General features: G+C 37.2%; 3 protein-coding genes and 1 long non-coding RNA gene across 4 annotated transcripts; 2 read left to right on the top strand and 2 right to left on the bottom strand.

Moving 5' to 3' along the window:
* Positions 1 to 20,099: 20,099 nt before the first annotated feature.
* Positions 20,100 to 25,620, bottom strand: LOC121764283. The gene is made up of 6 exons (XM_042160327.1): positions 25,105 to 25,620; positions 24,871 to 25,038; positions 24,533 to 24,702; positions 23,754 to 24,316; positions 21,790 to 22,130; positions 20,100 to 20,120 (listed from the first exon to the last, which is right to left on the bottom strand). Exons 1-6 carry the CDS (start codon positions 25,618 to 25,620, stop codon positions 20,100 to 20,102), a joined length of 1,779 nt encoding a protein of 592 aa, XP_042016261.1.
* Positions 25,621 to 30,983: 5,363 nt separating this feature from the next.
* On the top strand, positions 30,984 to 31,581 carry LOC121765038. Its single transcript, XR_006042708.1, has 2 exons — positions 30,984 to 31,149; positions 31,270 to 31,581. It is a non-coding gene; the product is annotated as an uncharacterized LOC121765038 (long non-coding RNA).
* A 9,624-nt stretch (positions 31,582 to 41,205) lies between these two features.
* LOC121764282 lies at positions 41,206 to 43,187 on the bottom strand. Its single transcript, XM_042160326.1, has 5 exons — positions 43,161 to 43,187; positions 42,087 to 42,617; positions 41,988 to 41,997; positions 41,772 to 41,849; positions 41,206 to 41,669 (listed from the first exon to the last, which is right to left on the bottom strand). The coding sequence occupies exons 1-5, from the start codon at positions 43,185 to 43,187 to the stop codon at positions 41,206 to 41,208; spliced, it is 1,110 nt and encodes a 369-aa protein (XP_042016260.1).
* A 2,732-nt stretch (positions 43,188 to 45,919) lies between these two features.
* On the top strand, positions 45,920 to 47,983 carry LOC121763478 (cytochrome P450 71AU50-like). The gene is made up of 3 exons (XM_042159500.1): positions 45,920 to 46,249; positions 46,394 to 46,943; positions 47,267 to 47,983. Exons 1-3 carry the CDS (start codon positions 45,942 to 45,944, stop codon positions 47,879 to 47,881), a joined length of 1,473 nt encoding a protein of 490 aa, XP_042015434.1. The 5' UTR covers positions 45,920 to 45,941; the 3' UTR covers positions 47,882 to 47,983.
* The last annotated feature ends 24,106 nt before the right edge of the window (positions 47,984 to 72,089 follow it).

Raw genomic sequence — 72,089 nt, 5'->3', positions numbered from 1 at the left:
CTTACATTTTGTTATTCTGATGCTTTATATGATAAATGTGCAAAATAAACTCTATAAAGGGCAGAAAAAGATCGAAAATGAAGACTGAAGGAAACGGAAAAAGTCAGTAGTCTGCTGAGTCACGGTCAGCGGCCGCTAAGCAGACCAACGGTCCGTTTCGAAATTCGATTCTGCACTGATGACCATCGAAATGGAGTCAGCGGTCTGCTCGGGAAGAGTTCCGAGAGTCCAGAAGCATCTCAATGACCCGCTGAGATGAAGTCAACGACCCGCTGAGTTTGAGCATCGGGTGCATTTCCTATTCCTCCCCAAGTTTTACTTTTCCGAGATAAAATTGTTACCTTATGAAGAAAAAATGCTCACGAGTCTCAAAATACTCATCTTCCTTCATCATTCAAGATGATTGATTCACCTGAGACTTCCCCTCCAAAAGATTCATCATTCCTTTTTACCAAACGTTGAAACTTTATCCCACACTTGGATATTGGAGCAAGAGAATTAAGAGAAGGTTGGAGACAGTAAGATTCTACCTTTGGGTTTTGTCATAGATTGTTTTTATGTTTTTTTACTTTATTATAGATTTTGTTACCTCGTCTATGGGTAACTAATTTGTTGAATTAAAGGGATTTGAAAGTAACTCTTCATGTTTATTTAATTCCAAATATTTATATGCAATACTTTGATTTATTTGGTTCAGCCTTGTTCGACAATGCTTTAAGTTGAGTGACACATCTTGTTGATTTATTGACATGTTGGGAAATCGAGATAGGATCCATATGTTAGATTATTATTGATAACACTATAGTTAATATCCCCAATAGAGTAAAACTAAGAGTAAAGACTTTTAAAGGGTCTAATTAATCTTTAAGTAGTTATTAGCTAAGATTGCTAACCTTAATGCTAGTAATCAACGATGTTCGATCAACGGCAGTAATTAGGTGACTTGACCTAGTAACCATGAGTCGTTGTTTGGATATCATAGTTGTGTTTTGAATAAACTAAAGTAGTGAAATCTTATCTCTGGAATTCTCTTGTGTCATCTATTTTTCTCAATCAAATCAATCACTAATTTTGTTTACGTGTTCTATTTAAACGTTTTATTTCTTGTTTATTTATTTTAGTAGAATGTACACCCAAAACCCTGTTTGTCCAAATAGTATATGAAGTTAAGTATCAGTTTGTGAATCTATTCCCTGTGTTTAGACTAATAAGCTAAGTTTTATGCATCAGTTCCTGGCCAGTTTACCATGCTTAAATAGATAATATACTCAAATTAGTTGCTAAATGATGCACTATTTTTTAGCACTACAACTACTTGCAAGTATACAAGACAGAAATAGTATAGCTAAAGGTCAGTATCAGGATATCGAATTCAGGGAATAGAATTGCAACTGACTATCATGTAATGAGCGTCATACACTATTTACAGACACAAAGTTTGAGTTTTGAAACATGAAACTAAACAAAAATAAATAAAGTAAAAGAAACAAAACATAAAAATAAATAAGATAGCATCAGACAAATTGAGGAAATTCAAGGATAATGATTTCACTAACTCTTTAGTTATTCTAATTAGTTCTATGTTCATACGACTCAAGTTTTACCACGATCTCTTTCTATCATGCATCAATATTCATGTCACAATTTTTGTATGAACACATAAGATAAACCAATCAAAGCTATCACTGATCAAAGATTGACAATAATCAAAGTAACGGCCAATTAGTCGAACAAAAGCTCAGGAATAATCAAGTGCAACGAGTTATGAACATTAAACATAAAATGAACTACATAAAAGTCAATTACTATCAATCCTCAAAATTCGATTATTTAGCAATCCATGGACAGATGAACTAAAACAATAATTAAAGGACAAGACATGAAATAAACAAACAAATCCAAGGTTGAATCTTGAAGTCTTCATGCACCTCTTGCCTTGCTCTCCAAGAATGGCGGAAGAGTTAAAATGCAGAGTAGAGGAAGGAGCCTTGGAGGCTCCCCAAAGGGGGCTATGAATTGTGTCCAAAACACATCAAAATACCAAAATGGATAAAATATGCAAATAATAGACATGTAATGCAACTTTGACACTCAAAACGGACCAAATAATGGTCTTAAAATAGTGTAAAATCCGAGCGTATCACTAAATGTGCAAAAAATAGTTATTTTTTCATGCAAGGGGTACTGAAGGAAAAAAAAGAGTAAAAAGGAGCTAAAATTGTACAAACTAGTCAAGAGACCACATCTTAGAGTCAGAACATGGGAAAATGATGCCTTGGAAGTTCCTAAGTGCAGAATATTCAAGTTAAAGAAGGAGTAATCCTAGGAATTTAGGTCACACCGCCCTATAAATAAAGGCATTAACTGAAGAAAAAAGTCCTTCTTCCAGCTCTCAATTCCATCTATTGTCCTCCACCTCCCTCAAAGTTACTCACCATGCCTTAAGCTTATTCACCAGTCGAAGGAGACGTCCGCCATGTAGTGTCATTGAAGCCGACGTAGCGAGTCCAACAGCAGTTTCACCGTTAAGGAGCAAAAACTTTCCGCTTTACCGCTTACATTTCCATTTCAGTTTTAGTTTTTGTCATCGTTTAGTTTTCCATATTTATGTAGTTAAGACTTGTAGTCGATCTTGTTTTGTTCATTGAATCGTGTTTTGATCTCGTTTTTAGATTTCCGAAGTGAATTAATTATTGTAAAAAAAGGAAACGTCTCACTTATGTTAGGACATACCTAAAAGGAACAAGTCTCACGTCTGCCATGACGGAGGGAGTATACTAGAAGGTCTTAGGCATGAATTGGTATAATAGGTTGAAGCAATTTTGAATCAAGTTTAGAAGTAGCTCTATGTAATATGTTTGTCATGTGTTTTTATTGTGTTTTATTTCATGTCCTCAACTTATCTCAGGTTTATTGCTTTTTAGTCTTTTTTTTATGTGTTTTCCATCCAAACTATCTTTGTGTAGCTTTCAACTCCTAACTACTATCCCCTCTGTCCCTGAAAGTTATAAATATTTGGTGTGACATGAATTTTAATGTATAATTGATAAAGTAAGAGAGAGATAAATGGTTGTGTAATTAATGTTAGTAGATAGTAGGCTCCACATCATTAGTAGTGTAGTGTAATGGTTTAAATTGTACGCTCTCTGTCCCAAGTTAATTGGGGCATTTCTTTTGTGCACGGAATTTAAAAAATTGATGTGTTAAAGTTAAAGTGGAGAGAGTAAAGTAGAGAGAGAATAAAGTAAGAGAGAGTATAGTATAAAAGAGGATTAAGTTTTCGCTAAAAAAAGAAAATGACTCAGCTAACTTAGGACAACTCGAAAAGGAATACGACTCAACTACCTTTGGATAAATGGAGTAAATAAATTGATGTGTAGGGGTAATGTGTTTTTTAACTATTCCATAATTAGAAAGTTCATACTTTTCAGAGACGGGCTAATACGGAAAGAGTTCATACTTTTCACGGATGAGTGAAGTATTTTTTATGTTGTTCTCTTACAGTTTAGAAGTATTTTTAGGATACTTATTCCACCCTCCGTCTGTGATGAAGAGTCTTATTTTCCATTTTGGTTTGTGTGCCAATAAGAGTTTCAATTTATTTTTATTGTAAATGATGAGTATGTTTCGCATTCCATTAACTTATTATACTCACATTTTATAAAGTACTATATAAAGCTGGACTCACATTTTACTATCGTTTTTTTATCATTTTCCTTTATATTTTATAAAACCATGCCTAACACAATTGAGACTTCTAATTATAGACTAAAAAAACTTATTTGTAGCAAGCGGTTGTTTGTAGCAATTTGAGCTGCATAAGTGTCACTATTTTCTCTATCCCATAATAAGAGTCACATTTTTATTATTTTGGCTCATCTCATAACAAGAGTCACATTTCACTTTTACCATTAATGATTAGTAGGTCTCACATTCCACTAACTCACTTCACTCACATTTAATTATAAAATTAATATAAAAAAAGTGGACTTCATATGCCATTAACTTTTTCAACTCTCTATTATTTATATTTCTTAAAATTCGTATTCATGCCAAATATGATAGAGGGTGTACTATCCCTCACAAAACTTACTTCATTCGAATAACAAAATTTCTTTTATTTTTATAGACCATAAAAGTGAGTGTATACAACATACATGTGTGTGCATCTAACTAAATATATTGAATATAAAGATATCATTTTTTTTTACACATTGTCGTCAAAACTCAAAATCATGATCACTAGCGAAACATTTCCATATATGCTTTAGGAAAAATGACTGTGGTAATAAAAGATTAATCAGAAGACAATTCACTGTCTTTTTCTTTTTTTTTCAACCAAAATAACTTATTATTAAAATACAAGTACATTTATCTATTTTATCTTCTCTTATTTTACTCTCTCTTTTTAATAATCCCTATGTCCACAAAAAATAAAACCAATTTTACCACTTTGGGCCGTCCACCAAAATTAGACTAACTAAAAATGGAAAGTTTTAAACTAATAATGACCATACACATCATTCTAAATATGGACCACAATCTAGTAACATTATTTCTATCATATTTTCCCTCCCTCTTTATTATTTATATTAATTATGCATTAAAATCCGTGTCATTTATAATTTTATCAATTTTTTATAAATAGAGAAAGTATATAAAATAAAATTACATAAAATCTTTTGCGATCTAAAAAAAGGTCATCTACCAAAATATGGTGGGAATAGTTAATATGGAAGGGGGGAGTTGGGCTGGCTCATTTATGAATATATTGTGAGCCTAGTATCTTGTTTGAGAAATTTCCGTCAACGGTCATAAGATGTGGGCTACAGCAAATTCACCTTAGTGATTAATGATTAGAGTCTCGAATATACACTGTGATTCATTCTCTTGTTTCAGAAATTCTCGTCAACGGTCAAAAGTTGTGGACTACAAGAAATTCTAATTAGTGTGATTCATTCTAGTACCTTGTTTCAGAAATTCTCGTCAACGGTCATAAGTTGTGGACTACAAGAAATTCTAATAGTTCTAACCGATTAATATTACTCTATCTGTTAGAGCATCCACAATAATAAGGATTTCCCCACAGACTAACACTAAAACTTCCCACAAACACCATCTGGCATGTCATAAGGACTTACCATCCCACTGTCACATCACTAGGACTTCCCACTGCACAATAGTGGACTAGCACTAGGACATCCCAACAACACAATTTCACATTTTATATACAAAAATTAAATACATGTATTTATAAAATAAAAAAATATACATAATTAAAAAAATACATAGTTCAAAGAGAAAATAAAAAAAAACATCCCCAAGCTTTGACACACGCGGCCCCCTCTCACTCCTCGTCGTCCCCTAGGCCACTCGCGGCGGCGTCGGAGTCCCCAGATGGGTGGGAGCCCAGCATCATGTCTCATCAAGTCGATGAGCCCCTGCAGCATCTCCTGTGTATGGGGTCATTGGTCGCTCTCCACTCCTTGATGGTTTCTATCATGTTCGTATGATGTTGGTATTAGGGTTTGTATACTAGAAATCACCTTTCGAGTGATTGAATACTGTAAAACTCTAATAATTATTTTTCAATGAATGCAATAGATTATTTTTATCGTAATATTGTTATGTTTTACATTTAATGGATGTTTAATGCATATTTAAATGTATAAGTCAACATAACAAAGTCTAAGTCTTTGTTTTAGTAGACCGGTTATGGGTTGCGCTCAATTTAAGGTACGCGATCAGTTCTGAACAAAGAAAAATAAGAATTTCACAACCTAGATAGGCCTAGATTACCTATTGTGAAAGGTTGCAATGTCAGTCCGATTATTTCTAAGCCTTATTGAAATATTTTGATATTGGTGTGGTATAGCACTGAATGAATCTAACAGCAAGATGAGTCTTTATGCTATCTATTGAAAGACGAGGTCTTGATAATTAATTTCTTAATCAATGTACGTTAGCATTGAGCATACAATATTGAGTATCTACTACTTAGACTTACCAAAGGTGCGGGTTTTTCGTCTCCCAACGATCCAGGTATATTGGGTAGTGGTGATCATTATCTGTCGGTGCTAGGATTGCTATTATATTGAATCGTGCGCGAGGAGAGTCTCGTTTGATAACATCCACAAGAGGAGCTCGAAACAAGGTTTTATTATTCGGAACCTAGCTAGTTGGAGTTTGATTACTCTATGAATAATAAATAAGAGTTTCTTGCTAAGTCCACTCTTGGAGATTAAAATATGTTAATTACTTAAGTCCGTAGCAGACATTAATTAATTAATGGATGTTTCTATCTTAAGCGCAGGAAATGAATTAAACAAATTAAAGAAAACCTGGAACACGTGTAATTTCGGATTTGGAAAGGCAGTGCAATATTACTTCTGTAGTGGCTGCTTGTAATATTCCAATATAAGCTTGTATTAAATTGTGGGTTCAATTTAATTAGTAAAAAGCTAATTGAGTGAGGCCATGTCCAAATTCTTCCTTAGATCCCTGAATGGGCCCAATATGTGACTTAATATAAATAGGAGAATAAAGGAGACATAAAACACACTTATTCTCATTAAAATTTTCGTCCCCTCCCTTTTGAGAGAGAGAGTTCGAAAATTGCTTCTGTGAGTAGAGTTCTATCTTCGTTATTCGAGTCCTAGTATTCTGGTGAGATTTGCCTACACAAATATCAGTATACAGTCCGGGACACCAGACAGAAGATCCGAGGTTGAGTTCTGAAGATCTTCACGTGGAGAAGACGCAAGCCATCTTCGATTCTTTGGAGAATCAACAAGGTAAATTAGTTGACTCCGTAGTATACATGTTTTAGGATTTATTTGTTCTAAAGCACGATTTAAATTCAAGTTACGAGCATGATACATGTGATAATTGCGCGAATAGAATTTGTCTAAATAATCTGCTAAATAGATCAAATTCATGTGATCGGATTTTATGCACGCTTCCGCTTCCAACCCCTTCAATTGGCATCAGAGCCAATCTTTGGCTCTGATTATTTGGATTTAAATTTTGCGAAATTCATGTATGCATGTATTATTTGATTGCGAAGCATGTTCTTGGTGTTTTGTTTAATTTATTATGCATGGTGAACTCAAGAACTATCGAATCAAAGAACTTGAATTACTCGATCGTACGAGAAGTGGGATCCGTCGGCGCTCGCACCGAGACGGATTACACCACGCACGATCGTGAAATAGGGTTGTCGATTGAGTGGGAGCCGAGGGATCACGATCATGGGGCGACGCGCAGTCCAGCGTGGGCTCGAACGCGACGCCGGCCGAGACCGCAACCCCGAGGCGGCCCCCTCACCAAGGCCGACGTGAAGGCTGGCACGGAGTGGTGGTTCGTCCGAGAACCACCGAGACAACAGGCGTCGAGAGCTGGAACCCTAGGCGGAATGAAGGGTGGTCGGAGCTGGCCGAGAGCAGGCGCGCCGCCGTGCGCGCCGCTGGCCGACAGCTTGCCCCACCCCGACGGCTCGGATGGCCGAGACGGGCGTCGAGACACTGGCCGAGAGGCGCGCGCAGAGACGTGCGCGCCTGGCCAAGAAGCGTCGACACCCGACGGATCAACGCGCCTAGACGGGCGGGGCGCACCTGGCCGAGAGGATGCGACACCCGACGAGCCAGACGGCCGAGACACAGGCGCGCAACCTGCGTGCCACGGCAGAGAAGCTTCATGCGTCGAGATCCGACGACGAATTCGTCGGATTTTCATCGTTCATCGTTCGTGCGAACCTCGTGCGATGAGATAACGATGAAGGATTATTTTAATGATTATTTAATAATTTTATTAAAGGATATTATTAAAATATTATTATTTAATGGAAATAAAATATTTTTGGAAGATTTACCTAGATTTTTGGAATATATTTATTATTATCTATATATATGGAAATAAATAATATTATTTTATTCCTAGATGATATTGATGATGATAATTTAATAGTTTCCTAATATTAATCTAGATTTTAGGAATATTTTTATTATTTTCTATATCTATGGAAATAAATAATATTATTTTGATTCCTAGATGATATGGATGAGAATAATTTAATAGTTTCCTAATATTTATATATCTAAGATCCTAATAAGGATAGATATGTATGAATACATTAAATAATAAATCTTCTCTTCCTAATCAATGAACATGGAAATAATTTGAATTTAATATTTCATGTCTTATTAATAATTAAATAATTTAATTATTTTAGATATATCTTATAGTAGACATGAATAAGAATTAAATACTAAAACATTATTTTCTTAATGGAAGACGCCAACTATGTATAAAAGATTTAATTATCCAGCATATTAAATACCAACAGAATTTAATTAAGCCTTAATCTGCCTCAAGGCTAAGGATAATTGAATAAAAACCATAACCCAAAATATCTAAGCTGTAATTACGAACTCAACGTTTGTATATGGTCTCAATATTATCGCCACCTGCACTGTTGGGACAATAATCCTAAGAAATAGCGAGTTCATAAGGCGGACTTCTCAAATATAAATAATATGAACTAGAATGTGGTTTCCAATATTATCGCCACCTGCACTGTGGGGACAATAATCCTAGGAAACTACGAGATTCAGAAGTTCACACAGAATTTATGGGATAGCTTGATCTTGTTAGCAGCACATGAGCATTGTTATGGGAGTGTGTTGTAGCAATGAGATTCTGTAATGCTAAATTCGGTGGTCTTGCTTAGGCAACATTAGGCGGTCATGCCACACTTGTGGTCTCTGGACTATTCGTCGATGATTGGGACCAGTAAAATTGTAAGATTTTAATGTGTATTGACCTCCTCTGGAGGATACAAAATTTTAATTTTACTGTTGTAAGATTTTGAAAAGTTTTATGGTTAATCTAATCAAACTTCTTACATAAGTTTATGACAAATGGTAAATATTCTGTTTTGCAGTGCAAATCAAATCGTCAATATGTCGTTCAATCCTCTTTCTGCAATACTTAAAGAAAACAAACTCGATGGCCAAAATTACATAGAATGGAAGTAAAATTTGGACATCGTTCTTACAGCAGAAGAGTACAACTTTGTGGTCACAACCCCGCGACCTCCAGTGCCACCAGCCAACGCAGCGGCAGGAGTCAGCGATGCACACAGACGGTGGCATAAGGGGAATGAGATGACTAAGTGCTATATGTTGGTATCTATGTCATCAGTACTCAAGCATCAGCATTCATCCATGGAAACTGCCGCTGAGATCATGCAGAATCTCAAGAATCTTTTTGGTACTCAGAATCGAACGACTAAGTCTCAAGCCTTTCGGAGTATCATGTCGAAGACTATGAAGGAAAGCTCGTCTGTGAGGAACCATGTCCTCGAGATGATGGGCCACCTCAACCAGATTGAGGTCTTGGGAGGGACGATCGATCCCGAGTCCCAAGTGACCATTATCCTTCAGAGTCTTCCCCCTAGCTTCCAGCAGTTCAAACTCAACTTCGAGATGAACAAAAGGAACTACACCTGGGCGGAGCTGTTGACTGAACTTCAGTCGGCAGAGGATCTTATGATTCAGGCTAAGGCAGCCATGATGACTTTGGCGCCTCGTTCCTCTGGCTCCAAGCCTAGCGCAGGAAAAAGGCAAGCACCGAACTCAGGACCGACCAAGATAGCTAAGGGAAAGAAAAAGAAGAGGGCAAACAAGAAGCCCACGGGGAAGTGTTTCAAGTGTGGAGAAAAGGGGCATCGGAAGCCAGACTGTCTTAAAAAGGGCAAGGCTATAGGTATGCACCAAGCTTTAGTAGTCGAGTCATGTTTGGCCTCGAAGTCTACTTGCACTTGGGTTATTGACACAGGAGCTACTGATCATATTTCTTTTGATCCTGACTTAATGCAGGTGACAAGACGGCTACGTGATCGTGAGATCGAAGTCCAGCTGGGCGACGCTACAAAAGTGGCGGCCGTTGCAGTGGGAGACGTTTATTTGCATTTTAGTAGTGATAGATTTTTGATTTTGAAGAATTTTTTGATGATACCTTCTTTTAGAAGAAATTTAATTTCAATTTCTAAATTAGTTTTTGATGGATATTCGATTTCTTTTAATGACAACTGCGTTATTAAGAAAGATGACTCTTATATCTGTCATGGTATCATGGAAAACAATCTGTACACAATCACATCTACACAGTTTAATAATCGCAAATCAGAACTCAATACAACATCGGAAATTTCAAAGAAACGAAAAGAACTTCAAGTTCAATGAACGAAACGTACTTATGGCACCTTAGACTTGGTCATGCCAATGAAAGGAGGATCCATTCTCTTGTTCAACTAGATCTTATTAAAGGTCTATAGGAGGAACCTTTTCATAAGTATGAGTCATGATTAGAATGCAAGATGATCAAAAGGCCTTTTCAGGCTAAGGCCAATAGGGCCAAGGAAGTACTTGAGCTCGTTCATTCCGATGTGTGTGGACCAATGTCTATTGAAGCAAGAGGTGGTTTTCGATACTTCATCACATTCATTGACGATTTCTTGAAAATTGGATACGTCTATTTGATGACCCACAAGTCAGAGACCTATAGCAAATTTAAAGAATTTAAGGCTCAAGTGGAAATGAATCATGGTAAGAGTTTCAAATGCCCGCGATCTGATCGTGGAGGCGAATACCTCAGTGCCGAATTTTTGGACTACTTATCGGAGTCGGGAATCCAATCCCAATTGACTGCACCGGGCACGCTCCAGCAGAACGGCGTAGCTGAAAGAAGGAACAGGACCTTGTTAAACATGGTCCGATCGGTGATGAGTTATGCACGGCTACCTATTTCGTTTTGGGGATATGCCTTGCTTTCTGCAAGCCATATATTAGACAATTTACCATCAAAATCCGTACCTACTACTCCTTTTGAGTTGTGGACTGGGCGCAAGCCCAATCTAGCACATCTCAAGATTTGGGGTTGCCCGGCTCATGTATTAGAAAAGGATCCAACTAAGCTACGATCTAGGACGGAAGTATGTATGTTTATAGGATACCCCAAAGGGACGAAAGGTTATGAATTCTTTAGTCTCAGAGATAAGAAAGTTATTGTGAGCACTCACGCCACGTTCTTAGAGGAAGATTATGTAATGAATCATAAACCCAGCAGTGAAGTGGCTCTTGAAGAGCTAACTTCTGTCACAAGTTCCGTTAAACAAGAACAAGTACCAAGTGTACAAATAATTCTCGAAACTTCAACTTCTACACCAAGAATTGTAGAGCCACGCCGCAGTGGGAGGGTCTCGCATGAGCCCGACAGATACATTGGTTTGGGGGAATCCATGGATCACTCCTCGGACAGCAATGTATTAGATCCCTGGAACTTTGCGGAGGCGTTGGCAGATGTCGATCATTGCGATTGGGTGAAAGCAATGGATTCAGAACTACAATCTATGATAGACAAAGACGTCTACGATTTGTCCGTCCTACCCGAAGGCTGTACTGCCATTGGGAGCAAGTGGATATATAAACGTAAACGTGGACCCGATGGACGAGTTAAAGTCTTCAAGGCAAGACTAGTGGCTAAGGGGTATACCCAAAAGAAAGGTGTCGATTACGACGAGACTTTCTCCCTAGTGGCCATGCTCAAATCGATCCAGATATTGTTGTCTATAGCAGCTTACATGGATTGGGATGTATGGCAGATGGACGTTAAGACTGCGTTTCTAAATGGCAGTCTTGAGGAGACCATCTACATGGAACAACCCGAAGGATATGCCATAGAGGGAAAAGAACACATGGTTTGGAAGCTTAAGAAGGCCATTTATGGCCTTAATCAAGCATCTAGATCGTGGAACCAGTGTTTCGATCAAACTGTTCGCACGTTTGGATTCAAAAAGTGCCCAAATGAAAGCTGCGTGTATAAGAAGGTTGAAAAGGGGAATGTAGTGTTCTTAGTATTGTAAGTAGATGACATTCTTCTAATTGGAAACAATAAAAAGATGTTGTCATCAGTCTGAACATGGTTATGAAACCAGTTCGAGATGAAGGATATGGGAGACACGGGACACATCCTTGGGATCAAGGTTCTTCGGAATCGAGAAAAGAATATGTTGTGCTTATCTCAAGAATCTTACATCGACACAGTACTTAGTCGTTTTAGTATGCAGGACGCCAAGAAAGGTTTCTTACCTTTTAGACATGGCATCCATCTATCTCAAGAGATGTGCCCTAAAACGTCGTCTGAGATACAAGCAATGAGAAGGATTCCATATGCTTCGTCAGTTAGAAGTCTCATGTATGCTATGCTTTGTACAAGGCCTGATATTTACTTTGCTATTGGCATGGTGGCAAGATATCAGTCGAATCCGGGCCAAGGACATTGGACTGCCGTAAAGAACATACTGAAGTACCTTAAACGGACTAAGGACTATGCTCTAGTTTACAATACAGTCGAGCTCTGTCCTTTGGGATATACTGATTCAGACTTTCAAGCTGATCAGGACTCGAGAAAATCTACTTCAGGATATGTGTTCACCTTAGGAGGTGGAGCCGTAATTTGGAAGAGTGTGAAGCAGAAATGCATCGCGGACTTGACCATGGAAGCCGAGTATGTGGCCGCTTCGGAGGCTGCAAAAGAGGCAGTATGGTTCAAGAACTTCCTTATGGATTTAGGTGTGGTTACGAATCTGCCCAAGAGCATCACGGTTTATTGTGACAATTCTGGTGCTGTGGCAAATTCGAAGGAACCGAGAGCTCACAAAGCGAGCAAACACATAGAGCGGAAGTATCATATCATAAGAGATATAGTGCAGAGAGGAGACATACAAGTGGTTAAGATTGCGTCAGAGAACAACCTGGCAGATCCTTTTACAAAGGCATTGGCGGTAAAACCGTTCGAGAGCCACGTTGAAGGGATGTGAGTTCGACTCATTCAAGACCTCAACTCGCTTTCAGTATAAGTGGGAGAAATTTGACGTGTGCACTACTGTTTTGTATACTCGAAAGCTGTTTTGAGTATAAGTAGGAGATTGTTAGGGTTTGTATACTAGAAATCACCTTTCGAGTGATTGAATACTGTAAAACTCTAATAATTATTTTCCAATGAATGCAACAGATTATTTTTGTGGTAATGTTGTTATGTTTTACATTTAATGGATGTTTAATGTATATTTAAATGTATAAGTCAACATAACAAAGTCTAAGTCTTTGTTTTAGTAGACCGGTTGTGGGCTGCGCTCAATTTAAGGTACACGATCAGTTCTGAACAAAGAAAAATAAGAATTTCACAACCTAGATAGGCCTAGACTACCTATTGTGAAAGGATGCAATGTCAGTCCGATTATTTCTAAGCCTTATTGAAATATGATGACATTGGTGTGGTATAGCATTGAATGGATCTAACAGCAAGATGAGTCTTTATGCAATCAACTGAAAGACGAGGTCTTGATAATTAATTTCTTAATCAATGTACGTTAGCATTGAGCATACGATATTGAGTATCTACTACTTTGACTTACCAAAGGTGCGGGTTTTTCATCACCCAACGATCCAGGTATATTGGGTAGTGGTGATCATTATCTGGCGGTGCTAGGATTGCTATTATATTGAATCGCGTGCGAGGAGAGTCTCGTTTGATAACATCCACAAGAGGAGCTCGAAACAAGGTTTTATTATTCGGCACCTAGCTAGTTGGAGTTTGATTACTCTATGAATAATAAATAAGAGTTTTTTGCTAAGTCCACTCTTGGAGATTAAAATATGTTAATTAATTAAGTCCGTAGCAGACATTAATTAATTAATGGATGTTTCTATCTTAAGCGCGGGAAATGAATTAAACAAATTAAAGGAAACCCGGAACACTTGTAATTTCGGATTTGGAAAGGCAGTGCAATATTACTTCTGTAGTGGCTGCTTGTAATATTCCAATATAAGCTTGTATGAAATTGTGGGTTCAATTTAATTAGTAAAAAGCTAATTGGGTGAGGCCATGTCCAAATTCTTCCTTAGATCCCTGACTGGGCCCAATATGTGACTTAATATAAATAGGAGAATAAAGGAGACAGAAAACACACTTATTCTCATTAAAATTTTTGTCCCCTCCCTTTTGAGAGAGAGATTTCGAAAATTACTTCTTCCGTGAGTAGAGTCATGTCTTCGTTATTCGAGTCCTAGTATTCTGGTGAAATTTGCCCACATAAATATCAGTATACAGTCTGGGACACCAGACAGAAGATCCGAGGTTGAGTTCTGAAGATCTTCACGTGGAGAAGACGCAAGCCATCTTCGAGTCTTTGGAGAATCAACAAGGTAAATTGGCTTACTCCGTAGTATGCATGTTTTAAGATTTATTTGTACTAATGCATGATTTAAATTCAAGTTATGAGCATGATACATGTGATAATTGCACGAATAGAATTTGTCTAAATAATCTGCTAAATAAATCAAATTCATGTGATCGGATTTTATGCACGGTTCTGCTGCCAACCCCTTCAGTTGGATATATGCAATACGAGAGAACTCGGGGGTCGGCTGGAATGCTGCAGGGGCTTCCGATTAAACCTCCTGGGACCCGCTACTGGCGCCTCCCCTAGACGCCCGCATCGCCGTCTTTTGCCCAATCGGGCGGCGGCGGCTGTGGTTAAACGAGGGAGGACTCGGGATATCTTCGGCATCGTCGAGGAGGTCGGTAGAGCCAGCGCTGTTGCTGTAGTCGCCGCTGGAGTTGATCTTCTGCCACTTCGGCCAGCCAGCGGCGACACCCGCCCGAAACTTTGCCGACTCCATCAGCACCACATAGGAGTCCAACTGGTTAAACGTGTCGTGCTTGCCGCGCTCGGGGAACTCCACCATCGCCATCCGCTTCGCATCCTCCAATGTCCGGCTGCTGGTAAGCATGCGGCCGTTGTTCTCGTATAGGCCGGCAAATATGGAGACATCGGTCTTCAGTCGGTCCCATTTCTTCCGGCACTCTTCAGTTGTGTGATACCTTCCATCCGCCGGTTTAAACGAACAGTAGGCTTGAGAGATGCGTTTCCACATGTTGTCTATCCTCTGGTTGCTCGAGCGAATGGGATCATCGCAGACATTGATCCAGGCTTTTGATAAAGCCACACACTCCTCCTCACCCCACACGGTCTGCCGTGTCTCATCATAGTCGTCATCCGCCTCGGCCCCCGCCTCCTCCGCCTCAGCCCTCGACTGCGAGGACTCACCCGCCACCCCCTTACCCTTGTCGCGGCCACTGCCTCTACCCTCGCCTTTCTTCGAACTACCCTGACGGCCTGCAGCCGGTGGACTCTCAGTAGGAGGCACCCTAACCGGAGATAGATGCAACTCCTCCAGTGAGAAAGTCTCAGCGGAAGTGTACTGAGACTCTAGTGGAGTACAGGTCTGGGATGCCCCTGTAAAGAAATCAATAGTGGGGCGATAGACATTGTCCCCAAGCGACCCAGCAGTGGCCGACTGCCCCTGCATCATCCCGCTCATCTGGGTCATCATCTGGGGCATCATCCCGCTCATCTGGGCCGTGCCGGCACTCATGCCCGCCATTTGGGGCATCGTCCCTGCCATCTGGGGCCAAGCGTACATGTTATAGTACTGTGGCGACATCACCCCCGACAACTGGGGCGTCATCCCCGGCATCTGGACGCCCGTTCCACTTCCAACCGGGAACGAGGGTGTTTGTGTTTCCCTAGTGGCTGGGGAGTCGCTGTCGTGGTGTTCCATTTATCTTGAATAGAAATGAGAGTAGAGAGATCGAAACTCGTTAATACAAGTGGTGCAAATGAAAATGAACCGAAACGAGCCGTATATATAGAGTTTTTTTTAATCAAAAATTGCTCTCGTCCGTGCGGTCGTCCGTCGGGCGCCCACCATAGTGGAAGAGACGACGGACACCGTTACGGACGAGCGCAAAAACCGACGGACGAAGGGTCGTCTGTCTGGCTCCTCCGTGAGCGGGACGCCGGTGTCAATAGTGGACGAGGGCGACGGACGAGCGGCTCGCCGGTCGCTCGTCCGCCGACTCGTCCACTATTGTGGATGATCTTAAAGATGATGTATGAATTAAATATTTGAAATTAATTTTATACATTACATTGTAAATTATGAGTATGAATTATTGGAAAAGAGCGACTTTCGGCTGTCAAATACGAACAGAAAAACTGAAAAACCGTCCAATGCCGATCAGCTTATTTTTATATTTTAATGAGAAAAAACTATAAATACTATCGTAAATGATACATATGAATAAGAATAGAAAAACTCCCCAACGAATATCAGGATCATTTTCTTATTTTAAATAGAGAAAACTACAAGTTTAGTATTCATACTTTTCTATTTGCATATTTATGGTTTTCATACTTCAATTTTTTTTTATCATGAATATGACTTTTGCTCTATTTTGTGATTTTTGACTTTTTATTAAAATGTGGTCAAATGATAATTTTACGATTTTGATCCACAACATTATATTTTAAATTATTACATCTTGGACAAATGAAAACGGTCCGGATTAAGTCCATGTTTTAAATTACCGGTGCGGGTGTCTCCCTCCTGTTTTAAATAAAAACGTTGAGCGTTTATTTTTTACTGTTTCGTCCGAAATGGACTAAATCCAAATCGTTTTCATTTGTTTAGGATGAAATAATTCAAAAGAAAATAATCTGGACCAAAATCATAAAATCTTCATATGTTTCGGACCACATTTGGCCATGACTCTAATTTAAAACATAAAATGACCATATTTCGCAAAGTAAATTACACAGAATTAATAAAATGAATGTGTTACCTCTTGTATGAACTAAAATAATCTAAAAAAATGGCATCCACGTTTTCAAATTTTGAAAGTTCTAAAACAAATCTGATCCATCAATTTTTTAATTTAATGATTGAGATTTGATCTCTTGTTATGCTTTATGATTTCGTGAGTGTCACCATATTTAGAGTGACAACATACCACTAATCCTAACTCTTAGATCTATAAAATTGACGCCTGGGATTGAATTGATGAAATATAGTCTGGATTGCAGTATTATGTGTTGGATATTGCAGGCGTGGGTATTTTAGTCAATTCCCAAAAATTTAAATTAGAAACGGATTTGGTAATATGTAAATTGCAAATACTACTGGGTAATACTGCAATATTCCTAAAGTAGCACAAAAATCTGGTAAGGTAAAAAGCTATTACGAATTATGCAGGCGTGTAACACTGCAATATTCATAGAGTAGCACTGCAATATGGTTATAGACTGAAAATAGAGAATACTGATTTTACCCTTCAGCGTTTTTATATATTTCAATTTAATTAAAATAGGCTATCAGCTTGAGAATCACACGATCTTCAGATCTAACGACCTAAAATAGTGGTATAGTGTTAAAATAAAGAGGGTTGTCATATTAATACATCCCCTACCCTATATATATGATAGTGACAAAAAAATGCTATCCCCATTCCGAGAATATATCACCAGTCCTTTCATACCAAAGTGGAACTATGAGTTGGTGCGTCCAACTAATAATTCTTTGAAAAATGGAAATATCCTAATCCAATTAGCAACCACTATTTATGTAAAATTGCTTAATGGTAGAAATTACCATATGTTTTTTACCTCCCATGGTACATAATATAACAATATTATTTTTATGTGTCTTCTCTTGGCGTCAACAAAAAATTAGTTATACAATAATATTTTGTTATAATTATTTGAAATTTATGAGTATAATTTTTTCTTATTTATTTATGTATATAAATATATATTAAAGTTAAAAATATACACAAATAAAATGAAAAAAATGAGACTCCTATTGGCGGACGGAGTGAGTATTTATTAGCATATTAATTAATTTATCTTTCTTGATAGTATGTCAAAAATTAAAATAAGAAAATTAATTACAAATGTAATTCATTTTATATTCTATTAAACGAGACATTTAGAATATTAGTCGAATTTAAATTTAATGAAAAATTATAAACTTATTAATCCATACATTAAATTGACATTTGTAGTTCGTTGATAATTAACATTCACGTACAATAATATTAATATATGCTATACACACGCTTTTAATAATCTAATTTTATTGTACATGGATTATTAATATTAAGATAATTACCATACTGAGAATCCTAGGTAACTTTTCCATACATAAATACCTATTAAATAATTTACTGTAAATAGTAGTGGTCTAATTGGGTATGTATTTTTCCTTTCGTCAAAGAATTATAAGTTGGATATACCAATTCATAGTGCCATTTTGTATGGAAGGGCTAGTGAATATTTTATCTCACGTTCCGTCATAAGCGAGACACTTATTTTTGCCACAAGATTTAATAAATTAATATTTAAAGAGTTAAGTGGAAATAGAGTAAAATATGAAAGAGAAAAAAAGTAAATGGATGAAGAGAAAAAGGTGTGTATTATTTTTTGTTAAAAAAGGAAATGACTCACTTATAATGGGACGTAGAAGTAATAACTAAATTCTAATGCATAACAAGAGATCAGTCTCAACCATTATTAGATCAAAAAATTGAAGGATGAGATTAAACATACAAAGGTCATTTTTAGATACCAATTACGTCATTTTAAGATCGTTTAGTTCATACGAAGGGTATGCCATCATATAAACTAAAACAATCTAAAAATGATTTATGTATTACTAACTAAATCAATCTAAAATTGACCTAATTAGTGTCTAAAATGACCTCCGTGTTTGGTTATTTGGTTACGCATTAGTATTTGGTCATTTTCTAAAATTACCCTATATATATATGTATACACATATAGGACTAGGGGTGCGTTAGGGTGACACCACTCTTAAAAATGACACCGTGACAACAACTTAGCATACAATCTGCGATATATAGGTGATGTGTATCAAATTGTAGTCCTTTATTGCATCTTAACACACTTTTTAAGGTGGAAAATAGACTCATTTTGATATATTGTAGGACAAAAGACCAAGCTATAAGAGAGAGCGGAGAAAGGAAAAATGGTCTGAATCTGAACAGTAATCAGCCCTTCAAGATCAATTTCAAATGCTTCTAAAAGACCATCATTGCATGCATCTTCGAAAGAACTTCGCGTGGATACCTTGCACGCCTCAAGCGGAATCCGGTAGAAGAAGATATAGCTATTTTACGAAGACTACGCAATGTAGTGAAAAACGCGCGACCGAACGTATAAACGCCCGACCTGTGTTGAGAGTCAGAGAAAGGCCCGACAGTGCATGTTTTCGAGCCCTAACTATTTAAATAGCTAGGTCACGAATTCCAAAGGATCTTGGGCGGCTGGAGGAGATTTTTGGAGAAAGAAAAAGGCTTGGAATCCATTTTTGGGAGAAAGAAGAAGAGGCCTCAGGCTAATCCTTCCCTAATCTTGCCCATATGGTAGCATTTACTTGTTTTCTAGTATTGTTGCCCACTATGAGTGGCTAGATTTTAGGTATTACTCCTAGTTAGTGAGGGAAGCTTTAAATATGAATCTACAATTGTGTTTTGATAGATTTCCATATTTTGGTTCTTATCTATGTCTTTATTACAATCCGTGTTGAGTTTTTCTAGCAAACTTAATCCGGTAAAGGTCTTAACTTCAATGTCTCTTTAACTTGGAGTAGGGAGCTAACATAGATAAGAAACCCTGGCTAAAACTGATCAGGGGATGGTCTGAGGTGGATCTTGTGTGTTGAAAGTTTTTAGAAGCTAATCCCGAGGTTACTATGCGACTGTGGGAGTGAGGGGTTGTTCAGTAGAGCCTAGGAGACCTGATCAACTTATCCTAGGTGTAAAATTCCACGATCAGTGATCAGCTGTGTGAGAGCGTAAAATCAACACTATCCTGATAAATATTGGAAAGTAAATAGACTTTAGGATTCATGTGAACAAGCAACCTAAGAGTAGTCTTCCCTCTTTATCGTGATTCCCTTGCATTTTTCCTTCTCATTTCGGCCTTCACTCACCCCTTGATCAAAAACCCAAAATTAAACTATTTTAACACATTTTAGTTAGATTTACTAGTTTTAGCAATTAATCTCCTCTTTGTGAGTTCGACACCTTTTATACTGCATTGCACATCTATATACTTGCAAAAGTAGTATTTTTAGGAATTATTACTTTTTTTGTGTACTTAAATTGCCTAAAAATCACAACAATAGATAAGCAATCTGCGATACATAAGCAAGCAACTAAGCATAATGTTTCAAGCAACAACGATATGAAATCAAAGCACTATGGTGACACCATAGTTAAAATGACAACCTAAGCAAGCACTATGGTGACCCCATAGTTAAAATGACAGCCTAAGCAAGCAATCTGTGATACATAGACAAACAACTCGTCATATGGTTACAAGCAATCTGCGATACATAGGCAATCAAACTTACTACGTGACAGACTACGGTTGAATCTGCTCATAAATCTAAGGGTCCTCATTGGTGGTAGGTTATAATTTCCTAAAAATACTACTTCTGCAAGTATACAGACGTGCAATGCAATATAAAAGGTGTCGAGCCCACAGGGAGGAGATTAATTGCTAAAACTAGTAAACCTAACTAAAATGCAGTAAAATAGTTTAATTTTAAACTATACTACTTATCTTATTTTTTTAACTATACTACTTTAGTAAATCTAACTATAATCAAAATTAAACTATTATATTTTTTATAGTTAAATGAATATAAAATTAAATAATATGGAAGTCATTTTTGGTCTGTTTTTAGTTCAGTTGAAAAATACAGATTTAAAAAAATAAGAAGATTATTTTTAAATCATTTTAAAAAATAATGTATGAAGTATTGTAAAAAGAATTGACTCGACAGTCAAATAAGAATTGAAAAACTGGCCCAATGGATATTCGACAGTTTTCATGGTATATTGCTTTTCAAGGGATTTATGATTAGAAAAATATGAAAATATTGAAGAGTACGTTAATAGCCGAAATAAATTTAATAGTAATAAATTAGTCTAGTCTGTCGTTCTTTGACTTATTTCAGTATGTGAGTTTATGATATTTGGTTTTTATATTAGTATCCGACTCAGTTATTATATCAAATGTCCCAGTTATTGAAACTTTTAAGACCAAAATTTATAAGATAATCAAACCTTTAGACTTGTATAACGTTTACACGTTTCATAAGAAACCTAAGAGCATCCGTAGCGGCGTCTTCCTCCGGGCTCGGTCTCGTCCTTTTAAGACCAAAATTTATAAGATAATCAAACCTTTAGACTTGTATAACGTTTAAACGTTTCATAAGAAACCTAAGAGCATCCGCAACGGCGTCTCACTGCGGGTTCGGTCTCGTCCCGGCGAGATGAGCCTGCAGCGAGACGCCGCTATGGAAGCTCTGTCTCGTCGCTTAGTGATACGAGACATTAATGCCATAATCTTCCATATCTTTTATTTAGTTATCTTTTGATTCATAGTATCTTTTCATATATTGTTTTCTTGTTCCATAAGCTAGTATTCTAGTATTATAAATAGGGATAGGTTGTTATCATTTTATTCATTCAACCAATTAATGAAATCAATATTTCGCCCAACTTGGCTTGAATCACAAAACTCTAATTCTCTACCTTTCTTCCGACTTTTAATTAACTAAGAAAATAAAACTAACATACTAAAGACTATTTACACTAACTACTAAGGACTTGACCGGGTTACCTTAGGATGTCACTTGATCAGTTTAATAGATTAAGACTTTGTCGCTTGATTAAGCAGACTACCCATGAGTACCCGATCATCCCTTTTACCCGATTACTGGAGAGAGAGTTAGGCATGAGTAGTGGAATGTCGTCCACCATAAATGCCTCCATTCCTTCTCTGTATGGCTTTACCCTATGACCATTCACCATGAAGGAAGGAGAATCTGGATTGCTTCCTTGGAGTCCGATTGCTCCATTCTTTCGGAGGGCGATAATGGTATAAGGACATATCCACCTTGATCTGAGCTTTCCTGACATCAATTTTAGTTTGGATTGGAACAGCAGTCCCCTCTGGCCCACCTTGAGTTCCTTCTTGTGAAGGTTTTTATCGTGCCACATTTTAATCTTTTCCTTGTACCACATGGCAGAGTCATAGGCATCCAGACGGAGCTCTTCAAGCTCCTGTAGCTGCATTCTTCTCTCTGCAGCTCCAGCCTCGGTGTTCATATTCATTTCTTTGACTGCCCAGTAGGCTTGATGTTCCACCCACACAGGTAAATGGCACATTTGTTAGGATTTTGTATACTAGAAATCACCTTTCGAGTGATTGGATACTGTAAAACTCTACTTGTTATTTTCCAATGGATAAAACATACTCCCTCTGTCCCATTAGAAATGAAACGTTTTCCTTTTTGGTCTGTCCCATTAAAAATGAAACGTTTCTAAAAATGGAAATAATACTCTCTCTACTTTTTCTTCTCTCTTACTTTACTCTCTCTTCATTAACTCACAAAACAACACTACATAAAATCATGTGCCGAAAAGTAAATGTTGCATATTTAATGGGACGGAGGGAGTATTATTTTTGTCATAATGTTGTTATGTTTTACATTTAATGGTTGTCTATTGCATATTAAAATGTATAAGAATGTAACAAAGTCTAAGTCTTTGTTCTAGTAGACCGGTTGTGGGCGTCGTCCACTTTAAGGTAACACGGTCAGTTCTGAACAAAGAAAAAGAAGAATTTCACAACCCAGATAGGCCTAGACTACCTATCGTGAAAGGTTGCAATGTTAGTCTGATTATTTCTAACAGCACTGGATGGATCTAACAGCAAGACGAGTCTTTATGCTATCTACCGAAAGACGAGGTCTTGATAATAATTTCTTAATCAATGTACGTTAGCATTGAGCATACGATATTGAGTACCAAAGGTGCGGGTTTTTCGTAACCCAACGATCCAGGTATATTGGGTAGTGGTGATCATTATCTAGCGGTGCTAGGATTGCTATTACGTTGAATCGTGCGCGAGAAGAGTCTCGTTTGATAACATCCACAAGAGGAGCTCGAAACAAGGTTTTATTATTCGGAACCTAGCTAGTTGGAGTTTGATTACTCTATGAATAATAAATAAGAGTTTCTTGCTAAGTCCACTCTCGGAGATTAAATATGTTGATTAATTAAGTCCATAGCAGACATTAATTAATTAATGGATGTTTCTATCTTAAGCGCGGGAAATGAATTGAACACAAATAAAGGAAACCCGAAGTACTTGTAATTTCGAATTTGGAAAGGCACTGCAATATTACTTCTGTAGTGGCTGCTTGTAATATTCCAATATAAGTTTATATTAAATTGTGGGTTTAATTTAATTAGTAAAAAGCTAATTGGGTGAGGCCTGATCCAATTCTTCCTTAGATCCTTGACTGGACCCATTTTGTGACTTAATATAAATAGGAGAATAAAGGAGACAGAAAACACTTTTTCTACATAAAAATTTCGTCCCCCTCTAGAGAGAGAGAGTTCGAAATTTGTGCCTCTTCCGTGAGCAGTTTCTGTCTTCTATTATTCGAGTCCTAGTACGTTGGTGAGATTTGCCCACACAAATATCAGCGTATAGTCCGGGACACCAGTCAGAAGATCCGAGGTCTTGTATTGAAGATCTTCACGTGGAGACGGAGCAAGCCATCATCGATTCTTGATTGAATCAACGAGGTAAATTGGCTAATTCCATAGTAAGCATGTTTTACGGATTTTATATGCTAAAGCATGTTTTAATTCAAGTTATGAGCATGATACGTGTGATAATTGCGCGAACAGAATTTGTCTGAATAATCTGCTAAATAGATCAAATTCATGTGATCGGAGATTTATACACGCTTCCGCTGCCAACCCCTTCAACATTTTCCCAAATACCAATCGGTATGGGGACATTCCGATAGGCGTTTTGAAAGCTGTCCTGTAGGCCCAGAGTGCGTCCTCCAGTCGGCGGGTCCAGTCTTTCCTGATGGGATTGACTGTCTTTTCTAGAATTGCCTTGATTTCTCTATTAGAAACTTCACCCTGTCTATAAGACTGCGGGTGATAAGGTGTGGATAGGCGGTGGTGGACTACATAATTTCGCATCAAGGCTTCGATAGTTCTGTTGACAAAATGAGTTCCTTGGTCAGAGATAATGGCCCGTGGCACCCCGTATCGGGTAAATATGTTTGATTTCAAGAACTTCGCCAATTCTCTGGACTCACACGTCCTAGTTGCCTTCGCCTCGATCCATTTAGACACATAGTCCACTGCCAGTATGTAGAGATTGTCTTCAGACGCGGGAAAGGGTCCCATGAAGTCCATTCCCCATACATCAAATATTTCACAGACAATAATGGGAATCTGAGGCATCTCATCTCTTGTAGATATCCCTCCAGTAAGCTGGCATCGAGGGCACCTTTTGCAGAATTCGTAAGCATCTTTATGGATGGAAGGCTAGTATAACCCACTATCAAGTATTTTCCTTGCTGTCTTCTTTGGTCCAAAGTGGCCACCGCAAGCTAGTTCGTGGCAGTGGATCATCACATCTTCCTGCTCCCATTCGGGTATACAACGTCGGATTACTTGATCTGCCCCTATTTTCCATAGGTAGGGATCGTCCCATTAGAAGTACCGGGAATCGCTCTTAAGCTTCAACTTTTGTGCCCTTGTAATCTCATCACCCCCGGGCAGCTCTCCTGTTACCAAGTAGTTGGCCATGTCAGCTAACCATGGCTCTTTCCGCGTGTGTTGTTCCTTACTTCCTTGCTCAGCTTGATCAACCTCTTCCACTTGGTTGACCCACTGACATTCAGACGTTGTCTTGACCAGATATAGGTGTTCCTCAGGGAAGGCGTCTGAAATGGCTTCACCGTTATCGTCTTGCAAAATTCGACTTAGGTGATCAGCCACTTTGTTCTCGCATCCCCTTTTATCCACTGCTTCTCAATCAAACTCCTGTAAGAGGAGTACCCATCTGATCAACCGTGGCTTCGATTCTTTCTTCGTCAAGAGGTATTTGATGGCCGCATGGTCCGTATACACTATCACTTTAGACCCTAGCAGGTAAGGTCTGAAGTTCTCGAATGCGAAGACCACCGATAGCATCTCCTTCACGGTCACGTCATAGCTCCTTTGTGCCTGATTCAGAGTTTTGGAAGCGTAGAAAATGACGTAACTCTTTCCTTCGATCTTCTGACCTTATACTGCCCCCACAGCATAGTCACTAGCATCGCACATCACCTCAAATGGGTGATTCCAGTCGGGGGCACGTATTATTAGGGAGCTTATCAATCTATCCTTCAGAAATTGGAATGCGGCTTTGCAGACATCTGAGAATTCAAACTCCATATTGTTCTGGAGAAGTCTCGTCAGAGGCCGGGCTATCTTCGCGAAATCTTTGATGAATCTTCTATAGAACCCAGCATGCCCCAAAAAGGCTCTGATCTCCTTCTGGTTGGTGGGGTATGGAAGTTTTGCAATGACCACTACTTTTGCTGGGTCGACCTCGATTCCCCTGCTTGACACTATATGTCCCAAGACTATCCCTTCAGTAACCATAAAATGGCATTTCTCGAAATTCAGAACCAAGTCCTTCTGGCCGCATCTTTCTAATACCCTATTTAGGTTATGCAACCCTTGATCGAAATCGTCTCCATAGACAGTAAAGTCGTCCATGAAGATCTCAATGCAGTCTTCCAACATGTCCGAGAAAATGCTCATCGTGCATCTCTAGAAGGTGCCCCGGGAATTACAGAGGCCAAAGAGCATCCTCCTGTAAGCGTAAGTGCCAAAGGGGCAGGTGAACGTCGTCTTCTCTTGGTCATCTGGATTTACAGCGATCTAGAAATAACCACTAAAACCATCCAGGAAGCTGAAGTACTGCTTCCCTGCCGATTTCTCCAACATTTGATCAATGAACGGCAGAGGAAAGTGATCCTTCTTCGTAGCTTGATTCAGCTTCCTATAATCTATGCACATTCTCCACCCAGTAACTGGCCTTGTCGGGATTAATTCATTTTTTTCATTTTTTACCACCTGAATCCCTCCTTTCTTAGGCACCATGTGTACTGGGCTGACACAGTTACTGTCGGGAATGGAATAGATAATCCTGATCGAAACCAACTTGACAATTTCCTTCAGCACCTCTTCCCTCATGTTGGGGTTGAGTTTCCGTTGTTGGTCGCGGTGTGGCTTGGATCCTTCTTCCAGTCGTATGTGATGCATGCATAAGTCTGGGCTGATGCCCACCAAATCTGTCAGCTTCCAGCCAATAGCCTTTTGATTTCTTATTAATACTTCCAACAATCTGTCTTCCTGCCATTGGGTCAAATGGCTGTTGATGATAACGGGCATTGTTTCACCCTTACCTAGGTAGGCGTACTTTAGATGTGCTGGAAGAGGTTTCAATTCCTTTGCGAGCTTTGGCTCTTCATCGGACAGAGGGTTCTCTGCTGCTTCTTGTTCCAGTGGCTTGCCTTGATCAAGTCGTTTCGCTAAGCTAGACACTTGAGCTTTCCCACTTGACCCAGCTAGCCTCGGGCGCTTGCTAAATTCCGATATCACCTTTACGACGGCTTGGTTGTTCATCTCTCCGACTTTCATGGTATCGTACCACTCTTCTACAATTTCGACCTCCTTATCTGCAGCGGAGTCAGTGAAATGTCTCTTTAGGAATTCTTCCTCCAAATACTCCTGTACCAAGGGCTCAGTCACATCTATGGAGTATACGTTTTCGCCGTCAGCTGGCTTCTTCATGGCTTCATCAATATTGAACATATACTGCTCTCCTTTGAAATCCGGGCTTATCATCCCATTTCGGACGTCTATAATAGTGCTGGCTGTTGACAGGAACGGTCGTCCTAGTAGGACTCCACTCGACTCCTTTGCTGCGGGTTCCGTCATCTTGATCACAAAAAAATCAGCTGGGTATAGAAAGTTATTCACCTTAACAATCACATCTTCAAGAATTCCCTCGGGGTGAATACACGATCTGTCGGCCAATTGTATCATTATGTCAGTGTCGACGAGCTTGGTCGCTCCTAACTTCCGATAGATGGAGTATGGCAGAACGTTGATTGATGCCCCTAACTCGCACATAGCGTGCTCCACCTGGATGTCTCCGATAGAAATATGGATTGTGAACATTCCAAGATCAGTTTTCTTGGAGGGGAAGTCGCTTCTCTGGATTACGACAGAGACGTTCTCATCTGTAATTAGTCTCCCTTCCTCATTGACCTTCCCTGCCAGGTAGTCTTTAATGAACTTGTTGATTGGGGGCATTTTTAACGCCGTCAAGAGCGGTACCTTCATATCCACGTCCTTGAACATACTTGCCACATCGATTGTGGCATCCCTTTTCCTTGTCATCATTCCACGGTATGGATAAGGCTTAACCCTTTCAGTTTCCTCCTTCTGAATTTCTTTCGAGGCTTCACCTCCCACCTTTTCCTTGCCATTTTCTTTCACTTGATCCACTCTACTGGATTCTCCCCCTTCTTCACGGCTTGGTCTAGAACCAGTTGCTGGAGATATCGCAGGATGGCTGGGGCCTTGGTAGACTTTCCCCGACCTCAGGGATACTTCACTAATATTCTCACAACCAGGTGGTTGCGTAGTGGCTTCATATCCCTTCAACTCGCCCAGCGACACTGCAACTTGAGAGAGTTGTTTCGTCAGCATCTCCAACGCCGCCCGCTGCTCTTTCTGAGCCTCCTGGATTTCCCGCATCACATCATTTGGATGGTGCGGTACCAACATATCTCCGTGGCATTCGTTGGGGTGTCGGTTGTATCTTTGATTCGGCGGTCCCCCACTATAGTTGGGTTACGGGTAGTCAGATTGCCCGTAGTGTTCTTGCTGATATCGCGGCTGATTGTTGCTGATTTTCCCGTAGGTGTGGTGGGATGTAGCTGACCATCTGGTTGTTCGGCTACCTTCCCTGGTTGCTAAACTGAGGGCCTTGCTGTCTGTACCCCCAGTTTCCCTCCAGTTGTCTGCTTGACCAGTTGGGCTGTCCTCCACTGGACCAGTTTCCTTGAGGTACGTTCTGTATTCTGTTCCCTCCAGTGTTTGGTCTATCCTGGATCCGTGTAGGCCAGTTGAGTTGCCCTTCAGAGGGTTGTACTTGCTGGATTGATAACTAGAGCGGTTGGTTCAAATTTTGATCAGTCCATCAAAAATTGGGGTGGTCCCTCCATGGGGCATCTTTCTGTTTTCCCTGGATTCAGTTGCCATTTGTGTTCCAGTGGCCAACGGCATTTACTTGGGCATGCGGCTCCACCTCAGGGAGAAACTCGCAGTAGTAGTAGTGATGCTCTTCTGGTGGGGACGGTTGCGGCACATACTGCGTTTCCTTTGGTGTAGGTGGTGGAGATGGTCTGGCTTTCTCTACTGCCTCTAGGAATTTCTTTTCCATCTGCTCAAATCGAGCCTCCAACTTTTCATCATTGCACGCCTCTGCTACGTGCACTGCCCCTCTCCTATATTTCCTTTGGGATGTCTCATACGACCGCTTGGCCTCAATAAGCCTCTCCAGGATATTTTCGGCTTGGTTAAATGCGGTTTTCGAGAAGTCCCCTTGAGCTGCGAGGTTGAGGTCATTCTTGCTATCCACAGTGAGTCCACTGTAGAAAACAGAGTAGATTTCCTTCTCCTCCATCTTGTGGTTGGGGCATGCTTGAAGCAAACCTTGGAATCTGCCCTAGTACTGGCTAAGGGGTTCATCGTACTCCTACCTATCCTCTGTAATCTCCCTTTTCAGAGCAATAGTCTTCGATGTTGGGAAAAAGCGATCTAGGAATTTCATGCGGAATTCAGCCCATGTTCTGATGGATCCTTCCGGCAGCCTTGACAGCCAGACACCCGCATCGCCCTTCAAAACGAAGGGAATAGCTTTTAGCCTGTAATCTTCGGATGTGGATCCAGCCGGCACGGGCTGAATATCACAGTACCGGCAGAACTCCTCTAGGAAGGCGTACGGACACTCCTTCGAAAGACCGTAGAAGTGGGATAAAACGGTCAGTACTCCCGATTTGTCGCGGTGGTCCGCATCCCAGGAGTAGCGGCAATGGCATGTGTGGGCTCCTTCTCATCATGAGCGTGCAGAAAGCCAATCCCGGAGTCGTCAGCTACAAGGGCCATCTCTCCTTCTGTTCGTTCTGGTGGTGGTTGTGTGCTCTGTTCAGCGGCTGCTGCGGCTTCTAATGCTGCTCTGTAATGAGTGGTGACAACGCCGGCTTCATGGACTCTCCAATGAGCATTAGTCTCTCGGTATAGAAAGGGATGATTCCAGTGTCCACCGCGTTGGTACCTTCTCATCAACAGTGAAAAACAAAATGAGAAAACAAGGAAATAAGACTATATACACGTACGCACTACGCACAAACATAAAGTAACACCATGCTTCTCCGGCAACGGCGCCATTTTGGAAGGCCTCGAGAGGGGCGTGAATTCGGACCAAGTTATATTGAAAATAACTGAACCGATTGGATCAGTTAGCAAATTTCATTACCACTTGATCGATTCAAACTCGCTCTCGCTCGTTTCCTACCTATGTAATCTGTAAACTCCCAATTTTGCAATACTTTAACAGTAAAGCGGCGTAACAGTAATGCGGCAAGTTCAGGGAAGTTGGTGTGTCGAGAGTGGGTGTAGTGAACAGGGGGTTGGCTGCTGCCACGCTTTAACTTAGGAGTTTTTAACTACTGTTTTACTCTAGGCAGAATTAAACTTGCTAACTTGATCAAGGTAAATTTAAGTACTGGGTCAAGTGAATTGCAGGTGAAAACGTAACAGTAAATGCGAGGATGAAACGTAATAACTTTGATTAAATTAAACTGAGAGCAGTACAGCGTGAAATTGAAACTAAGCTAATACTTCGGAAAATAAGAAAGCAAGTAAAACCGAGAAAAATCTCGGCGGGTAATTTAGGAATACGCCGACAGATAACAAGTATTCTGCAGAGCTTCTTTAATTCCCCTTTCTAACTACGCATTACTTTATCTAAGCTAAGCTATTCTAGAGAACTAAACTAAGCTAAACTAGACGGAAAGTAAAAGATCGGATTCTTTCTTGTGATGGCACACCCTCTATTTACAAGCTCGATTCGGCCTCTAGCAGGATAACGATCTTGACAGGAAATATTCACTCATGCTGAGAATGAGCGACTCATTGATTGCTACGTGTCTTTCTTCTAGAATGACGACGCTTTTGAGTAACAGATTCATGACTCGGTTCCGTCCTTGCGTCTCATAAGCTAGCACGTGTCCCCTTCTAGAACGTCGTCCTTGATAACAGAATGGTGCGCCACATCCAGCCCATTTCCTCACGTGTTCTTCTTCTAGAAGCCAGCGGTCCCCGCCTAACTGCTTGATCACTCCCCGTTGATCAACTCCCCCGATTCTTGGCCTTTTATCGCCTTTTGTACTTGCTTGATCAGTTCGGCCTTGCTGCCTTGGTCAAGCGGCATTCCTGCACATTTAACACTTGTTTTGCGCGATAAACGGATCAAGCAGCGTATATTTTACCCTTAAACTGATGCATGAAATGAGTCTTATCAATATACTATTATAAATAACTATATCTAAGAACTGCAATTAATGTAACATTATCTAGACTACCAAATGCGATGGTTATTTGTTAACTAAACAAACTAAATTGACCACTAGTATTAAACTAAGAAAGTACATGGAAAAATAGGGTTTGAATCAACTAAAGATAATTACATGAAATTGATTTCATTGATTCCTCAGTAAATTAAATCTAACATCCGATCGTGGCTCAATTTAAGGATAATCATAAATCTTCTCTCGAATCATTCAGATCGTGGAAAGATAATATATATACCCTTAGGCCCCGTTTGGTAGCTATGTTACGATTAGATAAGAGGATTAATCCGGGTTAATTTGTGCATTTGGTAGCTATGTTAATAAACTTAATAGCACGTGTTCTGTATCCGGCCCGCACAAAGCCCATTAAAAAATCTATGTTTCAGTCACATATGTAACCACCCATTTTGGCATGTTACATATCAAGGATACCTGGTTAATTTTGTAAAATACATTTTTACCCATAATTTAAAATTTTCTAGCCCTAATCCAAAACTAACGCCTCTTCCTCACTTCACAAAAAATACGCCTCACTTCATAAAAATTGCACAATTCTCTCATTCTGCCTCCCTCCCTCCATTCTTTCCGGCGACTCAAACATCCGGCGACTCCATTTCTCCTGCGACTCTATTTCTGATTCAAGGTTAGATTTTTTGCAAGTATTCTTCAAGATTTATCTGAAATGTTTGGAAAAAAACCCCTCGAATGTCTTGGATTATTTCAACGCTAATTTCTCCAATTTCTCCAATTCTGGTGCTTATAGAAGGTAAGAGGCTGGCAGAGGAGAGAGGGCAGAATGGCAGAAGATCTGGATCGGTTTTCGGATCAGACCAGGTTGAGGCCAAATGGGACTACGTCGCGTCTCACTGCAGACGAAATGGAGTGAGCAGAGGGCCGATCCAATGCCGGAAAAGATGGAGCAATCTACTCAGTGATTTCAAGAAGATACGGACATGGGATTCCCGTGTGCCACAAGAAGAAGACAGTCTTTTTGGGATATGAGGAGTGATTCTAGGTGGGACAACATAAGGATAATTAAGTAATTAAATAAAATTAATGAGGATAATTTTGACAATTACAATTTTAATCCTTATTTGTGACTTGTTGAACCAAACACTTAAATAAGATAACTCACAATTATCTTAATCTACCAAACACCCAATATATATTTCTTAACTATTGAAACTATGATAAGTATCATGAATTGTATCATGCCTAGTCGAAACATGACATAACTACCAAACGGGCCCTTATAGTATTATTTTGTCATACACTTTATTTAAATAGGGACTAATATACCCTTATAGTATTATTTTGGAAAGATATATCTTAGTTATGATAATTAAATTAAAGCATACTTATTATGCACATATATTCATAGTTTTAATTAAAGTACTTAAAGTCTTAATTAGAGTATTTGTAGTTATAATTAGAGTACTTTTGTACATACTATTTAATTTTATGAGATAACACTCATGTGAATTGAAAAATTGTAAAATTAGAAATGAGTGTTCTTATAAATAAAATTTACTAATTTATTAAGAGGATTTATAAATCTTGTGAATAAAAATTATAATATTATTTTAACTAATAAAAGTTACTGTATTCTTTTATTAATAAAATTTATTATCTTAATAAATAAAATATATTGTTATTTTTTAAAAAAAGTTATTATTATTTTGAATAAAAAATTATTATTGTAATAAAAAAAATTTATTGTTTTTAGAGGATCAATAATGGTTTTGTATTAAACATGTAATCACTCAAACCATTTAATCTATTGGATAGATAGGGAGTTTGTTACTTACTCAACAGCACTTCATCATCGAATCAGGAGTATTATTTTTGGGGATAAATTTTCCATTATTATGAAAAATCATAGTTTTTAATATATAAAATTTATTACTCTAATATAGTTTGTTGTAACTGAAAGTTACTTTTTAATGCGGATAAAGTTATTTGTTTTTGCTATTTTACAAGAGTTATTATAATTGTGAAAAAATAATCATTTTAATCAATAAAATGTTAGTACTATTGTTATTATAAAAAAAAGTTTTATTGTAACAAAAAAAAGTTATAGTTCTAGTAAAATAAAATTGTTTCTCCAATAAATAAAGTTATTATTCTTATGAGTAAAATTTACTATAATTGGAAATAAAAGTAAGGTTTTGCGAATAAAAGTTATTGTTATTGCAAATAAAAGTTACTATTTTATAATAATAGTTATTATTCTTATGGATAAATAATTTCATCTAATGAATAAAATGTTAGTATTAGTTTTGTGAATAAAAGATGATAACGAAAGTTACTTTTTTTTTTCTAAAAACGTTATTTTCTTGTGAATAAAGTTGGTGTTTTAATAAAACAAAAGTTATTCGTTCAAATTAATAAAACAAATTACAGTTATTCTAAACTAAAGTTTATGTGAATAATTTTTTTTTGAATAAAAAATATTATTTTTATGTATAAAATTTTGTTGTAATAAATGAAAGTCATTGATCTTGAGAATAAAAAAAATGCTAAAGAGGTAGTTTTGTAATTTAAAATTATTGTTATTCAGAATAAATTTATTGCTTTTTCGAGTAAAATATTTTTTTTAAGATAAAAGTTACGAATTTATGAAAATAAAAGTTTAGTTTGTTATAGTAGATAATAATTTTAATTACTCCTTATAACACATAAAAGTTATTTTTTTATAAATAAAATAAAATTGTTTAAATAGTTCAATATAAATTTAAATTACCCTGATTTATCAATTAATAAGAAATTAACAATTTTTATGGTATATAAAACTTGACAGAAGAACCAAATTCTTTCGTAAATAGTAGAGTAACAAATTAATGAAATCAAATTGGAAGTGGAAAACTAGAGCAAACTAAGAGCTATATTTTTTTTATTTAATACTAATTTATTTAAACTTAAATTTATGAAGACTTGTTTGATCATCATTATTCGTTTGTTAGATGATAGTACATCATTAAATTATTCATAAACAAAATGTACAATAAAATATATAAATACAATGACATTATAATATTTTATTTAAATATATATTCATAAATAAATACCATATAAGGAAGAAACAAAACTAAAAATGTAGATCATAAACAATGTGGATCTCATGAAAGCAAATTACTCTCATACATACCCTTAAATAGATCTAATTAATATGCACAATATAATGTAAAGGATAACAAAGTAAACATACAAAATATGAATTTAATTAAAAACAAGTTATTATGTACAATTACAATTTAAACTCCATTATGGCATTGCCATTATGTCTAAAAATCATTTCTCTTATTCTTACTCTTGCATTGTTACTCATCTCTCAAATCTCGCAATAACAAAAAGAATTCAATTATTAACCAAATATCAAAAGCAATAGGAACGTGAACTGATAATGTGCATATGGTAAAGTAGGAGACATGAGAAAAAATAAGAAATAGAGAGGGAAAAGTTAGTAGAAATAGTGTTATCGTATTATGGGTTTCACATTATTTGTGGTGTGTAATTGGTTAAAAACTTTTTATATTTAGACTTGGTAAAATTTTGGGGGACGACCCGAAATGGTAAGACTAATTTATTCTTTTAAAACGGGTGAAGTATTATTTTTAAGAGAATAAGGAAATAGTATTATTTTATTACAATCATTTACCATCGATGGAGTAGTATTATTTATATGTGCAACGAATCTTCTTATGTTAGATGTAAATTTTAATCTATAATTTCTCAGTAGCTATTGATTATAATTTTTCAATTCAAATCAATATTTAATCACATATCCAGTCACTAATCGCACTAAGATTTTGAACTGGATATATATTGTCAAAAGTTTAATCTGAAAATTTTGTCAGCTGACATAATCCAGTACGTCGAAAGAGCTCACTATTACTCCTCCGTCCATAAAAATATACCCAATTGATATAGCACGAAAAATTTAAAAAAATTAGTACCAATTGATATAGCACGAAAAATTTAAAAAAATTAGTAAAATAAAATAGAAGAAGAAAAGAGCAGTTAAAGTAGTATTAGTAGATAGTGGGACCTACATTATTAGTGGTGTTTAATAGTGTTATAAGTTGTAATAAATAGAGATAATTTTTCCAAAATGGAATGCATAAATTTTTATGGGACGGGTGAAAATGAAAAGTGCATATTTTTTTATGGGATGGGGGAGTATATAGTTCTCAAAAATAGCATAATAATTTTTTGATTTTTTAATTTTATGCAGATTAATAATATTCAAAATTAATGAAATGAGAAAATTAGCTCCACGAATGAAGTTAACACGTTTTTATTTTGTTTACACATCGATCAACCCTCCAGAAGTGAATTATTAGGAATCAATGGTTATAGTCTATAGGTAGTGATAAAAAATAACTAAATCCTAGTAATATATAACTAAAGGCCAAATCTCAATTTTTGGATAATAAAAAGGAGATGAGATTGGGTATGTTTTAAAAATATGGAAGTCATTTGATAATTTTAAATTGATCGTAAAATAATCTAATTGTTATCTAATTAAATTGACGTCTTTGTTTGTATACATATTATGTTCGTATTTCGTAACTAATCCTACATTTTCTTACGTTGGAAAGCCTAGGATAAAACTAAAATATGATATATTAGGAGACCAATATATAGTACATTAAGACAAAAAAATGCATGTCATAGACTGCAACTCAAATATCATTTTAAAATGTTAACTCTTTGAATGAAAAAAGTAACTCTATTCTTACCTTTGTATTGCAAGTAAAATTCAATACCAAGACTAGAAAGATCAAGTGTGACGTAGCAAAAATTGAGGATAACCAATGCATCTTTTGCAATGAGGAGACAGAGTTTTAGAGCAAATTATTTTCAGCTATAAAATGTTAAGTTAATCATGGTACTTCTGTTGTGATAGGTAGAAAATATCTATGTCACTCCACAAGAGCCCGATGATGTGTTTCCTCTCTTAGTTGGGAACTGTATTCTTCAAAAAATGGATAAGAAGATGTAGATCTCTATGTTTTATGTTATATCTAGATTGATCTGGAACACATAAAATAAAATTATTTTCGAAAGATTTGAGATAAACTAGGAAACTGAAACGAGAATATATTTTTGGCAACTTACATCGTGGAATAGAAGTGGGTGTCTAAACCTCCCCCACAACGTAGGCTCTCGGTCGATCAACTGAACAATATCAGATTTTGTAATAATTTTTATTATTTTATTAGGATACCGATATAACTTTGTGTACTTTTATTATGAATTTTGTATGGTCTGATTTTTATTTGCTTATTCTGAACCTTTGCTTGTAGCAGTATATTGGTTCAAGCTTTTTCAGTAAATCATAAAAGAATATTAAGAGAATTATTACAATGAAAAACAGTTATATCAACGTAAATTACATTCTTAGACTGCAGTTCACGAATCAAATTCTACTACACAAACTTATTTGAATTTATAAAAAATGATAGTCAAGTTAATACAACGATAATTTGACTGGCCAAGCGCAGCTTTCCTACTATCAAGAATGAAATAGTACTAATTTCACACGTCTCCACTCTTCTAAATTTTTCCTGTTCCACTTTCAAAAAATGATTTTAAATTTCTTTTTTATTAAATTATGCATTTTTGTTCTAATTATTATAGTCCGATAATTTTTATTCTAATTGAATTAAAATATACCAACAATTGATAAAATAATGTGATTTGTGGTTGTGATGTGTCCACTATTGGGCTGAATAAGTTTTTCATTTGGTGTGGACAAGAATTTGTGGCTTTGCCAAATTATTGTGGACGCTCTAACTAACCCTTGATGACAAAGAAGGAGATTGTGAGGGTATACGATATGAGACAGAATAAGAGGAGAATAAATTTTATTTTTATATATTAATTTTATAAAATATAAGTGAAATAAATTAATGGAATGTGATACCTATTTACTATCTTTATTTCCTAAAAAATAGAAATTCTTTATTTTTCAGGTTTCTTATAAATAGAAACTCCCCATTTTAGGAAATAGATTCCACAATCCACTCATACTAATTCCACTATTTTTTTCTTCCTCTCTCTTGTTTTATCTATTTTTTTCTCTTTCATTTTTATTATTTTACCAAATTTGCATTAAAACTCATACCGTTTCCAACAATCCTATTTTTTAAAAATGGAGTGCGTATTATTTATAGTAAAAATTAATGTGGATTTTTATTATGGGACAACCAAAATAGCAATATAAGAGTGTAACTGTATAAGACTGTTATTGAGGAACTAAAGGAATAACTGTAATAAAGTGTTAGATGGTGTTTTTAAATGATATGGATGAAATAGATTTTGAAGGCAAAAAAGTTTCAGGGTAAAAATTTCCAAATTAAAATAGTGCAAAAATCTATTTAACACTAGTATAGATGAATATTTTAAAGTACGATAAGTGGTAAAATATGGAGACTAAATGTGTAATTTCCATCTAACGGCCATAAGTTGTGAGCCTGAATAAATCCAATAGTTCAGAACTTAAACGATAAATGATGAAAAAAATATTACTCTCTGCATTTAAGATAATGTGTAAATTATTTTTAAATTAACGTCTAAATGTTTAGACTTGGATAAATCTCAAATGTTTAGACTTGGATAAATTAACGTCTAAATGTTTTATAAGGTGGGTAAGAAACCTAACACTTCTTTCTAATGTTTTATAGGTTTGATTTTTAAATGTTTTAAAATAAATCTAACACTTTGTACTAATGATTTTGTATATCTTGGTTACTCCTAATTTTTTCATGAGTTACTAACGCCTTCAAGTATTTACATGTTCTTACATATATAACCTCTAGCAATTTAAATAAAGTCTATAACTAAAGGAAAAAAGAAATTTGACTCTTTGAGTCTACAAAGTAATTGTATGAGTCTCTATTGAGAATCTCCAATGGCGGCAAACGGACAGGCTAGCCGATTCCCGGTGCTGGCCGGTCCTCTCGCCTAACCATTGGAATCGGCGAGCGTCATTTCGGCGAAAAATCGGCGACCCGACGCCAATTTTCGAGCGCTGGCCGATCCACTCTCCGGTCGGCTGGACGCCATTGCAGGCTCCCGATCGACCAGCTCAATTTTTTTTAAATTTTTTTCGAAACACTATATATAAGCGATTTGCACGTCATTTTCATTCGCACCACTTGTTTTAACGAGTTTTCTCTTCATCTTAATTTCTGTACAAGAGCAACAACGTGAAATGAGTAACGCGGGTGGTAGTAGTGGTGGTAGTGGTGGGGATGCTGAGGAGTACGAACGGCAAATGAACGAAGAGTTGGAGGCCTATACGTCCCGCGAGATAAACCGGTTGATACAAAGGGCCTAGCAGCCGGCGATACCTCGACCTCCACCCGTTGTCCACTAACAAGCAGTGATTGATCGGGATCACGTAGCTGTACATCAACGGCTATATAAAGACTACTTTGCGGAGGAGTCGCGGTTTGGGGCGCCTCTTTTTAGGCGGCATTTTAGGATGCGTAGGGCAGTGTTTATGCGTATCGTTGATGCTTTAGAACGCCGATATTTGTGTTTCCGGTTCAGGTACGATGTGGCTGGCAGACCCGGCCACACACCTATACAAAAGTGCACTGCGGCAATCAGGTAGTTGGCCTACGGAGGCGCGGTAGACATGTGGGACGAGTACCTCCACATCTGTGGGACGACTGCCCTGGATTGTCTGAAGTATTTCTGTCAGGGCGTCATTGAAATATTCCGTGATCAGTATCTTCGAAGCCCTACCCCCTGAAGAGTGTCAGGATCTGATGCAGATGCACGGAGAAAAGCATTGGTTCCCCGGGATGTTGGGCAGCATAGATTGTATGCATTGGGAGTGGAAGAACTGCCCCGCTGCCTGGAAAGGGTTCTACACGACCGGCTACAAGGGAAAGAATCCCACAATGATCCTCGAGGCCGTAGCTGATTACCGGCTGTGGATTTGGCATGCACATTTTGGGGTAGCCGGGTCGAACAACGACCTCAACGTTCTCAACCCGTCGCCCCTTTTCAACGAGCAGTGCCAGGGCGTCGGTCCGGCCATCAGTTTTATCGCCAACGGGAACCAGTATGATATGGGCTACTGCTTGGCGTATAGGATATACCCTAGGTGGCCCGTCTTTGTGAAGACGGTCAGATGCGTATCAGAAGAGAGGAAGACCTACTTTGCGGAACGGCAGGAATCAGCACGCAAGGACGTGGAGCGTGCATTTGGTGTGCTCCAGTCTCGATGGGCGGCAATTAGGGGTCCAACGCGTTTGTGGCATGTCGACTGCATTGCTGATATAATGTACGCCTGTATTATCCTGCATAACATGATTGTCGAAGATGAAGGTGTACAACTGACTAGTTGGCCCAATGACGATGCTAATGAAGCCGGCCCAAGCCACGGCGTGGCCGTCCCCAACGTACGAAGGGGGGTACCTCACGATGAAGTCGGCCGCCTCAAGGCACATGCCGACATGTGCCAAGTGGATGCTCATATTTGACTCCAAAATGATTTAATTGGTGGGAGCGGAGGACTGCACGTCGTTAGATTTTTTTAATTAATGTACTTTTTTTTAATTAATGTACTTTTTTTTAATTTAAATATTATTATTGAATTTTTCTGTATCCGTGTCGTAAATTTAATTCCGTATTTTGTGTGATTGTTAATTATTTATTTTTTATAATTTTGTTTATTATGGCTAGCCTATTGCTAGCCTATTGCTTGTCTAGTTACTTGTCCTGATGATGTGGCAAGAGGAGTTTTAATCCTGATGATGTGGCAGGAGGAATTTATGACTAACCTATGGCTGGCCTATTACTATTGTGGATGCTCTTACCGGCGAGAAGAAAAAGTTATCTACTTTAACTATTGAGTGTTGACTATGCTTGTTCACTGATTATCGCAAATTCCACATATGGATAATTTATTTAAAATCTCAAAAACATTATGGGTGAAATTTAATTTTGTATAGATATGTTCAACCCTTAAAACTATGTTGAATACCCAAATGTTAAGATGTCACTATCAATATAACCCGTTTGATACAAAAGGTGGGATATGAGAATATATGTAAAAGAAGATAAGAAATATGGGTTTCATGTCAAGATATACAGGAATAAATTTTTTTTATTGTTGTTTGATAGAAAATAAATTATCTAAATGTGTATACTATTATTAAATAACAGTGACTTAACATGATAAATTGATGGGTTATATAACATGGTTAAAGTTATAATTTTAGTAAATTAAGGTGGATCCTTGTCTTATATTGGACTTTAAGGGTTCGTTTGGTTGTACTGATAGTATTGTGTTTGATAGTATTGTGATATCTGATTGTATTCCATTGTGTGTTGAGATTTATATCTCAGTTGATGTTTGGTTGCACTGATAGCATCTACCTTGATAAGTTCCACGGTGTTTGTTTGGGAATGAAGAAACTACTGATACAAATATGATGGACAAATATGACCTCATCAAAATAACATATTGACAAATTTGTCCTTAAAAACACGTATTGATTAATTAGATACAAATTTTTGCATTAAAGGGAGAGAAAAAATCAGAGCCAACAAGTCATTCGCTCAGACCTCAGAGTGCATACTTAGATGAATACAAGCCCTTTTTCTTTCTGGCTCTCTCGGAGCTGCTACGAATGGAAGTTCTCCACTAATTTAAAAGTACCAACAAAATTACATTAAAAAAAAGAAGCAATGCACCACCTGAGGAGTGTTATACTCAATGAAGCAGTATCCTTGGGTTTTACCAGTGTCAGGATCAGTTGGCATCCAGAGACCATCCTCTTTGATAACACCAATCTGACTGTAAATCTTCCGCACAACTCCTTCTAGCTTCTCAAACTTTTCTTTGGGCACCACCGGCAAAGTATCATTTTATATGTGGTGGACATAATAGTATCATTATAAAAGGATACTATTGCATCATAGAATGATAGTTTGAGGGGATAAAATGATAGTTTCAAATGATAAAATGATACTTTTGTTTAATAATGATAGTTTTAGATTTTTTGGATGATAAAATGATACTTTTGCATCGTAAAATGATAGTTTGAGGGGATAAAATGATAGTTTCAAATGATAAAATGATATTTTTGTTTAATAATGATAGTTTTAGATTTTTTGGATGATAAAATGATACTTTTGCATCGTAAAATGATAGTTTGAGGGGATAAAATGATAGTTTCAAATGATAAAATGATACTTTTGTTTAATAATGATAGTTTTAGATTTTTTGGATGATAAAATGATACTTTTGCATCATAGAATGATAGTTTGAGGGGATAAAATGATAGTTTCAAATGATAAAATGATACTTTTGTTTCATAATGATAGTTTTAGATTTTTGGATGATAAAATGATACTTTTGCATCATAAAATGATAGTTTGAGGGGATAAAATGATAGTTTCAAATGATAAAATGATACTTTTGCATCATAAAATGATAGTTTGAGGGGATAAAATGATAGTTTCAAATGATAAAATGATACTTTTGTTTCATAATGATAGTTTTATTATATTTTCCCAGCCCTAAGTAAAACCACAAAGTGCTAGATAAAATACTTCGAAGGAGTTTGCTTGTTTCCCCATTTCTCACCAATCAGTAGGGTTCTTTCTCACAAATGTATGAATATCCATTGCATAAATTGCAAGAACTAAATTAAAGACATCAGCACATCCTCGATTACACGTTATGCCTCTCGGCCCACATTGCTGTCGCCAGATCATCCCTTTTCTTATTCCACCCAGCTGAAGGTTCCACACTGTTGATATGATCAACAAGCGCTTGCTCTTGATCCGTTTCATCCCCATCGTCGTTGTGGTCACCCAACTCCTCCTCGACCGGATCAACCGCCATCTGATCGCGAATGAAATTGTGAAGTAAGAAACATGCTATAATCAAGCCTGTTTGCACCTCAATCGGATAGAAACTTGCGAAACAGAGTATACCCCATCGCATCTTCAAGACCGCGAATGATCGTTCGATTACATTTCTAGCCTTGCTATGTCTCAAGTTAAACAGCTCCTCAGGCATTTGAGGTGCTTGTGTACTAGGACCCCATTCCTTCAAATGATAATGGACTCCTTTAAATGGCGTCACAAAGCCTTCGGCGTTCGGATATGCATTATCACAAAGATAGTAACAACCTGTAATGGATTGAACAAGTGAACAATGACACTTCCAAACTGTTAACTACATCGCCCTACCCTATATGCACCAACAACTATTGTATTAAACAAGAGCATCACCTTTTGGCACTTTGAGCCCCAATGGTCTGCTAATTGCATCGCGCAAAATCCTTGAATCCCCCGCAGATCCCTCCCATCCTGGTAGAATGTAAACAAAGCGAAGATGCGGGTCACATATGGCTAGAGTGTTGGTTGTGATGTGGCCTTTCCTGTTTCGATACCGTGGTGCGTCGGCAACAGACACTCGTACGTTGATTTACGTTCCGTCTAAGGCACCTAGACATCCCTGAATTGTATTGAAAATAAATGAACGAGTCATATAAATAAGGACCGCAATAATAAAGAGCTTACTGAAAATGGAATTAATATTCTAACCTTAAACCAACTCCAACGCCTGTCATTGCAACTATCATCTATAGGACTAGTCTTCACCAAAAACAGGTTGTGAAGCATGAGCACACCACGGAGGACAATATGTATATATCTGGACACAGTGTGGGAGGACCGCATGAAGTCGTATCCAACTATACGAGTTTTCTTGTGATGTGATAGAACACATAGGAACATGGCTACCTGTTCTTCAACAGTGACAAATTTTTGATCAATTAACCCTGCACGATCACGGAGTATACGACATAGTCGGCCAAACGTGTTTCTATCCATCCGTAAATTATCAACGCAAGACCAATCTGTGAGACGGACAAGCCTATCTAACTGCTTGACATGAGCAGGAATTGAATCGAGCATTCGGGTTGGATCCTCTATGGACCAACGTTTTCGCTTGCGAGTATTTTGTCCAATTAGAGTGATTATGAGAGATATCAGCAACAAATTAATTTGAAGATTACTTAATAACTTCTCAAGCAAAATCAAAACGGTTGTCATCTCCTCACGCCTCCTTCCAACCTGATGAAGGAACACAGACAAAGAGTTGGATGCAAATCCAATTACTCTAGCTAAGACAATCAAACAGACACACAAACATCAGTTCCATGAAATTCAGATAAAAAAATACTATGTTCAAATGCAGCAACATGAATGTGCTATTTCCAATTGAAACCAATGCAACACCCACTCAATTTAGAAGTACTAAACGAAGTCAAATCCTTCATTTACAATGTGGTAAACACCTATGTAGACACAAGATCGAGTCCATACAACCCAAATAATTTTACAAAGCTCTGCAAGCTAACTACATACAGAAGATGCTATTAACAACAAAAAACAAAATAAAAACCCATAGATTGAATTGGGAAGAAGTATATTTATCAAACCCTACAGACAAATCGATAAATGCAAATCTGGAAGGAAGTCATAACAATGGAGAAAAGTATGTAATTCCCAAGCATACATGCACAAACAATTGAAACACAATCCAGATCGGCGATGCAGACGATTTAAATTTTGAATCGCCGATGAAATTGTTGTGTAGTTGGGAATTTTTTGTACCTTGCGAAATTCCTCTTCATTAGCCATGGGTAATCGCTTCACAATCGAGCTTTACGATATCACCAAGATTGGGCTACGAATCTGCAAATCAATTAAAAATTAGTCGAATAATCTTACAAAATTGAATGATTATCTTACAAAATTGAATCTGCAAATCAATTAAAAACGATGGTCGACCTTTCTCTCAGCAGCTTCGTGCTTAAAAATGGTGGAGTGAAGGGCTATAATGGTGACTTGGCCGAATTTCACCAACCGGGCTTTGCGAGATTGAGTATTATCGGAGGGGAGGTCCTGGGCAGGATTTTACGGTGGTTTGCAGTTAGCTATCATAAATGCATTCGGATCTTGATTTGTTTACCGGGTCGACGAGATAGTATATCAGTACAACCAAACACCTGATATACCTCCGATAGGCGGCCCTATCAAGGCCTATCAGTACAACCAAACGAGGCCTAACTTAAGTTTAAATATGATATTAAATATTTAAAAATGCTCATATATAATCTTCTATCTTGATATTACTATCTTATCAAACCCGTAATATCATATCAGCATCATATGTAATAGACTTAGACTTGAGTCAAGAATTCAAATTCATAATTTTATTATTCTTTCCTTATATAGAAGAATTAAGAAATAATACTATTCAAGAATGGCAGCCGGCAGCGCCGTGCCTTCAAGTGCAATCAAGGCCAATCATTGTCCAACTAGGCTGATTGTTGTAATTTGGTAAATCAGACGCCCAGTCTTCGATAAGAGAAGAGAATAATTCACTGATGTAAAATATACTGTAATTGCTAAATTACATTGAATTTATTATATATAAACAAAAATTCGAACTTCAGTTTAACAGGAAAAATTGAGTTTGTTTAGTTCTGATACAGATCCGCACTAAATAGGAGTAACAAATATACCCTTTTTTTTATGTTTGGAAGTCTGTACAGAGACCAATATATATTCCTATAAAAATAAACTATTTTTGCCGTTTTCGTCCATCATATTAAAATAGATATTTCTACTTTCAGTAAAAAAGTTTCTCTTTTAAAAAAAATTGTAACAATACTCCAATCACTTTTTTTTTTTTATTCTCTTTTAAGATATACTATCTTTATGGGATGGAGGACAAGAAAGTCTTGGCAAAATGCAACAAAAATAATTACTCCATAATAATATTTCACATTGATGTAAAGATTGAACTGAAATCATTATAGTACAAGTCTAACGGACAACTCCACCTTAGGGATGTCATCGGGACAGTCGGACAGTCTTCTCAGGTTCGGGCCAATCCACTCTGGTTCTCGGGCTATTAGTGACTCATCCTATCATCAATTGGTTTTAGTATGGATTTCTATCATAGTATATAAGCGGATCACCACTATGAGCTAAATTTAACTATTTTTTCTCTACTTTACTTAATTAACAACTCCACTTAAAATCACGAGCTATGCAATAATGTGGCTATCTAAGTCGGTCACGTTAGCTCAGTGGGAATCAGGTGTATCCTATTTGGATTGCTGATTAACTAGATTGTACTATAATTTTTATTAAGTTATAAATATTCAACCTTATCCTAAAGATTTAGATTACTGTCTAACTCTACCATTAAATTTAATATATGTTCAGTAAATTATTCATTTTATATATATTTCAAAATACGGGTAAAATTGCAAAGTACAAATTTTATGTTTGTATATTTCGTAACAAACCTTATTTCTTACGTTGGAAGGCCTAGGATAAAACTAAATGTAGATAAATTAAGAGACTAATATTATACTAATAAAGGAAAAAACATGCATAAGGCTATCCACGATAGGAATAGCCTAGCAATAGCCCAGCCATAGCCTAGCCACTGCCACATCATCAGCACTAAAAATCCTCCTGCCACATCATCAAAACAAGCAAATAGCCCAGCAATAGCTCAGCCATAGCCTAGCCACATAATATCCACATCACTATTAACAAATATATACAAAATGAAATAATTAACAATCACACAATATACGAAATTTAATTTACGAGACATATACGGGAAAAATTTAATAATACTATTACAATTTAAAAAAGTACAATAATTTAAAAAAATATATTAATTTAAAAAAAATACAATAATAAAAAGGAGTGTCAATTCACTCCTTGTACAGAAATTAAGATAGAGAGAGTACTAGTTAAAACAAGTGGTGCGAATGAAAATTACGAGCAACGCGCGTATATATAGTGTTTCGGGAAAAAAAAAATTTTATTTCGCGCTAGGCGGTGCGCTGGGCGATCCGGGCGCTGCAATAGCGCCGAGCGGATCGCCCAGCGCACCGCCCAGCGCTACGAAACCGCTCAGCGTTGCGCGGTTTCCCTCTCCATTCGTCCGCTGGGCGACTGCAATAGACCGCCCAGCGCCGGCGCTCGGCTGGGCGGTCGGCTGGGCGCTATTGTGGATGGTCTAAGTCAATTCTTTCTAGCCTGCTGTTCACGTATCAGAGAAAAAATTAACCCTATTCTTTGAAAAAAAATGGATGTATTAAGAGAATTATTACGAAGAAAAATATGAGTCGTGTCAACTTCACATTCTTTCGTAGAAGTAGAATGCATCTCACTAATCAAACTCTACAACATTTAACACTTTGAATTTATTATAGTCAAGTTAGTACCACAAACATTTGCTGACCAAGCGCAGCCTTCCTAATATCAAATATTGAAATACTAATTTTCATTTGAAAAATTAGAGAAATAATAAATGTGATTCTCTTATAAATAGCTAAGCCTTCAGAAGCAAACTACTACACAAAAATGGCCTCGATTTGGACAGTGCTAATAGCTTTGGCGGTTGCATATGCCATCAAGGCTTTTCTCGGCCCGAAAAGCAAGAAAAAAAGCCCTCCCGGCCCGAGAGGCCTTCCCATTCTAGGGCATTTCCATCTACTCGGGAGCAGTCCCCACCGCGACCTTCTTAACCTAGCCCGAAAACATGGCCCGATTATGGGCATCCGCTTCGGCTTCGTCCCCACCGTGGTGGTCACCTCTCCCTCTGCGGCCGCCCTCATCCTGAAGAGCCACGATCACACTTTCGCCAGCCGCCCCAAAAATGATGCTGCAAGGTATTGATAGATTCCATCCTAAAACCATCTGGTCACAGACGCACTATATTAATATATTTATTATTTATATAGTGGTTTTCAAAAAAAATTTATACCGATGCAGAATATTGTTATAATAGTTATTTTTGTTTTATTTGCCAACAGGTATATTGGTTACGACCAGAAGAACCTGGTGACTGGCCCGTACGGGCCATACTGGCGCAACATGCGCAAGCTCTGCACGTCGGAGCTGCTGAGCAGCCACCGAATCACGCATTTCCAGCCCATGCGCAACGCGGAGATCGCGCTGATGATCGGGGGGCTCAGACAGGCCAACAAAGCGGTCGATCTCAGCGCTAGAATTTCGACTCTGAGTGGAGACATGAATTGCTTGATGGTGTTCGGGAGAAAATACTCGGATTTGGAGGAAATTGGGTTCAAATCCGTGATCTCGGAAACAATGGAGCTCGCAGCCAGATTCAATCTGGCTGATTATTTCCCTTACATCGGCGCTCTTGATCTTCAGGGAATCAACAGCAGGTTGAAGCATCTTAGCAAGGTTTTCGACGGGATAGTCGAAAAAATCCTTCTCAGCCACGTCGAGAAGCAGAAAGACAAAAACGACGAGGATTTTGTCGATACCATGATGTCCATTCTTCGATCCGGCACCGCTGGATTCGAGTTTGATCGAACCCATGTTAAGGCCATCCTGCTGGTAATTAAGTGTCTCATACTTTTGTTTTCTGTCTCATTTACTTTTGACTACTTTTTTATACAGCAGACTAGACTGTTGTATTCTACTCATATTTTAATACTCCCTCCGTCCCGGGCTACTCGCTCATTTCCTTTTCGGCTCGGAGATTAAGGAATAAGTGTATAGAAAAGTCAAAAATGACGGCTGTAGGTGAAATTTTTTACTAAAAATGGAAAGAGTGCAAGTAACTTGGGACGCCCAAAAAGGAAATAAGTGCGAGTAGTGCGGGACGGAGGGAGTATAAAATTAATATATAGTGACCAGATTCAATTTTTTGTTTTCAGGATCTGCTTATTGCGGGGACGGACACGTCCTCAACCGCGATAGAGTGGACGATGTCAGAGCTGATGAGGCATCCAACGGTGATGAAGAAGCTACAGAAGGAAATAGAAGGAGTGGTGGGGCTGGACGGGACGGTGAACGAGTTGCACCTCGACAAACTCGAATACTTGTACATGGTGCTCAAGGAGACCCTCCGCCTCCATCCCGTGGCGCCACTGCTAATCCCCCACGAGTCAATGGAGGATTGCGAGGTCGATGGCTACCACATACCAAAGAAGTCCCAGATAATCGTGAACGCGTGGGCTATCATGAGAGATCCGAGCATCTGGCCTGACCCTGATACCTTCAAACCCGAGCGGTTTTTGAAGAGAGACATAGACATGAGGGGGCAGGATTTCAGGCTCATACCGTTTGGTTCGGGCAGAAGGGGCTGCCCCGGGATGCTGCTGGCCCTTACGGTGGTCAGGCTGGTGGTGGCGCAGTTGGTGCATTGCTTCGATTGGGAGCTTCCTGATGGGATGGCGCCCGATGATCTCGACATGTCGGAGCATTTCGGTATAGTCACTAATAGAGCTAAACCTCTCATGGCTATTCCCCGTTATCGCCTGCGCATCTGATTCCCAAAATAAATATATGTATGCTAATGTGCAATATATGTATGTTAATGTGCTGTAAAACTTGGATTTCGTTTGTCAATAAAGTGACATATAGATTTTCTATGCGTCAGACATATAATTCATTCATTTTCACGACAAACGGATTGTCGAGTGTAATCGATAAGGCTTGTCCATCCTTAATTAAGTGGTCAGTGACGCAGTCTTAAATTTTAAGCCAATTGTCTCACAATGCCTACAAATTAACAAAGAATAGTCACAAAGTCTTTTTCATTTTACCCGAAATTTTTGTCTAATCAAAACTCGATCGGTATGGTGGCTTAAATCTGCTGATCTGTGATAATTTCCTCACCCTCATTTTTATAAAAGTACTTTTTTGATAGCGTTTTGTTTCGTTATAGGTAATTATTGTATTACTAGTATAATTTAGCTAGTTTGATTAAGTTATTCAACAGAATCCTACTGCAAATATCAAAGTATTTTTCTAACTTGACTTTGACTTTGACTTTGAATAACTGTCAGCGACTTTAACTAAAAAAAAATATTAGTCACGTGAGTCCAATCCAATCAGAATATGACGACTAATCGTGCAAATAAAGTAGACTAAAATCGTGCAAATTAAACTATTCCACGTTATCACCTCAATATCAACTAAATTTAAATTTATTATTTCTCTCTTTTACTACTTTATAAATTTTGCAATAAAACTCGTACGTCATCAAATATTCATTCAGAAACAGAAGGAGAAACAAGAGTATTAATTTGTAGTGAATTATGAGTGAAAAGTTAGTGAAATATGGGTTAGAAACAAAAGGAGAAACAGGAGTATTAATTTGTTTCATGAACAGAAGGAGAAACGGGAGTATTGTGGAGATTATGAGTGAAAAGTTAGTGAAATATGGGTTGGCATGCTAAAAATGAGAAAAAAGTAATCTTTAAATAATTAATGAAAATAGTAACTCTGAATAATATATGGCATATCGTTAGAAAATATATTAAAAATAAAATATTATACATAATGTTATTATAATATTATACATTATTTTTTAAATATATAATATTATAATATACTCATTTCGTCCCACAAGAATATACACTCTTTCCTTTTTAGTCCGTCCCACAAGAATATGCACTTTCTAATTTTGGAAAGTTTTTTCTCTCTAATGAGGTGAAACTCATTTTCCACTAATAATATTTTATTTACTTTTTTTGTAACGTCTCACCTTTTGAACCATAATTTTTTTGTGCATTTAATGCTTTTAATGTCGCTAAGTTCGTGGATTAATTGTCAAGTGAAATGAATACTTGATATGCTTAAGACCTAATTTGATTTGGAGTTTTGACTGTGCGTTGACTAGGGGTGTGAGTTCGGGTTTCGGTTCAGTTTTTTTCCAAAACTGAAAAACCAAATTTAGTTCAAAATTCAAACCGAACCGAACCCGAAAAACCGAAAACCGAACTTAAAAAACCGAAAAACTCAAAAAAAATATAATATTAATATATATATATATAAGCTACAAACCCTCTATAATACAAACTATACAAACTTTAATCATACTCACTTAATACAATCAATCAACGGTTAATATAAGAGATTTTTCTAATGTCAACATTTCCTACAAATCTGTACACTCCGTTGACATCGAACAATCAGAATTTGTACACCCCCGTTGACATAATTTGTACACCTTGTTGACATCAGCCCCCGTTGACAGAATTTGTACACTCCGTTGACATCAGTTTGTATTATAGAGAGTTTGTATTTGATCACACCTCTATATATATATATATATATATAGGGTTGTGTTAATCTCCTTTTCCTCTCTTAGATTTAAGTTCCTTCTTAATTTGGGTCGTTGGATTTGGTGGATGGAGGGACCAGATGAAATCCCATTTGTCAATCCCGTGTTGCATTATATGGTGGATTTTGTGCATTATATGGTAGATTTTGTGCATTATAAGGGTAAACTAGTAAAACATCTAATTTGAAAACCGCCCAAAACGGAAGCATCGAATTTTCAGCGGGATTTTGATGCAACCTTCCATCTACTCACTCTCTCTCTCACTCCAAACGTCTATCCCTCTCTCCACGTCTCTGCAATTCGTCTTTCCATTTTCTACCACTCTTCAAACCCTAGCTGCCACTGTTTTTCGTCGGGTATCTCCAGAAAGTGATCATTTTCGTCGGTTTCACTCTCCAACTCTCACTCTGGTAGCGCGTGAAAAAAATGTTGAAGGCGTCGACAAGGTAGGTTGCAAAAGGTTTCTATGGTGTCCCATGTTAATTTGAAGAAAATGGGGTGTGATGAATTGTTGATGGTAAATTGATGAGATTTACTTTTGAAATTATGTATAGGAATCCCACCGGATCAGACGCGATTGATATTCGCCGGAAAGCAGCGTGAAGATGGCCTAACAATTGCTGCTTGCAACATACAGAAAGGTAATTCTCTCTCTCCGTTTCTAGATGTAGTTATGTTGTTACGCTCTGTATTCTGATTATCGGAGTGATGAATAATTCTGTAGAGCCGACTCTGCATTTGGTATTGAGGCTTAGGGGAGGTATCATTGAGCCTTCGCTTATGGCATTGGATAGGATCTACATCAAGTAGACGTTATTTGCGCATTCGTCGACAATTTTTGTAAATGGGTGGATGGGTGAATGTAAAATTCTTGTGTGCATTATTTGATTGTTTGGGTACATTATTACTTAATGATTACACATTATTTATCATGTATTATCCATTATTTGACTGCTTATGTACATGGTTGATTGGGTGAATGCAATATTCGTGTGCCCTTTTTTTGCTGGAATCTGTACATTATTTATCTAGTATTACACATTATTTGTCATGTAGTATCCATTATTTTACTGGTTGTGTACAAGGGTGATTGTGTGAATGCAATATTCATGTGCGCATTATTGGATTTAATCTGTCCATTATTGATGTAGCAGTATACATTATTTGATTATGGTTCTTGGTGGAAGTTACATGACTATGTTTCGAAAAAAAAAGTAAATGACTGAACATTGTATTCAAGTTCGTGCATTATTTGATTACAATTGTACATTATTGTATGGAATAGTGTGCATTATTCATTTGTGCATTATTTGCTGTCATTAGTAGATTACTGTAGGTAGTTGTGTACAAATATTTTTGTTGTTTAATTTTCAGTTGTGCATTATTTCCTGCCATATGTACATTATTTCATGTGACATAGGGGATCATTCATACCATTGGATTCAGCCACGAGACTCTCGCGTCGAGGAAATCGTCGTGGATCGTCTGATTTTCGTCGAGCGATAAAACGATGTCGTTTGATTTTTTGCCGGCGGAGAGGTTGGTAAAATCAGAGTCCTCGAGCGACGGGAGGGAGGTGAGGTAGAGCGAAACGCGGCGGTAGAAGAGGTTGTGCTGGTGAGTTGAATGGTTCAACTCGGGGACTTTGAAGTGATGATGAATGTGAACTCGGCCGTCGATCCACATATTGTACACATAATGTACAAATTGTATAGTATAATGCGTAGTTTAGTTTCTGTAATGCATTATTTGTGATATGTAATGAACATTAATACTGACGCGTTTAATTGAAGTTGTGTCGTGTTTCGAAGTTTGGCGCACTTTTCTTGTTTTCCCTAAGGGTTAACAAGCCTATGGGCTAGGGTGTAGTATGTTCTAAGTCTAAAAAATGTTGTCCAAATACACGAGCTGCAGTTATTCGTCTGTGGTTGCACATAATGTATATTTTGTATAGTATAATGCGTAGTTTATATTATATAATGCATTATTTGTGATGTGTAATGCACATTTATCCTGACCCATTTAATTTAAGTTGTGCCGTGTGCCGTTGTTTGGCGAACGTTTCTTATTTTCCCTAAGGGTTTGACAAGCCTAGGGGCTAGGGTGTAGTATGTTCTAAGTCTTAAAAACGTTGTCCAAATACATGAGCTGGAGTAATTCGTCTGGGTTGCACATGCATAACGCGTAGGTATATTTTAAAACAGATATACATAATGTACATATTATATAGTGTAATGCGTAGTTTTAGTTTCTGTAATGCATTAATTGTGATATGTAATGAACATTTATCCAGCACCGTTTCATTTAAGTTGTGTCGTGTTTCGATGTTTGGCGCACGTTCCTTGTTTTCCCTAAGGGTTTAACAAACCCAAGGGGAATAATTCAAACTCTCTGCCCTTTGTGATGGTTCCGTTTGTGAGTGGGTACCACAACCTAGCCCAATGGATTGCTAAACCCAAAAGGCAAGAATGCAATTTCCTTTCAACATTATTCCCTACAATCTGTACATTATTCACTGATTCGTGCACATTATTACATACTATTGGTACATTATTTGTTGTACCAAATCTTACACGCATTAAAAAATAAAATTGAATTCTTGTGGTGGTGCTATAACCTAGCCCCATGGGTTGCTAAACCCAAGGGGAATGACTCATACTCTCTTCCCTTTGTGATGGTTCCATTTGTGAGTGGGTACTACAACCTAGCCCATGGTTGCTAAACCCAAAGGGCAAGAATTCAATTTCCTTTCAACATTATTCCCTACAATCTGTACATTATTCACTGATTCGTGCACATTATTACATACTATTGGTACATTATTTGTTGTACCAAATCTTACACGCATTAAAAAATAAAATTGAATTATTGTGGTGGTGCTATAACCTAGCCCCATGGGTTGCTAAACCCAAGGGGAATGACTCATACTCTCTTCCCTTTGTGATGGTTCCATTTGTGAGTGGGTACTACAATCTAGCCCATGGATTGCTAAACCCAAAGGGCAAGAATTCAATTTCCTTTCAACATTATTCTCTTCAATCTGTACATTATTCACTGATTCGTGCACATTATTAGATACTATTCGTACATTATTTGTCGTACCAAATCTTAAACGCATTAAAAAATAAAATTGAATTCTTGTGGTGGTGCTATAACCTAGCCCCATGGGTTGCTAAACCCAATGTGAATGATTCATACTATCTTCCCTTTGTGATGGTTCCGTTTGTGAGTGGGTACTACAACCTAGCCCCATAGATTGCTAAACCCAAAGGGCATGAATTCAATGTCCTTTCAACATTATTCTCTTCAATCTGTGCATTATTCAGTTATCCGTGCACATTATTAGATACTTTTGGTACATTATTTGCTGTAACAAATCTTAATGTGAAAATATTTCAGTGTAATGGATTTTATTTACTCAGTAATGGACGATTTGTGTCCAATAATGCATATGTGTATAAGCCGCTTTTGTTCTGATTGTATGAGTAGTTTTAAAAAATGAAATTTAATTCATGTTGTGGTGCTATAACCTAGCCCCATGGGTTGCTAAACCCAAGGGGAATAATTCAAACTCTCTCCCCCATGTGTGATGGTTCTGTTTGTGAGTGAGTATCACAACCTAGCCACATGGATTGCTAAACCCAAAGGGCAAGAATTCGATTTCCTTTCAACATTATTCTCTTCAATCTGTACATTATTCACTGATTCGTGCGCATTATTAGATACTATTGGTTCATCATTTGTTGTACCAAATCTTAAACGCATTAAAAAATAAAATTGAATTACTGTAGCGCGTGTATTCGGACAACGTTATTTAGACTTAGAACGTACTACACCCTAGCCCCTAGACTTGTTAAACCCTTAGAGAAAACAAGAACCGTGAACCAAACATCGAAACACTGCATAAGGTAAAATAAACGGGTTAAGATAAATGTTCATTACATATCACATATAATGCATTCTTTAAACTAAACTGTGCATTATATTCCCAAGATCAGAATTCAACAAAGTATCGCTCGCATCTTCTTTCACGCAGCGCTCCCTCTCTCTTAAAATGATAAAATGATACTTTTGCATCATAAAATGATAGTTTGAGGGGATAAAATGATAGTTTCAAATGATAAAATGATACTTTTGTTTTAAAATGATAGTTTTAGGTTTTTGAATGATAAAATGATACTTTTGCATCATAAAATGATAGTTTGAGGGGATAAAATGATAGTTTCAAATGATAAAATGATACTTTTGTTTTAAAATGATAGTTTTAGATTTTTGGATGATAAAATGATACTTTTGCATCATAAAATGATAGTTTGAGGGGATAAAATGATAGTTTCAACTGATAAAATGATACTTTTGTTTTAAAATGATAGATTTAGATTTTTGGATGATAAAATGATACTTTTGCATCATAAAATGAAAGTTTGAGGGGATAAAATGATAGTTTCAAATGATAAAATGATACTTTTGTTTAATAATGATAGTTTTAGATTTTTTGAATGTTAAAATTATACTTTTGCATCATAAAATGATAGTTTGAGTGGATAAAATGATAGTTTTAAATGATAAAATGATACTTTTGTTTTAAAATGATACTTTTGTCAATTACTACAATTGCCATCGGCTTCCCTGGGATCCATAATTGAAAGCAGATGTCAACTAAATTAGCAAACCTAATGGTCTGAATGCACCATTGCCACCTCAGAATATTCGCCGCCCATCAGTAAATTTCGATAAAACAGTAACATAACCACCAACATCAAACACAACATTTCATGATTTACAGACATCTGGTAGTGCGACGGGTATACGATTACAAATGTAAAACACCAAAATCAATAAACATGGGGGGAAATTGGTGACTTACATTCTTCCATAGTTAAACGACCCAACTGGCACAATTACGATCTGTTTGCGACGGAATGTGTGAAATTATAATTTCTCGCAGAATCTTCGACGAACCAAAATAAGGCAGCAGAAATGGATACTTGATTGGGCGAAAAATCATAGAAGAATTTTTGCTTGAATGGGCGAAAATCAGAGAAGAATTTTTGCCAAAGTGCAGGGAACGTAAAAGTGAGAAAATCGTGGACTTATCATAATCAACTCCATTTGCTATTTCCATTTATGCCCTCTACACGGTTAATCTTAATAAAATTTTAATGATTGAGTTTAAAATGTGATCCGCTGGATTAAGGTAAATCGACGGACTATATTAAGAAGGAAATAGGATTTACTAGGTAAAAAGGATTTGAATACAATCCTATATATATATATATAGAGAGAGAGAGAGAGAGAGAGAGAGAGAGAGAGAGAGAGAGAGGGAAGTGATCAATTGCTAACTAATTAGCAATCCAAAATTAAGACCAATTTTTAACCATTAGATTAGAAAATCTAGTGGTTGATATAATGCCTAGTGGATTAAATTTTAAATTTAAATAATTATTAAATAAAATTAAAGGGTATTAATGTCAATTCTTTCTTATTAAAATTATCTTAAAACTTTAAATGTAAGTAACTCTCTCAATTTAAATTATTTTTTCACAAAAAATATATCAAATTAAAGGTAATTTATAAGGATTCTAACGAGATCTCAATTGCATATATTCCGACGACATTTGAATGATGAAATTTAATGATTTTTATTTCAGTTTTTGTACATGGTGATAATCAATTTTTTTTATCAACAAATACATCAAAAAATATCAATATAATGCATATTAAATCTTAATATAATGCTTGCGAAATCTCAATATAATGCATGTGAAATCTCAATAAAATTGTGTTGATATTTTCGTGTACTTGTGTTGAAATATTCGTGTCATTGTGTTGATAATATAACAGAATTGTGGAACCGAACCGAATCGAAAAATCGAAAAACCGAACCAAATTTTAAAATTTCAGTTTGGTTCGGTTCGGATATTTAGTTTCTGATTTTTTTGCTTACCCCTAGCGTTGACTGATGCAACTTCGTTGATTACGTGACTTGGCTTTTTGAGTTATTGATGACTTGTGATTTTAATTATTGTTCGGATATTTGGAATTATTGACAAGGCACGAGAACTTGTTTTACGAGTTGAAATCGCGAAGGGGAAATCACAGTGTAATTTTAATAATATCCGTTCCTTGATGAATATTTATTGGACTCAATTCCGTGTTGGATCCAATAAATTAAATAAATAATACAAGTTTCAATCTCGTGGAAAATAAATTGTGGGCTACACAATTTATATAAATTACAAAAGGGTCTTGAGCCCAAACTTACTTTAATTTAAATCATATCCCTAGCCCAATCCCAATTCTTTCTCGAGCCCAAAGAATCCCTCCCAGCTAATTTACGCAAGAATCAATTTCTCCTCCTCTCTTTCAACGCGTTACTCCATAATCTGCAGAATCCCATTCCAAAACATAATTCAGTCAAATGCAGCAATTAAACCCACTTTTAATTTAGCAATCACAAAAAAATATATATATTTAACAATCAAATACTATCTTCTTTTTAAAATAGTAACTATTTCCATTTTAGGTCATTTCTTAAAAATAAAAATTTTGAAATCTTTTTATTTTTGAACATTTCAAAATCTCTTAACTCTACTTTTTATCTTCCTCTTTCTTACTTTATGCATTTTTATTTTTTTCTTAAAACTCGTGTTGTTTCGAATATTTTTATTTTTAGAATATGGAGCCTCCCTCCCACCTCACGCTTCTTCATTGCAATCCAAATTTTCAACCACAATCAATTGAAATCAATCACCAAAAAAATTACTTTCAATACACGGTTATATCATTCCTCTACCCTAATTTCCCACCGCTGCTCACTCACCCAACACCCGTTCTTTCACAATCTCAAAAACTCCAACAGAGAAGAAAGAGTGCAGCGAAGAAGACTACTACCCAACGCCTTCAACTGAATTCCGAAACTTGAAGGGGAGAAAAGAGCAGGAACAACAACTCGTTCATCCACAAATCTGCTTCACGTACAAACGAAATCAAAAGCGGATCGAGAGATTGAGTTTTTCACAACCATTTGACTAAATACAGTCGAGACTAAGGGAGTGAGGTATAAACTTTTTCCCAACATCTTCCTTCTCATAAGATAAACCAAATTCAGAAAGGAAGAAAACAGAAGCTACGATCCTTGTCTTAGCCAATTTGCTCACAATCTTTTATTCAAGGTATACACTTCTCCACCCAATCCCAATTTCATACACCACCGTATACCACAATCTGTAATCAATCTACTAATCGAAGCAAACTGAATTAAAGAATCGAACTTTAATTCACGAAATCAAATTAAGAACTTATCTACGGGGAGAAAATCGGGGCCCCGAGCGACGGCGGTGGGTGCGGGGTAACGAATCGGAGCCGGCAGCGGCATATTCGGAAACGGCGGCAGCTGCTGCCTGAACAGGTCGATTTGGCGCGGCTACGACGGCAAATGTATTCGGGGATCTTTTCGAGAGAGAGAGTGTGTGTGTTAGATGTTGGTGTTTAAATCAACTTCAATTTGGGTGTGTTCTTGGTTTAAGAATTTCAGTAGACAGAGAGGCTACACGACGGGATTTGAAATGGGAGCATTTGTTCTTCCTTTAGTTTTTTTTACTTTAATATTAATTGGGGTTATTTTGTTTAAATGGAATGGGAAAGAGTACACGTGTGTTCTTGAAGTGGGAGTTTTTCTTTTTCTTCTTTTATTATTTCACAATATTAATTGATGATTTTGATAAATTGAGTGGGGGTAAGCATGCACAAACCGAACTAGTCCGGCAGTTAATCGTTGGTTCATCAATCGGAACTGGAACCGGCACCAGCGTTTCGGCGGTTCAAGCCGGCCGGTTCAAGTTTGGGAATATGACAAACCGTAACCGGCGGTTCAACGGTCCCAACGAGCAGATTCCGACTAGGGCGTAGGGTTGCAGGTGAGGTTTGCAGAAAAACCGGTGGTTTCTGACGAAAACCACCGGTTTGAACCGCCGGTTTCCGACGGTTCCGGTGCTTTTTCATGTGGCAGAGCGTAGGTGGCAGTGTATAGGCCTGAAAACCGGTTAGAAACCGCCGGTTTCCGTTAGAAACCGTGGACTGAAGCGACGGTTTTGCTCTGAACCGCCGGTTCAGGCGGTAAACCGGCCGTATTTGAAATTTGAATTTTTTTTTCTTCCAATTTTACTCCTATAAATACCTCACTTCCCCCATCATTTTTACTCACCCCATTCTTGTGTTAACAAGGATTTCCTTCTCAATCTTCATTTCTCTATTCTCTCCTCATTCTTTCTAATTGCTCAAGTTGTTTACTAGTTACTACTATATTTGTTGTTGTGTTCGTAATTTACCATTTATTCAATACTCCATATTCCATCCATACTACTTTCATTTATCACTATGTCTTTTTCTCGTGGTGGACCGGGACGTGGTGATCGGGGCAAAGGAATTGCCCAAGATCAAAGTAGTCGTCCCTCAAAATCAAGGCGACCTAGTCGTCGAGAAGTTATGCAAGAGGTTTCCCGAGTGGAGGCTGAACGCATGCAAGTAAGTTCTAAAAAAATATTTTTACAATTCATAATTTCATAAGATTGAGTTTTTAAATTTTTTTTTGTGTTCCTACTTATAACTTCAACTTATATAATATTTATAGATAAAAGAAGATCATAGGATGGTCATGCTACTCGCTGAAATGCATCAAGGTGGGGGCGGGGGCGGTGGTTCCCAAAAACAAGATGACGAGTACGACGTGTCTATATCGTCGGACTCGGACAACAATGATGATAGATCTCATTCTCGTATTCCGTCTAGCATCGGCGGAAATGGAGAGATGTCTCCTCCCCCTCCACCTACTAACACTACAAAAGCTTTGAAATCTGATATTTTTTTAAGCACTACAAGAAGGTCCCGGTAGTGATTCCAAGTCCTCATGATCCGCACTCTCAATAAGAGACATCGGCGTTTCATACATATTTTAACTATTGTGATAAAATCTACAAATTTGCAAGTGGTGGGGGATATGGCACCCTCCGTCGTCATTTGGTGATAAAGCATCCGGTAGAATGTGACACTACCTTTACCCAAATCCAACTAAACTTCCAACCCGGTGGCTCAGGTTCGTCAGGTACTCCTCATTTTAAATATGATCAAAAAATTTTGCTGACGTTATGACTAGATGAGTTGCAATGAAACATTTTCCTTTTAATGTTTATGATGATAAAAAAATTTGAGGTTACTATGTAAAGTGGTTTAAACGTAACTATCAAAAGAGTAGGTCGAATGACCGTTCAACGATCTACCAATGTATAGAGAAAAAAGTTGAATTATCACGTTATTTACTTAACTTGGGCCACAAAGTGAACATTTGCTCAGATGTATGGATTGATTGTTTTAACCGGCATTCATACATAGTCATTACGGTTCACTTTGTGGACAATAGTTGGACTTTGAACAAGTGTTTAACTGGTTTTAGAGAATTTGAGACACCATACACTGCACCCGAAATTGCTTCTTTAAGTATTCAAGTTTTGAATGAGTTTCAACTATGCAATAAGATATTTTCTGTTGGTTTTGATAATGCAACTGCTAACACTGCAAGTATTAGTGATTTGATTGAGGCTCGTGCTCCGGTTATTGGAGATAAGTATTTTCACCAAAGATGCATATGTCATATTTTAAATTTATGTGTACAAGATGCGCTTGAATTATGACAAAAGCATGTTAGTTCTATTAGAACTGCAGTTAGATTAATCCATCAAAAGCCAGCTATTGACAAAGCTTGGAAGAAATATTGCCATCAAAAGAATGTAAGATATACGAATTTTACTATGGATGTGTCTCATAGATGGAATTCGACATATGATTGTTTGAATTCTACTTTGACGCATAAAGATTCTTTATGTGATTTTTTTAGAACCTATCACGTTCATGATTTATATCTTTCGCGTAGTTGTTGGGAACATAGCGTGGCTTTATTTAAATTGTTCAAATATTTCAAAAATGCAATTGTTTAATTATCGGGTGTTTATTATTGCACTGTTGTTCATGTTTTAGAGCATTGCATGTGCATATCACTTGGTTTTAAAACTGCAATAAAAAATGCTTACTCTTCACCTGAATTGATGTGTGTTTTATATTATATGATTGAGATATGACTTAAGTATTTCAGTGATATTCCAACTGTGTTTTGAATTGCAAAGGTCTTGGATCCAAAATAGAAATTAGCGGGTACCTCCAAGATTTTAGATTTTTATTATAACAATTTGAGTTCTATTGATCTTGGTCCACTTAAAGCATTGCAATCGGATACCAGTAACAAATTCGGAGTAGACCTCTCAGAAACATTTCAAATAAACCTCCTGAACCGGTCAATTATCCAACAAACCCTCGAGTTTAACTTGCATGCTCTCTACACCGAATATGAAACCAAGTATAAAAGTACCCACCAAGTCAAAAGACCTCCCCCTCCTCAACAACATAACTTTGGCTTCGCATTTCAAGCCGATTATGATGATACCGACGCGCAATCCCAATTAGCCGACCTATACAGCTACAGCATTGGCGGAAGGTCCTCAGGTATGGTAAGTAGTTAGATTTATATTTCGATTCACTCTTTTCCTTTGGTGATGAAGGTCCTACTCCTCCCGCCCAAATCGACGTCCTCGATTGGTGGGGAACACACGAGAAAGATTTTCTCATACTTGCGTCAATGGCCAAGGAGATTTTTTCTGTTCCGGCTTCCACTGTCGCCGTCGAGTCCGCTTTTAGTGTTGGCTCGCGTGTGTTGGATGAATCAAGAAGTAAGCTCTCCGCGAAAAATATGGAAGTCGTGATGTTACATGATGATTGGGCCAAAGCTGACGTCAGAGAACAAGAAAATGATTGGGATGATCGTCAAAAGGGATCACAAGAAGAATTCACCGGGGATGAATCGTAGGCCAACCGTCAACTGCCGGCCAAGCCAAATAGGTAAGTAAGGTAAGAGAACTACGTGGGCTTTGATTCCCTAATGCAAATGAGCATTGGGGATACGTAGGCACCTCAACTTAAATTTTAAATTTAAGATGAGCTCAAGTCCTTTTTCATTTATTTCTTTTTTTTCCCATTTGTTTCTACTTTAAAAATATGCAAATACAATTAAATAATTGTATTTGTATATACTCTAGTCGGTGAAATAGATTTCTCTATAAGGCTAAATCTGGGAAACATTTGACAATTCTACTATAATTGTTGATTGCTAGACAAAACTCAACATTTAAAGTTGAATTGCTAAAGGTGTCCTCAATTTACTTATGTAGAAAGATATCATTCGACGACTAAGAGTATATATACTTATAAAATTATTGTTCAGAACTTCTAAGACTTTTTTTTAATTTGTAATTAACTTCGTTGTTGACTAGTAGTCTCGTTGTATTTAAAATTTTGTTTAAGACTTCAAGACCTCAAGGTTTTTGTGATTTGTAATTGTTGTAATTTGTAATCTCAATAAAATTACAACTTTCATCGTGCTTTTTTTAAATTTTATTTACGCACATTTCATAGATAAACAAATAAAAAAAATTAACGAATCGCCGAACCGGCTCGGAACCGGCGGTTTTTTGAAACGGAACCGGAACCACCGGGACCCTTGGTGGGCCGGTTCCGATTCATGGGGATGATGAACCGTGAACTGCCGGTTCATGAACCGGAACCGGCAGTTTCGACCCATGTGCATGCCTAATGGGAAGAGTTCACGCGTATTGCGTTTTTATGATTTTGGTTTTGAATATTACGTTTCGAATTATTTCGTCTCACACATATAAAAATGGACCAAAATTAGTCTGTTTTGGACGGCACTGTGTAAACTAACAGTCAACGGCTATTTATCCAATTTTGACCGAATTAATCTGTGACGCCCCGGAATTTCATTCCTTTCTCTCGAGAAAAAAACAAATTTTATTAGCCTATTTAATTTAAGTTTAAAGGACGTGTGATCGCAAGATCTCCGTTGTAATCCCGACTTTTGAAATTATAAGTGCTTGATCTTGGAGAATAAGGAATAAGAAATTATTGATGCAAAGGGAAAGAGAATAAATTAGTACGATGCTGGTGAAGAGGATTTTTGCATATCTTTGGCGGATAGATTGAAAGAGACTACACAATGATGTTGCATATACAAGAAATATTAGATACCTACTTGGAGATTTCATACACTTGCATGGAAATGAAGATGGAATTACATTCTTATAGCCACTGGGACTACAAACCTACTTTTCCTGCAAACACTGCATACAAGGACTACATCAAAAGTATGACTTGCTATTACATGAAATTGGAAAGTTTAGCTACTATTCTAAGCCCAATACTCGGTGTTTTCCAAGAAAAGGCCACATTTTTTTTTGCCATGATCATCTTCCCTTCTTCCCTGGCTTCTGCAACCTACAAAGCTCCAAGAGCATCCCTATAGCTGCCAGAAAAAAATTATAAAAAAAGGGGTTAGAAATTCTCACATAAAAGGTAAGGAATGAAAGCTTCACAAAAATAGAAAAAGAGCAATCAACATGTCATCACTCTGCCAAGTCCAAAGAATGGACAAAGGACCAAGATATTCCAAATCTCCCAACAGGGGAGTGGAGACAAATAGCGAATAGAACATGAGCTCATAGTAAGCCCCAAATGAGAAAGATCCTGCAGGAACATATGCACATACACAGCCAAGAGATCAGCCAAATCCAAGGCTGAAAGGCAGCCATAAAAACAGCCCATAAGTTACACCAAAGGGGCATAGATAGCCTACTTAGAAAGCTCAAAAGAGAGCAAGCTGGCAGCCCCAAAATAGGAGGCTTTTCCCCCAAGTCTCAGTCACAAACAGCCAAGAGCTGAGACTATATAAACAGCCCTCCTCACTCCATTCTCCCCACACTTTAGGCACCGAGGTTTCGCATAGCATAAGGAGGGCAGCAAGGGGAAGGAGCAGGGAGTGAGGTCAGGCAAAGATCGACACAAGCGGTAGTCAAAACCGAGAGGTAACTTCACAACACACTCTCTTTGCATCATGTGTAGAACAACCACAGTGATAGCCAAGAACTTAGAAAATTCAATAGGAATCTCATCTCGTAGCAACAATAAGAATGACTCAGTGATCGAGAATCAAGCTGTTTACACGGCAATATAGGCTGCTAGAATTAAGCAGTACGATCCCCAAACTTTGAACACCCAAGTATTGAAAGCAATAATCAATCGAGAACTCTGAAATTAACGGAATAAAAGGGGAAGGGGGAAGGATGAGTTAGCATGAGAAGTAGGGACTGTCCGGCGACGAGCGAGTGCTGACGCAGCGGAGGCGGGGCGGTCAGCGGCTTCACTTGCAAGGCTGACGGCGTGAGCGCGGCGGTGACCCTGGAGCTTCCCGTGCAGCGCCGGGAACGACTTGCTCTCGAAAGAAAGGCGACGCCTCCGTTCCTTCCTCGAATCGACAGCCCCGCCGCGTGAGGAACCTGACGGAGAGCTCGATGCAGAGAGATCTCGACGAAGAAGGAGCTTGAAGGAGGGAGCTCGACCGAGGGATCTGGCGTGGGTTCCGGCAGCTCGGTACACTCCAGCTTGGGGGACGCCGACGTCGGAGAAGAGAGAGGCGTGAGGAAGAGAGGCGCCGCTGCTTCTCTATTCCTTTGTTTAGGAATTTCAAATGAGAAGGTGGATTTGGGGAAGATTTGAAATAAAGAAGGTGAATAAGGGAGAAAAATACGATGGATGAAAGGGAGTATAATTTGGGGGTCTGCCTCATTTTATTTTTGTGTTGGACTACTCCATTTTAATAAGGAATTGGGCCAATCTTAATCATTTCAATTGGGCCATAAGTGGCCGTTGGGACATGTCTCCCAAATTAGTTGTTTTTTTTGAGCTAGTTATCATGGAGTGTTGGACTTCAGCAATTAATTAGAGTAATGGACCGAATAATTGTAGTATGGAATACACTAAATACATGGTTATATGTTGAGACAAATGGGATTTTGGGCGAGAAATTAATTACGTTAAGTTACGAAGATGATTCTTGGACTAGAATTAAATTATCATGAAGATTGAGCAAGTGCTCGATTAAATCCCGAAGTAGGTATTAAAATTCCAAAGATGGAAAATGATGAAGATGGGAACACGGGAAGCCGACAGGTGTCGCCCCGCGACGCCATGGGCGGCCTTAAGAAAAATCGAAGAAAAAAATGATTTAAAAAGGGATTTTCCAAGAATCCATATTTTATTAAATAAGTACCCAAATACTTATTTTAGAGAAAATAGAATTTCTCCCAAGTGAGTAAAGTGAATAAATAAACTCTGCAGAGTAGTGAAGTTCGAGGTAGGATTAAGAAAAATCCTATAAAAGCCGAGACTAAGATGTAGGTGCTATCCTATAGGATGCATGCATTCTTTTTCAGAAAAATAGTCCAAGTACTAATTAGCGTGTTACGCTATTTATTTCTAAAGGAGAGTTTATTCAAGGGCAAGTGAGGCCAAATGAGGATTTTTAATCGGAGATAAGCATACCAGGTGGGCTTTCTTTTAATATCCAGCACTATAGTGTGGATATAAAGCAAATGTTTTAAAGTTATGAAATACATTTTGATCAAAAATAGATATGTGATCATTTCTTTTAAAGTTGTTGTCATGCCATAAAATGTTTGTTTTCAAGACCTGTCTGTGAGGGCTATATGCCGAAAGTTTGGCGATGCCAAAAATTTGATCAAGACCTTCACGGCACACTGGATTCTCAGACATGGTGGGTATATCAAGAACTTAGACTGATCAGTCGGACTTTTAAGATCACAAAAAAATTTAGTATGCTCGGGCCTTTTAAGAAAAATCCCGTGTGATACTGTTGATGGATGACAACTATATTTGTATGTTTTGTTTTCGGCACGTGTCCTCTGAGTACTCCTGTACTCAGCCCTGCATGTATTTATAAATGTGCAGGTTGAACGTCAAGAGGAAGGAATATTGATCGGAGTCGATGTTGTTAAATAGTCAAGTGGATCTCTCTACGATTTGTGTCTTCATACACGAAGTCGTTTAGTAAGGACCTATTCCGCTGTACTTTTGTCAAGTGAGAATTTCAAATTCTCACCTTCGAACTCTGATTTAGTTGATATGATGAATCATTCTATTTTGAGATCTTGTAATCAAATACTTGGCTTCTAATTTATGGTATCAATTGATTGGCCTTTCGGCAAGTCCCTTGAGTTCTTTCCTCGTTTCGTTAATTTCGCTTATTAGTCACGGATTTTCCCACTTTTACTATCATTAGCAAAGTGCGGTCGTGACAGAGTGATATTAGAGCCTCAGTTTCTTTCCTGCTCTGAGATCCACACCTTTCTTCAGTAAAGATCTAGACTTGTTCACTAGATCATTCCAAGTAATCGACTCGATCAATACTCCAAGACGTTCAACCAAACAAGTTGAAAGATGAAGAAGTGGGAAATTTTGAGATAACTAAAACAAAGTGCGACGAGAATATTTTACCTAGTCAAGGTAATAGAAAGAACCGAGAGGGAATAAGTACTCTCCCTAAAGAATGTAGTTCAAACTGGGACTACGAAGGATGAACCATAAATCATATTATTGCTTTCCCGAGCAATTATTTTTTGGATGATACGAGACAAGAGTTAAGCACGAAAGCGTGGTCCAATGCGACACGATTTTTCACAAAAAGAGCCAACGCCCAATGCGTAAGAGAACGAGAGGGGAAAATGTCGAGAAGAAAGACGAGGAACGGTGCTATAAGGGAATAGCACAAGATAGATCCTCACTGTGTCCAAGTCACTCATGTAGATCCAAAAGCAAGTGTTGATCCAATCACGTTTCACGAGACCTTATAGAAACGCTTGATCTGTGATATGAACTTAGTCTAATGACGTTAGATTACACAATAAAGTGGCTCTAGTTGATGACTTTCCTTACATGGATTTTCATGCATCAATTCGACCTGGATGAAATAGACGATTTTAATCAGCAGTACTTACTTGGATTCCCATAAATTTCTTTCTTTGAACATCCTTAATGGAAATACTCCCCGCTTATTTTGCACCCTTGATCGACCCGCATTTTGCAAATCAAGATGACAATACTTCCCTTTTCCTATGAGAGTTGTGACCCATTTCCAGTTCAAAGATCACGGTTAAATATTCAATTTCAGACAGTTTGAGCAACTTGCATTGCAAATCAATGTGCCACTTCTTATCTTGGGTACATCCGATTGCTATTCACTTTCAGTTGCATGAGCACGAGCTTTGCTCTTATATTTTTCAGATATGTCGATTGACAACAACTTTTCTTACTCATCATTCGTATGAGCAATATTTTGGACTTCGCAAGCCCAATCGCATTGTTATTCTAATGTTGTTTGTCAGAGAATGTGGTCATATTGCGTGCCGGAGGCGCCAGAGAATTGGAGGACAGCATTGGACCAGTTGCAGTTGAGGAGGGCAGAGTAGTTAGCGGCGGTGGGGAGAGGTTGTAGGTGTTGCCGAAGCTGTGGTTGAAGAGGGGGAAGCCGCAAGCGGGGTTAGGGAGTCGTAGGGGAGGGGATGGTTGACTTCGATTAGTTTTTGGGGTTGGAGGCCGAGCGGCAGGTCCTCGGAAATGGATGGTGCTGGAAGGGCGGAGGGGAGGCACTGGTGGGCGGGAGGAAGAGTAGGACAGAAAGAATGAGGTGAGATAAATGCATTTTTGTTTTATATTTTTGTTGTTGTGAAATTGAAAATTGATAAAAGTAGTTATTAATAATTATTATTTTTATAATTATTAAAAATTCTAATTTAAATGTTTAATTCGGTCAAAATCGACTAAACTGCCATTGACCGTTAGTTTTACACTGCCGTCCAAAATGGACCGATTCCAGCCCAGCCCATTTTCAAACGTGTGGGACGTAATAATTCAAAATGTAATGTTCTGGACCAAAATCGTAAAAATGTCATATGTTTAGGACCACATTTGACATTTACTCTTTTGTGAATTGGAGTATACTATTTCTTCTTTTGGGCTACTTAATTTAATTGGTTTGAGCCTTTTTAATATGATTTGTTGGGGTGTGAGCGGCCAAAATTAATCAAACTAACTAAGTTTCTAATTGGGAAAATTGGTAATTTTGATCGAGAAAATAATTGGAGACATGACGCATGCATTTTATTTATTTTTATTTGATAAGTTATGTTGATTTATGTGTATTGAAATGCTAAAGGTGATTCCTTGCAAGCAAGAAGTGATATTGAGGAAAATGAAATAATTAAGGATTAAGCACTTGAGGTGGACTTTCTTTTAAATAAGGACAATGTCCTAACTATTTTTTTATCAATTGGAATGAAATGCGAATATGTTTATCATGCCGTATTTTAGTTTTAACTTGCCTATCTGAAATCGCCTTGCCATTTAATATTTAAATCGAATTCAGGTCCTTGTAGGGACGCAAACTCTACTTGGATTAGTGTACACTATGGTAGACCGTGTGCTAGCGTACGGGTTGACCGGTCTAGTGACTTAGTTTGTGGCCACATTCCAAGTCATGTATGAGCAGATATGGTAGACGTCTATGGGAAATTGGTTGCGCAGCCGTGATTTTGAACGATGAAATATTTATGTGTCTCCGGTCTTTCTAAAGCTAAAACCTCGATGGTTACTTGACAATTGCATGATAAATATTACTTTTGATAACTGTGTTTTCAGCATAAGTCCACTGAGTAATTATAGTACTCAGCTCTGCATGTGTTTTCCCAATGTGCAGGTTGAGCGGCGACAAGCTAGGTGGTGTTGAGCTTAAAATGAAGTCTTGCTAGTTATTATTTGAATCCCGAGTGTCGTCGTGTCTTTATACATGACGTCACTCTTTCTCTTGAACGATTCCGCTGAATTATGGCTATTTTTCTCCATCATGTTTCGAAACTCTTTTACTCTTGAATTATTAATGATGATAAGTTGTTGTCATTGGATTTAATTGTTAAGACATTACTCTGATTTTCCCTATGTTATTTAAAAATTAAATATTTTGTCAAACTATTAATTGAAACCCTATAATATTTTCCTTTGTTAAAGTCTCATAGGTCGCGACCACGACATGAGCAACGGGCACAGCCCGTGGCTACTCCCGAAAGCAAAAGGAGGTTTAGAGCCATTTCGGCCACTTTTAGATTGCAAGTACTGGTTTTCGGCACGTTTAATAAGGTTGTGTGTCAATTATACCATGTGACTCACTTAAGAAACAAGGCTTATCACTACATTTACTCTACACTGCGTTAAAAATAAGATAATTAATCGAGCCCTCGAGAATATGATAATGTCATCTGCATAGGAGAGATATTTTTCGAAGTTCTTTAAAGTTTCTACCTCTTTGCCTCATCATTGGCCCTTGTACTTCCTGTTCTACCAGTCTAGGTATCTGTTGGTTATCCCCAGATGATGCAACCCACATTTATTAACCCTAGAAAGGGTGGTCGTGACATTTTTTCTCTACCTCTCTCTTACTTTATCAATTTTACATTAAAACTCGTGTCGATCGTAAAGTGCATATTCTTTGTGGATGGAGGGAGTATGTCATAGATTAGCATACTAATGCAGGGATGTATTCATAGGTTTGTGTTAAAATGACAACACCATTTAAGATGATACTTTACTACCAAGGACAACCGTTAGATTTAGGAGCAGATTCAACCTTAGCTTGTCACGTGGCATACTTGCTTGCTTATATATCGTAGATTGATTGATTATCTTTGAATTCATATCGCAGATTGATTGAAACCATATGCCGAGTTGGTTGCTTATGTATCGCAGAATGCTTGCTTATGTATCGCGGATTGCTTGCCTAGATTGTTATTTAACTATGGTGTCATCATAGTGCTCTTATTTCGTATCTCATATTGCTTGGAAATATATGCCGAATTGTTTACCTATGTATCACATATTGCTTGTATATGTATTGCAGATTGCATGTTACTTATTGTCACGTTGTCACTTTAAGAGTGGTGTCACCCTAACGCACCCCTGTATTCATATTCATATAGTAAATATTGTTCAAAAACAAAACACTTGTAGTTCATTAGATCTTGTGATCTAACGGTTAGATTAATGTCACGTGTCATCTAATAATATAGAATATTAGTTTAATAATGCAACTTAGCTAATAATACTCCTATTTTAGTAAAATACTCCCTCCGTCCCCAAAGAATATGCACTTTGGGGACGGCACGATTTTTAATGCAAAATTGGTAAGATAAGAAAGAGGTAGAGAGAAAAAGTAATTAAAGTATTATTAGTGGGGAATAGGTCTCACCTCAAAGGAAAGTGCATATTCTTGTGAGACGGACTAAAAAGGAAAGAGTGCATATTCTTGTGGGACAGATGGAGTAATATAGCATTTTTGTATAATAATGTAGCTTGGCTAATAATATACTCCCTTCGTCCTGCTTTGGGAGTCCCAGTTGATCAAAATCGTGCGTCTCGCTTTAGGAGTCCCGTTTAGGGTAAACTAATAAAAAACGCTTACAATTCAATTTAAAAGTGTTAAAAATGGGTCCTAATATATCCACTACATCATTTATTTACTACACACTTAAATACTTTCTTAAGACATGTGCTAAAAGTGGGTCCCAATATCCACTACAACATTTATTTATTACACATTCAAACACTTTCATAAAACATGTGTCCGACTCGATTGAGACTTCTAAAGCGGCACGGAGAGAGTAACATCTTAGTCCAATAATGTAGTTTATCACAACCATCAAATCTAATGATCCAATGAATGTAATTTGTTTGATGCTTACTAAGAAGGTGTGGGGACCCTAAGAGAGTCTCCAACAAGGAGAGGTAAATGAAAGAGGTATATTATCCATTTACCTTCTCATAAAGTGAAATATACCCTTCCAAAAAATAACATACTCCAAAGGAAAAAGGTATATAGAAAGGTAAATAATTTTTTTAAAAATAAATAATAGTATAAAATACATTAAAAAAATATTAAGTGTAATACCTTTTCAAATACCTTCCCCCTTGAAGAATGATTTTTCATGAAAAGAAGACAAATATGTTAGTTATGAGATTTTACCTCTCCATTGATGGAGAGATAAAGATACCTCTATAAAATGGGAAAAAATATAAAACATTCTCAAATATTTCTCCCCTTGAAGAATGATTTTTCATGGAAAAAAGGTAAATATGGTAGTTATATGAGTTTATCTCTTCATTTACCTCTCCACTTGGAGATGCTCTAATGCATTTAGCAAAGTTTTGAATTTTAAGAGTGGGGCTGCCGGAGACTTGCCTAAATTGAAAATTTGGATGTTTTTTTAATAATTTATTTTATTTTTCGATTTAAATTTTGTAAATTGAACTTTAAATTTGAAACTAAGTATCTTCCATTTTAAAAATAAGTAGACAACGAATCAACGATAATAATACTTGAGCATTTAATAAGACAACTAAACTATCATTATTTTAATGTATATATTTATTTAGATGGAGTATTATTTATGGCTTGCGGCTACCTAAATTTATTGTGAATTGGTATCCATTTTCTTTTAATAGTTTTCACAAAAACTCATGTATATATGCGGTAGCCAATACGAAGCATTGGAACGAATGTAGATTAATAAAAATTGGTTTTGTTCGTAAATTTGATATTAAGTAAATCCAAATAATACTCTCACAGTCACTGAAAATTTGCCACAATTTATTTTCTGCACTCATTTTAAAAAAATGATAATAAATAATTAAAGTGAAGATATGGTAAAATAAGAGAGAGAATAACGTAGATGAAAGTCTTCTCTACATTATTATCTCTCTTACTTTACCATCTCTCCACTTTAACTATTTATTATCATTTTTCCGAAACGAGTGGAGAAAATCAAATGTGACAAATTTTCAGGGACGAAGAGAGTATTATTTGGATTTACGTAATATCAAATTTACGAACATAACCTGTGAAAACATTTTTGATTTTATAAGAAGATATATTTGTATAAATTGAAGTCTGATTTATAAATAAAAAATACTCCATCGGCTTTATAAAAGATGTTACACTTTTCTTTTTAATTGATCTCATTAAAGATCATATTTTCATTTTTGGAACAATTTCTTTTGCTACATTAATATAAAAATTATATTTTTCTTTCCATTTAAAAAATAAAATAAAATCGTATAAATTTGGTGTCATTTTACAAGTTTGATATCTTTTGTGAGATGACAAAGTTTGGTTTTCTTTTGAGAAAAATCTACTCCTTCTGTGCCCTAATATGTGTCTCACTTCGGCCTGCCACGAGTTTTAAGAAATATAATGAAAAATGATTTGAAAAAAGTTAGTAAAATGTGAGTATGAATATTAATTTTATAAAAAATTGTGAGTGAAAATGTGTTAAGGAAATGTGAGATAGTTAGGGATGTTAATCGGGCTAACCCGTCCGGGTTCGGGCCAACCCACTCTGGTTGCCGGACTATTTGGGTGCGGGCTATTCGGGTTATGAAATTTCAGGGTCATAAATTTTCAATCCTAACCCGCAGGGTTTCGAACTATGAAGGCCTAATTTCGAAAAAAATCTCAAGTAATCAAAATTTTCTTTTATAAAATGATTTTAAATTTTAGATTTTTTTTCTTTATAGTTTAAGAATCATATAAAATCTTCAAATTTTCATAATTTTCTTCAATAATAGTTGGAGAGAAGTCTTTCAACTCGATCAACTACAACATAAACAAAGATAAATCAAAACTAAATCAATCAATTTAAATTAAAGTTGTTATCGTGTCATTATTTTGGCTTGTTCATAACTAATTCTTTATGAAAATTAAAAATGACATGAATCACTGTTAAAATTATATATATATATATATATATATATATATATATATATGGGAGCGTTATTTTCCTATTCACCCCTTAGATTCTTTATTCTTCTTAATATGAGCCGTTAGATCTCATTCATCAACGGTCCAGATGATCTGCATTATTACACTATAATGGTGCATTATTAGTCGGTGTGCATTATTCAACTGAAAATCTGCATTATTACACTATAATGATGCATTATTAGTCGGTGTGCATTATTCAACGGAAAATCTACATTATTAAATGACACGTGGCACTAATCTAACCGTCGGATGACAAAATCGTGGGGCTGAGATCAAGAAGGAAAAAGGAAAAAATATGCAAAAAGGAAATGAATACATCCCTATATATATATATATATATATATATATATATTGAGATTTTGATGCGTTAGTTCTTAATTTTGTCTTCCTTGGCTTTGGTGGTGCCCGGTAAGCCGGTAGTGGCAGATGATGAGACGATGTACTAATGAGTCGATGTGGAATTTGAAATTTGATAGTGCGGGATCAAAGGAAAGGTGTAGAGAGAAGATTGAAGAAGATTAATGATTGTGTCAGATGAAATTTTTTAAAAAAACCCATAAAACTTAAT

The sequence above is a fragment of the Salvia splendens genome, chromosome 14 (assembly GCF_004379255.2).
Source record: "Salvia splendens isolate huo1 chromosome 14, SspV2, whole genome shotgun sequence".
NCBI classification, from domain to species: Eukaryota; Viridiplantae; Streptophyta; class Magnoliopsida; order Lamiales; family Lamiaceae; genus Salvia; species Salvia splendens.
The sequence above is the reverse complement of the archived record's forward strand: the minus strand, read 5'-3'. Positions and strand labels throughout refer to the sequence as shown.

Excerpts from the sequence above, each read along its gene's own strand:
- LOC121764283 (XM_042160327.1), bottom strand. The coding sequence starts at position 25,620 with ATGAGCATTTTCTCGGACATGTTGGAAGACTGCATTGAGATCTTCATG. Across the intron at positions 24,703-24,870 it reads AGCCACGGTTGATCAGATGG|TGGGTCAACCAAGTGGAAGA; the intron begins GTACTCCTCTTA and ends TCTGAATGTCAG. Across the intron at positions 20,121-21,789 it reads TCATGGTGAATGGTCATAGG|ATTGCTTATCTATTGTTGTG; the intron begins GTAAAGCCATAC and ends TATGTATCGCAG.
- LOC121764282 (XM_042160326.1), bottom strand. The coding sequence starts at position 43,187 with ATGGCTAATGAAGAGGAATTTCGCAAG. Across the intron at positions 42,618-43,160 it reads ATGAAGAGGAATTTCGCAAG|GTTGGAAGGAGGCGTGAGGA; the intron begins GTACAAAAAATT and ends TTCCTTCATCAG. Across the intron at positions 41,670-41,771 it reads GGGGCTCAAAGTGCCAAAAG|GTTGTTACTATCTTTGTGAT; the intron begins GTGATGCTCTTG and ends AATCCATTACAG.
- LOC121763478 (XM_042159500.1), top strand. The coding sequence starts at position 45,942 with ATGGCCTCGATTTGGACAGTGCTAATAGCTTTGGCGGTTGCATATGCC. Across the intron at positions 46,250-46,393 it reads CCCAAAAATGATGCTGCAAG|GTATATTGGTTACGACCAGA; the intron begins GTATTGATAGAT and ends ATTTGCCAACAG. Across the intron at positions 46,944-47,266 it reads ATGTTAAGGCCATCCTGCTG|GATCTGCTTATTGCGGGGAC; the intron begins GTAATTAAGTGT and ends TTTTGTTTTCAG.